This window comes from Rutidosis leptorrhynchoides, chromosome 4, assembly GCF_046630445.1.
Source record: "Rutidosis leptorrhynchoides isolate AG116_Rl617_1_P2 chromosome 4, CSIRO_AGI_Rlap_v1, whole genome shotgun sequence".
Lineage (NCBI taxonomy): Eukaryota > Viridiplantae > Streptophyta > Magnoliopsida > Asterales > Asteraceae > Rutidosis > Rutidosis leptorrhynchoides.
In genome coordinates, this window is record NC_092336.1 from 95,636,189 (window position 1) to 95,708,277 (window position 72,089).

The 72,089-nt window shown below is 34.8% G+C and overlaps 3 protein-coding genes across 4 annotated transcripts in view; all 3 read right to left on the bottom strand.

Moving 5' to 3' along the window:
• The window catches only part of LOC139840833 (methylesterase 17-like), an 8,464-nt gene extending 3,180 nt beyond the window's left edge, over positions 1-5,284 (bottom strand). Inside the window, exons 1-2 of the mRNA XM_071831077.1 lie at positions 5,015-5,284; positions 4,679-4,819 (exon numbers count right to left, since the gene is read on the bottom strand). Of these exons, the coding sequence (XP_071687178.1) occupies positions 4,679-4,819; positions 5,015-5,284 (411 nt within the window). The remainder of the gene's footprint in view (positions 1-4,678; positions 4,820-5,014) is intronic.
• Positions 5,285-21,055: 15,771 nt separating this feature from the next.
• On the bottom strand, positions 21,056-28,475 carry LOC139843312 (uncharacterized). 2 transcript variants are annotated; one of them, XM_071833386.1, is made up of 3 exons: positions 26,125-28,475; positions 25,166-25,242; positions 21,056-21,137 (listed from the first exon to the last, which is right to left on the bottom strand). In XM_071833386.1, the coding sequence occupies exon 1, from the start codon at positions 28,311-28,313 to the stop codon at positions 26,244-26,246; it is 2,070 nt and encodes a 689-aa protein (XP_071689487.1). In that variant the 5' UTR covers positions 28,314-28,475; the 3' UTR covers positions 21,056-21,137; positions 25,166-25,242; positions 26,125-26,243. The 2 variants fall into 2 exon arrangements, with proteins under 2 accessions (XP_071689487.1, XP_071689488.1); XM_071833387.1 differs by having other exon boundaries at positions 25,799-28,475.
• Positions 28,476-29,383: 908 nt separating this feature from the next.
• LOC139840834 (uncharacterized) lies at positions 29,384-29,971 on the bottom strand. Its single transcript, XM_071831078.1, has one exon. The coding sequence runs from the start codon at positions 29,969-29,971 to the stop codon at positions 29,384-29,386; it is 588 nt and encodes a 195-aa protein (XP_071687179.1).
• Between the last annotated feature and the right edge of the window lie 42,118 nt (positions 29,972-72,089).

The window sequence follows — 72,089 nt, forward strand, 5'->3', positions numbered from 1 at the left end:
TGATAGTGAATCCACCAACGCTCGCTATCAAATATGAAGTACATTTCACGGAAGCCAATATGATTTATTGTTTTTTAAACTTGTACATAGAATATATATATATATATATATATATATATATATATATATATATATATATATATATATATATATATATATATATATATATATATATATATATTTAAACTTGTACATAGAATTTAAATATAAGTAAATAAGTTTATTTAATTAATATACCAAGGCAATGTGATGGTGAAAAAAATCAAAAATATGTTATGGATAGTAATAAAATGTGATGAGTGAGTGTTATAAGTGATCTAATAATTTTAAGAAAATATATAATACCATTTCATTCTGTTCTATTATAATAAGTGTTATGTTTAGACTTTTAAACTATTTTTTTTAAAAATAACTTTAAATTTTTAATTATTGTATTTATGTTACGTAGTAATCGTTGAAAGTTATATTAATAAATTCATATAATTTATTATATTTGTAATTAGTTCCTGTTTTGTTTAGTTTCCTGTTATTGGTCTGCTTGTAAGTTCTGTTCTTAGCACGGATCTCACATGCTACCCTTTGTACCCTTTTTTAATTAATAAATTTTTTGGTCTTTCAGAAAAAAGAAAAGAAAAAAAGAATGATGGTATTTATATTTATAATCTTATAACAATGAAGATTTTATTTATATTTATACATATTACTAATTAATTGTTTTCACGCGTTAAAACTTATACGTATTTTGAAGATCTCGTTCCAGTGCAAAGTATTTTGCTGACATATACTCGTATAAAGTTGTTTCATGTGGGTATTTTTAATATAAGTTTTTAATTTTAAATTACGTTAAATATCATAGATTCATATAATAAAATCTTCAAACTTGAATCATCAATTATTTAGCGAATCTCCTGAGTCCCGATAGAAGGTACCAATAATAGCTCCAGAGGACAAAAAATATCGGCAACAAAAATACAATTACTCAAAATGAAAAACTGAGAAGTTTTTTTTTTTTTTTTTTTTTTTTTTTTTTACACAAAAGAAAACGCCTTTTGATATATGGGTAAAGATATTTTACTTTGAAGTAGTTTATCTAGAATATATTACTGTAAAAGGCAAGCATCATGTATTCTTTCTACTCCGTACATAATATATACAGTGCTATATACACTACTACGTAGTATTATACCATACTACGGAGTATTATATTATTATGAAATATGTAAGGAATGAAGCCTTAGAAATCAACGAGTCGTGAGATGGAAACGAGCCGCGAGTGTCATACAAGCTGCGAGATGAAGAACGTATTAATCAATCACCTTCATTGTAGTGTATCCAATGTATATGTTACTTATGTCCTTTAGTTTTCTCATTTATTACTATAGAGAGTTAGTGTCTGTTCATATTATATTGGCTATCTATTTATATGTACTCGGTGAATGTATTGAAACATAGAAAATAGATAATACACTTTTTCAAATAGATAATACACTGTTTCGACCCAAGTTTCATTCTGATGGGTCTATTGAACGTCACAAGGCTCGTCTTGTTGCACAAGGGTATAGGCAAACACCAGGTATTGACTACTCTCATACATTTAGCCAAGTTGTTAAGGCCTCCACTGTTCGGATCATTCTTTCTTTAGCCGTTCTCAATACTTGGAAGTTACATCAACTTCATGTGAACAATGCCTTTCTTCATGGTCATCTCCATGAAACAGTTTATCTTGAACAACCCCCCGGGTTTCACAAATCCTCAATTTCCTAATCACATGTGCAAATTAAACAAAGCATTGTACGGTCTTAAAAAAACACCACGTGCATGGTTTCATCGTTTAAGCACCTTTCTGATTGCCAACGGTTTCTCCTGTAGCAAAGCTGACACGTCCCTATTTATTTTCAAGAAGGATTCTTGCATCATGTATCTTCTTATTTATGTGGATGATTTTATACTTACAGGAAACCAGGATACTGTCGTCAAGTCGTTTATTGCTAAATTACATGATGAATTTTCTATTAAAGATTTGGGCGATCTCAACTATTTTTTAGGGCTTGAGGTCACTTACATAAAAAATGGCTTGTTTTTAAATCAATCTAAATATGCGAGGGACATTTTGATTCGTGAGAAAATGATGGATGCAAAACCGGCTCCTACTCCACTTTCAACGAATGTTTCGTTTACCACCAGTGGGGAGCCCTACTCAAATCCAACTCATTACCGTTCCATTATGGGAGCTCTTCAATATTTGACTATTACAAGACCTGATATTTCGTATGCTGTTAACCAGGTTAGCCAATCCCTTCAGCAACCAACAGTAGATCACTTTCAAGAGGTGAAACGTATTCTTCGATATCTTAAAGGCACTTTATCTTTTGGTCTTACTTATTGTAAACCATCCAAGACAGCCATTGTTGGTTATTCTGATGCAGACTGGGCTCGATGTCTTGAAACACGACGCTCCACTTATGGGTACTCTATATTTTTTTGGAGGTAATCTTGTTTCATGGAGTGCAAAGAAACAACTTACAGTCTCCCGGTCGAGTTGTGAATCCGAATATCGTGCTATGGCAAATACAGCGGCTGAAATCATTTGGATCACTCACCTGCTTCAAGAATTGCATGCTTTGCCTGCAGGTAGACCAACCCTGTTGTGTGATAATCGTAGTGCTTTGTTCCTCACCCAAAACCCAATCTCACACAAAAGGGTTAAGCATATTGAGTTGGATTACCACTTCATACGTGAACTTGTTTCTTCTGGTAAGCTTCACACTAAATTCATTCCTACCAAGCTCCAAGTGGGAGATATCTTCACAAAAAGTCTTCCTAGATCACAGTTTGAGTTCTTTCGTCGCCTGCTTCGTCTAGGTCCGCCACCGTCTCGCTTGCGGGGGGATATTAATATATCACCTTCATTGTAGTGTATCCAATGTATATGTTACTTACGTCCTTTAATTTTCCCATTTATTACTATAGAGAGTTAGTGTCTGTTCATATTATATTGGCTATCTATTTATATGTACTCGGTGAATGTATTGAAACATAGAAAATAGATAATACACTTTTTCAAGTGTTCTCAGAACGAGCCGCGAGATGGAGAACAAGTCGCGAGATAGAGAACGAGCCGCGAGAGTCACACGAGCCGCGAGATGCAGAACGAGCCGCGAGATGGAGAACGAGTAGGGAGATGGAGAACGAGTCGCGAGATTGAGAACGAGCCGCAAGAGTCATACGAGCCGCGAGATGGAGAACGAGCCGCGAAATGGAGAACGAGCCGAGAGATGGAGAACGTGCCACCAGGGTCATACGAGCCGCGAGATGGAGAATGAGCCGCGAGATGGAGAACCAGCCGCGTGATGTAGAACGAGCAGCGAGATGGATAACGAGCAGCGAGATGGAGAACGAGCCGCGAGATGGAGAACGAGCCGCGAGATGGAGAACGAGTTGTGGGAAAGAAACAAGCTGCGAGTGTCATACACGCCGCGAGATGGAGAACGAGCCGCGAGATGGAGAACGAGCCGCGAGTGTCATACACGCCGCGAGATGGAGAACGAGCCGCGAGTTGGAGAACGTGCCGCCAAAGAGAGAACGAGCCGCGAGATGGAGAACGAGCCGCGAGAGTCATACGATCCGCGAGATGGAGAACGAGCCGCGAGATGGAGAACGAGCATCGAGATGGAGAACGAGCCGAGAGATGAAAAACGTGTCGTGAGATGGAGAACAAGCCGCGAGATGGAGAACGAGCCGTGAGATGGAGAATGAGCGGCGAGATGGAGAACGAGTAGGGATGGTAAATGACCCGTACCCGATGGGGAAACCCGAAACCCGTTATAAATGGGCCGGGTCTGACCCGAGTCCGTCGGGTCATGGGCCGGGTATGGGGATGGTTAAAAAAAAAAATTCAGCTTCGGGTTCGGGTATGATTTTGGATACAAACCCGTTTGCCGACCCGTATACTCGACCCGCATACCCGTATACCCGGCCGGAGGAATTTTAATAATAATTTTTATGTAAAATTTTAGTATTAGTATTAGTATTATATTGTTAATGTATGAAATATTTCTCTTATTTGTTTTGAAAACTAGTATAATTATTTTCAATATAATCATATAAATCAAGTATTCGAGATGTGATATTTTATATACTTTGTGTATTTGAGTATTTTAGAAATTTTTAATCAACTTTTTATATGTGATATTTTATAATACTTTAAACATGAAGTAGTCAAGTAATTTTTCGATATTTTGATTTGGAAAATTATTGAAAAATAGATATAGAATGACTAATCGGGTATACCCGTTTACCAGTGAGGACACCCGAAACCCGATAGTATGTAAGTAAATGAGGACCCGACGGGTTTCGGGCCGGGTTTGTGGCGGGTTTTCATAATCGGTTCGGGTCCGGGATTAACTAAACCCGACCCAAACCCGACCTGATACCATCCCTACTTAGAATAGCATAGCATTTCACTGTCGCACATATTGCACGTGACCATGTTTAAACATAGTTGTCCAACCAATCTTAGTCCAGTATGGCACCGATTTTTTGACAATTAAATTTAATAAGTTTACAATAATTGTCTATTAAGTACTTTGTATTGCATGAGTACTTAACATATAATCGTTGCAAATTTATCAAATTGAAAGATAAACATATATGACAGTTAGCGGATAAAATAACTTACATGTTTGATGTCTTCAAGTGTTGTAAGTCCATTTTTTAGCATGGTGGCTGCAACATATACCGCACAACTCACCTTACTTGCATACTTGTGTGTTGCTAGTGTTATGCTTAGTCCTCCGGCACTATGTCCCACCAAAATTACCTACAAATATTTATTAGTTTAAATTTAATTAACATATAGACCAATTAATGATTATTTAAATTTGACTTTTGTAACAAAAGGTCAACTTATGATATGTTCCTTGTAACAAAATGCATCACAGATGACGTGCATTCATAGTTTTTATCATGTATTATTGATTAAAGGGTGTTGTACATGATGTATTAGGAATTGTACCTTTTGATTCGGAGGCAAGGAAGACAAGAAATCGAAGAGAGGTTGATTATAGTCATCAAAAGTGAGAATTGAATTAGGATCAGAAGGATGTATGCCAGATGCTTTGAGGTCTATGCAAGTGACCAAGTAACCAGAGTTGTACATCATGCTTTTGAGCTTGTACCAACACCAGCTTCCTCCACTTATGCCATGAATAAGCACAAAGTGTGGTTTCAATGGACTACTAGTGGTAGTAGAATTCTCATCTTTCAGACTCTCTCTTTCTCCCATTATTTCTCTCTCTTTAATCGTTTGCCAATATTTCTCTAGCTTTCATGCTTGCTGTTTTTATAGGTATTTAACTATTTAAAATTTTTATAATAATAATAATAATAATAATAATAATAATAATAATAATAATAAGGGCAAACTTCACTAAAATGTAATTTTTTTTACCTTAATTTTCTATTTTAGTTAATTTATATTTATTTTGACGCTTAAAGGATTGTCTTATCAAATGTTAATCAAAAAGAGAAATATCGTTACATTTCAGTTAGACATCCGTAAAAAAATTGATGATGCTCAATTTTTTTTAGATAAATCATATGCAAGCCTAATCATTAACACTTACCTAAAGATAACGAACATATGCAAGCATGATAATTGACACATACGTGTGCCGTTAATCTTCTACGATAATATTACGAAAATTAAGTAAATATCCGGTTCGTAAGAATTATCATTCACGAGGTCTTTCATATCAACAAGTAAGTATCAATGATCAGGTTTGCATGTAATTTATTTAAGAAAATGGAGTATCGTTAATTTTTTAACGAAATTTTAACTTAAAAGTAACGATACTTCTCTTTTTAATTAATTTTTGATAAAATAATCGTTTAAACGTCAATATAAATATAGATTACCCCAAATAGGAATTTGAGGTAACAAAGTTACCTTTTAATGAAATTTGCCCTAATAATAATGATAAATAATAGGTATTAGTAACATCACCATCAGCCCGTAGTATGATATTGTCCGCTTTGGACACAAGCCGATCACCGCCGGGCTACCCGCGCACGAGTACAACCCCGGATCGCACTTCTACCTCACTGATTTGCTTCTCGGGTAAACACCCTCCAAACGCGTCATCACAGAGTGCGCAGCACAACTGGTATGATACTGTCCGCTCTGGGCCACAGGCCGATCACCGACAGGCCAACTTGCCCCGGATCGCACCTACCCGCACGGCTTTAAACGCGTCTTCACAGAGTGCGCAGCACAACTGGTATGATACTGTCCGCTCTGGGCCACAGGCCGATCACCGACAGGCCAACTTGCCCCGGATCGCACCTACCCGCACGGCTTTAAATGCGTCATGTCAGAGTGCGCAGCAGCTCGGAAGCATGATACTGTCCGCTTTGGGCCACAGGCCGATCACCGACAGGACACATTCCCCGGATCGCACCTACCCGCACGGTTTTAAACGCGTCATGTCAGAAGAGGTATCCACACCCTTATAAGGAGTGCTTTGTTTTCCTCTCCCACCGATGTGGGACGAGTCTGTTACAACTCTCCCCCCTTCGGGACACTGCGTCCCCGCAGTGCACATCGATGCGGGCCCCAGCTCTGATACCATAAGTAACATCACCATCAGCCCGTAGTATGATATTGTCCGCTTTGGACACAAGCCGATCACCGACGGGCTACCCGCGCACGAGTACAACCCCGGATCGCACTTCTAACTCACGGATTTGCTTCTCGGGTAAACACCCTCCAAACGCGTCATCACAGAGTGCGCAGCACAACTGGTATGATACTGTCCGCTCTGGGCCACAGGCCGATCACCGACAGGCCAACTTGCCCCGGATCGCACCTACCCGCACGGCTTTAAACGCGTCTTCACAGAGTGCGCAACACAACTGGTATGATACTGTCCGCTCAGGGCCACAGGCCGATCACCGACAGGCCAACTTGCCCCGGATCGCACCTACCCGCACGGCTTTAAACGCGTCATGTCAGAGTGCGCAGCAGCTCGGAAGCATGATACTGTCCGCTTTGGGCCACAGGCCGATCACCGACAGGACACATTCCCCGGATCGCACCTACCCGCACGGTTTTAAACGCGTCATGTCAGAAGAGGTATCCACACCCTTATAAGGAGTGCTTTGTTTTCCTCTCCCACCGATGTGGGACGAGTCTGTTACAGTATTAATAATAATAATAATAATAATAATAATAATAATAATAATAATAATAATAATAATAATAATAATAATAATAATAATAATAATAATAATAATAATAACTGTTTTTTATTGGTTTTTGTTTTTGGTGAATTCTATGTGTCTAGTGGTTGGAGTAAACACATCAATGGGACTTGTCACATATCATTCTATTTTTTATTTATAATTAGTATGTTTGATGTTTGATCTGATATAATCCATAAAAACCGTAAAACTTAACCTCAACTAGACACGTATATTTTTCTTTTTTTAACGGCAAAAGGTGATATATAATATAGAACGCTATTTAGTAAGTTGCTAAGAAAGAAAATATCACAAAGACTTTAAATAGAAGTCAAACGTTCTAATTGAAAACAACATTACCTCTATTTATTAGTCAACGAAAAAAAAATAACTTATAGCTTAATTACATCAGAGAGAGACTACATCTACGATAAATAGAATAATTAAAAACAATGTCGTTTCTTAAACGCCATAGAACCCATAACAGGGTGACTATGATCATGGTGATCTGGGACTTTTAAGATGAAGTCATTTGCGTGCCTTCGAGCCAACTATGAACGTCCGACCCAGATAAAAATATTGGCATACCACAATCGGATCAAACCGAGCACTCGAAAAAGAGATGTTGTTGCAGCTCCACACCTTGATTGCAAACCAGGCAAATAATCGACCTTGATTATCGACTAATAAATATGGAGTACTTGAGTAAGTAAATATGCAATTTTGTTCAACAAGTTTTTCACTCGTAAAAAATAAATAAAAATAAAATATCTAAAATTAAACAAGATGAGTTAAATGGGTTAAATTTTTTCCTCGTATATTATTTCAATTAAACAATGCCATAAGCATTTAAACCATAAGTATTTAAAGTTAGACCTTTGTACACTCAAACGTTGCGTGTTAACCAACAACACTCAAACCTAATGTTGTCCTTTTAGATAATCACAACAAATTTGGGCAAGTTAATGATATATTTAGTTTTAGGCTGTTTAACATCCATTTGGGTTATTTTCCTTTTGAATTGATTTTGTTTGTTAAGTTTCGTTTATTTAGGTTCTATAAGTGGATTTTGGATTTTTTTTTTTTTTTTTTTTTTTTTTTTTTTGCTGGTTGGGACGGTTTTGAGTTTCGTCTGTTTCATTTTGTGTTTGTTTGTTATTCAGTATTTATATTGTTATAAGTTACGTTTTTATGTTGTATATGTTAGAGTTTTTTCATCTATTGATAAAATACTCTGGTTTTTATATAATTATTTCTTCTTTCGTAAAAGGAAATGATACTTTTAGAATGGTAAGCCTATTTTGATATTTTATATCACTGGTAACTTGAGAAGAAAAACTCAACCTCTCTGAAATAGAAAGTGATAAATTTAATATAATATTTTTTATAAACTTATGTCCGGCCATGATGTATTTTTTATTTCATTATATGCGAGCTTTATACTCACAATTTAGTGTATAAATTAATTAATTCTTGTATTTATCACGTCTCCTATATAAATGGATGTCTTAAAATTTTTGGTTTATATTATATAAATGTACCGAACTTCACACTTTTTATTTATGTATGATTTTAATCTCATATATTGTATGTTTTCAAGGTATTTAACCGTCTATTATTTGATTTTAGATACATAAAAATTGACTTCGTTTATGTAAGTTTTCTACATACAATATATTACAGTAGTCAGTAGATAACTTCAAAAAAAAAAAAAAAAAAAAAAAAAAAAAAAAAAAAAAAAAACATTGTTTTTGATAACTTGAAATTTTAAAACTTAAGTTACTTAAGGGTATTAATATATTCACTATAAGTTTTAAAAAATCTATCGTATATACAGTGGCGGGATCAGAAAAAAAATTTCACCGGCGGTGAATTTTTTTTAGAAGCGTAGGAATTTTTTCTGGCAAATTATGAAAGCTTTTGGGCAAAATATTGAAGCGTTGGGACAAAATATGGAGGTTTTAATATAAAAAATCAAAAATCTTGAACTAAAAATTTCAAATTCACTAAGATTTTATAATAAAATATGTAAAGTTTGATAATAGTTCTTAAGTATATACTAATAATCGTGAATTTATTTATGTTTCTATAAATAAATCTATTAACATCACATACAAAGGCCGACAAGTAATGTCAACAAATTACATGTATTATCACATTCAAACCATGTTTTTGGGTTTTGTGTCAAATAGTATCGTCTTATACGTTGAAAATGAAATGGTATACGGCGTCTTTCGTTTTCATTGGTTGGTATGACTATCTAATTTATGTTTGTGTTAAACTCTTAATTATCAGGCACTATCTATCTATATTCTTTTAAGCGCTAAAATTTATTAGAAACAAACCTTAGCAACGAGCTTGTTAAAATACTTAAATGTAAGTGTAACGATCTTGTTAGTCGTTACATGTAAGTGTTGTTTTGAAACCTTTAAGTTAACGATCTTGTTAAATGTAATTAATTCATTGTTATTATACTTAAATGAGATGTTAAATTGTTATGTTAACATGATAACATGGTGTATGAATATATCTTAACATCATATATATATATATATATATATATATATATATATATATATATATATATATATATATATATATATATATATATATATATAGGGGCACGATCCATGGATAAGCTTAAAAGGAGTACAAACCGGATAAGCAAAATAAAATTATTTTTTTTTTTTGAATTCTTTTTTTACATTCATAAATCTGCATTAAAATGCACCTCTAATCATTTTTTTTCATAAAAAAAAAAGTTCAAAATCTTTCAAAAATCGATGATGAATGGTAAAATTAACCATTCATCGGGTTAATTTATCATTCATCTTGTTTACGATTAATGATAAAATTAATCAATGCTAAAAAAAACCAGATGAATGGTTAAATTAACCATTCATCTGTTTTTTTATCATTCATCATAAACAGATGAATGGTTAAATTAACCATTCATCTGCTTTTTTTAGCATTGATTAATTTTATCATTAATCGCGAACAAAAATGAATGATAAATTAACCAGATGAATGGTTAATTTTACCATTCATCATCGATGTTTACCATTCATCATCGATTTTCGAACGATTTTGTTCAAAAACTTTTTAAAATTTTTTCGTTTTCTTCTATTTGCATATTAAAGGATCGTTTTTTTTATAAAAAAAAAAATTTGAAATTTTACTTATCCAGTTTGTGCCCCATTTAGTGCTTATCCATGGATTGGTCCACTATATATATATATATATATATATATATATATATATATATGTTAAAATACTATTACAACGATAATCGTTACGTATATATATTGTTTCGAAATTCTTTTGTTAGTAGTCTTGTTTTACATATGTAGTTCATTGTTAATATACTTAATGATATATATAATTATCATTTTATCATGTTAAATATAATGTAACAATATCTTAATATGATACATATGTATTTAGTAAGACGTTGTTATAACGATAATCGTTATATATATCGTTTCGAGTTTCTTAACTTAGTAGTCTCATTTTTATGTATATAACTCATTGTTAATATACCTAGTGATATACTTACTTATCAATGCTAGAGGAATAAAAATTACAATGGTTTAAAAAGTCTTAATAAGTCTCATTTTAAATCGAAATTGCCTCTAAATTTTAAAATAAATAAACGAATAAATTAAACAAAATGCTCTTCTCTATCGAATTGGAGTTGAAAGTAACAGTATTGTGATACTTCCATATACCCAAAACGGGGCCATCATGATAGTATATAACTTGTCCTTCACATGACTAGATCCATTCCAATATTCGTACCATGCGACCCAATCAAACTAAGAAGCAAAATTCAGCATATTGACATCAATTCATAAACGAACACATTGCCAAATCGAGCAAGCAACCTCGTAACTGAAGTGACAATGTTCCATTGATTCTAAAGGGTTTTTTCCTAATTGCTACTTAGTTTTCCCACTTGTATTTTTCAAGCCATTCGTGTTTAATTAATCTCCGTATATTAGCATAAGTGTAGCCTTCGTATACTAGTCAGTTGTGTATTTAGCTGATTAAGTTGTAATCCTCGTTGTAATTATTCTTTATTAATAAAAGTTGATCTTTAAAAAAAAAAAACTAACATGACAATCAATGAAAGGAACATCAACTCCTCAGGAAAATGGGCATGCATAGGCGAGTGGGAAGCCTATCAATATAAATACGCCCAAGTAAAATGTTAACTTTTATCGGAATATATTTCTTCCGAACTGTGTTCAGATGCAACAAAGGAAGGATGGAAGTGTCAATGTGCTTCCTGAGAACTGAAAGCTCCTTGATCTATTGAAATTTCCAAACCCAGACATCTTGTTCCAAATCAAGCTGAATTGTATGAAGTACCAATTACCTGCAACATAGAATTAAGAATAGTTTGTTGACGAGCATTTTAAATCCCAGACCCACTGCCAAGACCACACATTATCACAAAATTTACAGAAATAAGGCAGTTTCCGTTATTATCAACATGGTATTACGGAGTATATGTTAAAACGAATCATAAGAGGCTCCGAACCGCGTCAAGTATCTTTTTAGAATCTAATGTTATTACCATTACCAAACTTACCAGCGCGCTTCAGCGCCAACGGTACCCATCACCTTTGAAGCTGGTGTTAGAATAAAGCACAAAAGTCAACAACGGTCAAATTACCATTTAAGGTAATTTGACTTTAGGATCAGAAGTTGAACACTTCATCATTTCCCGTTAGAGACAAGTCACAAGATCACACTAACAGCCAAGTTAACGGGTCCACTACAGCCTACACTTCCACTTTTGTAAAGGGGGTTCCAAAAGTCTAAATGGAGCCATCCCTAAAGTAGAAAGAGCTGTTGCATATCTTTGTATATATAACATTAGCTGTATAAACTCAAAATCCAATTCAATTGTATAAAATAAATCGATTATTCAATACAAGATCAGTTTTTCAATTATCATTATCAAATTAATCACTGTTAACATGGTATCAGAGCTAACGGTATCGATCCAGTGATCAAGATACTCGTTTTTTATGTCTCAATCATTTACCAGGAAAGAAGATGAAGCTGCCATGTCTAAGATTGACGGTAGCTCAGAATTTGATCAAGCTACCATGTCAACCCTAGACGGTAGCTCAAACCATATGGAAAAAAGTTACCTAGATGCACTTTGTCACCATAAACCACCAACAGCCGCTGGAACAGAAAGCACCACCACAAACCACCATCAACCACTGCAACAATTGAGTTGTGTTTACTGTGGTATGACAAAACACACAATAATCCAATGTTTTAAACTCATTAGTTACCCCAAAAGATGGAACAAGCAGAAACGAAGCAGAGTGGTGATGACGGTAGCAGAGACCACCGGCGGCCACCACAAGGTTACCGGCAACGGCATCTCAGAACCATCTCAAAAACTGAAAAGAGGTACTTCAAACTCCTGCTTACCTCAAAAATTGACCGAATGGGTGAAGGTAAAACCTTCGAACCCTAAGTGCTTCTCACAGCAATCGACCAAAGTGATTAGGATAAACCCTAATCACTATTAGGATAAACCCTAATCACTATAAACTGACCAAAGTACAAGGAACGAATCATAATCGTTTCAATTGTTTGAAAGAAGAAGGGTTAGAACCCTATCCTGAACTGAATCGACCAAAGGATATAAATCCTGATCTTACAAGTTCTGAATCAAGATCAGCTGTAGAATTAAATTGCAACACTGAATCAAAATCCCCTTGCACGAGCAAGAGGGAGAGAACACAATTAAACCCTAATTTAATGACTGCATCGTATGAGAAGAAGATGGGTGTGAGAAAGAAAAAAGGGAATAGGGATATAAAAGGAGACGGGTATATCAACCCTATACCCAAATTTAATCTATCAGAAAATGGGTGGGCTAAGTTGGCCCACGTGACCCATGGACTGAATATAAACAATATGGCCCAAAAGGAAAAAAGAGGCGAACTTGATATTAACATTCAGGTCCAAGAATATGATATGGATAAAAAATCAATCAGAAAGTCTTTTGGAAATAAATATTTAACTAGTAACTCTTTTATCGGAAATGCTAATTTTATTTCAAATAACGAAAAAAATAACGAGTGGATTTTTGACTGTGGTGCTACTCACACCATGACTTTTGAAAAATCAGATTTTTGTTCCAAATCAACACCACGAGTTAATAAAATTCAAACGGCTAATGGAGGCATTGTACAAGTTGAAGGGGGCGGGAGAATTGAAATTACCCCGACTATGAAATTGTCTAATTGTTTATATATTCCAACCCTGTCACATAAACTTTTATCTATTAGTCACGTTACAAAAGAATTAAATTGTTCCGTGCTATTACACCCCACTTTCTGTATTCTTCAAGATATTAGGACTGGGGTAATTATTGGACGGGGTACCGAACGGGGTGGGCTGTACTATGTAGACGAAGTAACCCAACAAGGTACCGTGATTTTTGCTCATGGAACACCTACAAGGGAAGCTTGGTTATGGCATAGGAGGTTGGGTCACCCATCAGCCGGATATTTACATGCCTTATTCCCTAGTCTTTTTCAGTCTAATGTGAATTTAAAATGTGAAACGTGTATTTTAGCTAAAAGCCACCGGAGTACGTTTAAACCTAGTAGTACGAGAAAAGATAAACCTTTTGCTTTAATTCATTCTGATGTATGGGGGCCTGCACCGGTCATTGGGGGGAAAAACCTCCGATATTTTGTCCTATTTATTGATGACCATTCTCGCATGACTTGGATTTATTTTCTAACCCACAAATCAGAAGTTTTTGAGAAATTTTCTCACTTTTATAAAATGGTACAAACCCAATTTAATAAAAACATACAAATGTTAAGGTCCGATAATGGGGGTGAGTTTGTAAACTCATCAATGAAACTTTTCTGCAAAAATAATGGGATTATTCATCAAACCTCGTGCGCTCATACTCCCGAGCAAAATGGCGTAGCCGAACGTAAAAATCGACTACTTTTAGAAATGACAAGAGCTTTACTAATTGAATCCAAGGCTCCGAAAAGTTTTTGGCCCGAAGCCCTTGCTTCCGCTACCTATCTTATCAACCGTTTACCTACTAAGGTTTTGGGCACAAAAACCCCTAAAGATACGCTTTCCCAATTCCATACCCTTCCGACCTCATTTAGCATTGAACCTCGAATATTTGGGTGCTCGGTCTTCGTTCATATTCCGAAACATGAGCGTACCAAACTAGATCCATGTGCGAAAAAATGTGTCATGGTTGGTTATGGAATAAACCAAAAAGGATATCGGTGTTATAGTCCCAAAAGGCGTCATGTTTTTACCACAATGAACTGTGACTTTGTCGAAATCGAATATTATTATGATACCCAACTTACGAGTGAGGGGGAGAAAAAGGATGATGACACTCTAAGTTGGATACAGTGGACACCTAAAACTGATAATATCCAAATTCCAACACCAAATCCAAATCCCGAAAGTCCAAATCCCGATAATATCCAAATAGTTGCACCAAATCTCGAAACACCAAATCCCATTACACCAAATCCCGAAACACCAAATCCTATTACACCAAATCCCGAAACACCAAATCCTGAAACACCAAATCCTGAAACATCAACACAAGATTCCGAACCTCCTGAAACCTCCTCGAACAATGAACATCAAACCCACGAGGAACAAAATGACACCAATTCTGATGAAACCACCCAACGATATGTCCTACCTCAAAGAGTCAATAGAGGTGTCCCACCTAAACGATACTCACCAGAAAAAGAAGCGCAAAGATCCAGATATCCTATGGCTAATATAGCACAGGGAAATCTGTCAAAAGAAGCTCATCAATTTAATTCCGCAATTTACTCTGAAAATATTCCAACTTCCGTTGGACAAGCTCTAAAATCAAAAAACTGGAAAGAAGCAATGGAAGTTGAAATGAAAGCCTTGAATGATAATGACACGTGGGAAAAATGTGTTGTGCCCCAAGGAAAAAAAACCAGTGGGATGTCGATGGGTATTTACTATAAAACATAATCCAGATGGAACTATTGAAAGATACAAAGCTCGACTGGTTGCAAAAGGGTACACTCAAACATACGGGATTGATTACTCCGAAACCTTCTCACCAGTTGCAAAGATTGATACCATTAGAGTTCTCTTCTCTATCGCTGCAAATGAAGATTGGCCATTTCATCAATTTGATGTGAAGAATGCTTTTCTCCATGGCGAATTAAAAGAGGAAGTCTATATGGAAGCACCACCTGAATTCTCCGACAACTTTAAAAACAGGGAAGTTTGTCGACTTAAGAAGGCTTTATATGGGCTAAAACAATCACCACGGGCTTGGTTTGGGAGATTTACACTATTCATGAAAAAATATAATTTTAAACAAAGCAACTCGGATCATACTCTCTTTTTTAAACGAAAAGGAAATTTAATTACATGCTTAATCATTTATGTTGATGATATGATTATAACAGGAAATGATAAAGAGGAAATTTCTAACTTAAAAATGAACTTATTTAAAGAATTTGAAATGAAAGATTTGGGCAGACTTAAGTATTTTTTGGGGATTGAGGTATTACGATCCCAACAGGGAATATTTATCTGTCAAAAGAAGTATGTTCTTGATTTTCTTGCAGAAACAGGTATGATTGATTGCAAACCGGCTGATACTCCAATAATTCCAAACCAGAAGCTATATATGAAAGATGATGCAGACCTTGCTGATAAAGGGCAATATCAAAGGATGGTGGGAAAACTCATCTACCTTGCTTATACCCGATCAGATATAGCACATGCAGTAGGAGTTGTGAGTCAATTCATGCATCAACCACAAGTTCACCATATGGAAGCTGTCATGAGAATCATCAGATACTTGAAGAAGACAGCAGATCATGGAGTTGTTTTTAAAAGACACGGACACCTAAAGACTCAAATATATACAGATACAAGTTGGGCTGGAGAAAAAGGAGATAGAAGATCTACATCCGGATTCTTCACACTTGTTGGAGGTAATCTGGTGGCATGGAAAAGTAAGAAACAAAAAGTTGTATCTCTTTCAAGTGCCGAATCAGAATTTAGGGGAATAGCAAAAGGGGTTGTTGAAGCACTATGGATCAAGAAATTACTGACAGAAATCGGTTTCCCTCCAAATGAGGCAATTCAAATCTTATGCGACAATGAAGCAGCAATTGCCATTTCAGAGAATCCAGTTCAGCACGATCGAACCAAGCATGTGGAAATAGACCGACATTTTATTCGAGAAAAACTAGATGGTGAAATCATCTCTCTCCCATCTATCAGATCAGAAGACCAACTAGCCGACATCCTCACCAAATCAGTCAATGGAAGATTATTCAGTGAAGTGCTTAGCAAGTTGAACATTGGAAACCCCACTATTCAACTTGAGGGGAGTGTTAGAATAAAGCACAAAAGTCAACAACGGTCAAATTACCATTTAAGGTAATTTGACTTTAGGATCAGAAGTTGAACACTTCATCATTTCCCGTTAGAGACAAGTCACAAGATCACACTAACAGCCAAGTTAACGGGTCCACTACAGCCTGCACTTCCACTTTTGTAAAGGGGGTTCCAAAAGTCTAAATGGAGCCATCCCTAAAGTAGAAAGAGCTGTTGCACATCTTTGTATATATAACATTAGCTGTATAAACTCAAAATCCAATTCATTTGTATAAAATAAATCGATTATTCAATACAAGATCAGTTTTTCAATTATCATTATCAAATTAATCACTGTTAACAGCTGGGGCCTCATGTTTGGAAGCCTTGTTAAAAATGGCGTAGGTTCAAATCTTTGGTATGTCGGGAATTTATTCATTTGCTTCTTAGAGCATATAAACCCTTGTATGTCGGGAACATAACTCCCTTGACTTTCGGGTAGAATCTATTTCTTGTGCAATGCCCCTGTACGTCAGGAGCAAAACTCCTTTGACTCTTGGGTCGATTCGTTCCTGTCACTCATGGGGTTTTAAGTGAATGTGTTTTGTAGACATTTGACTCTTACGGGGTGATTTTTAGTGGGTTTTTAAAGGCAACACAAAGTCAGGGTTCCCTTGCCCGTCTACACCTTTTTGCCACCATTACTAAACTTATGTCTCATGGTTAGGGAAATTGGGGTTTGTGACATAACCTTATATATACATGTTTTGCTATCGATTTTATTAAAACTAGTTTCAACGAGGAAAACAAACTTGCACTTCACTGCGGGGTAGTTTCGGCCGGTTACCCGTCGGTGATTTTGGACGGTTAGCGGTCAGTTAACTGGACGTTTAAAGAATAACGGAATTAATAAGGAAGTGAAGAAATGCTGTAAAGAAAAGGTGATTTTTTTCTTTCTAAAAAAGCCGATTTAAAATACTCCGAGGTTTAGGTTATTTACAGGTTTACCATCATGAACAATACAAAGTTCACGCTTTTAGTATTTATAAACTAATAAATAACGAAATAACTTACAATATTGATTTACACACTTTGCCATTATATTATAGGGTGTGTTTGGATGAAACTAGCTGGAGCTGGAGCTTATAGTTGGAGCTGGAGCTTATGGGCTAGAGCTGGAGCTAGAGCTTATGGTAGCTGGAGCTTATTATTTTTTATAAGTGTTTGGTAAACTAGCTGGAGCTTATTTTTCAGTTCATAAGCTCTACTTTTTTTCATAAGCTACTAAAAGTAGCTTCTTTTTCTAGAGCTTATGATTTTCATAAGCTCTACTTTTTATGTCTACCAAACAAAGCTTATTACTTGAAACTTATTAAAATCATAAGCTCTCATAAGCTTCCATAAGCTCTTGCGCCAAACACACCCATACTATATATATATTAATTACGGTTCTATCATGGTGAGTAGTAGATGACTCACCATAAGTAGTATATAGATAATATAATGATATGACAATTATTAATTTAACGACAGAATACTTTGTTACGATTGTATTGAGCATTTTTATTTATAATGATAATCTTTTGGTAGTGTATTACGGTATCTATTTATAGGTATAGGAATGTTTATTATATATAAGTACTCATTTAAAATCTTTCGAACACGGACTTAAAATGACCTAAAATTAATTATGAGAGAGCCATGCTCGTACACTATGGCCTACGACATCTAGAGTATATATTCCATCATTTGTTTTTTAACATCTACATTTTATCAACCATTCGTTACAGTGGTGCTGTACAAAACGAAATCTTATTAGGGCCAAGCATATATATAAAGAAAAGGCGGTATTGTTTGGCTTTGTGGACACATTACATGTTAGCAGCTGATAGATTTCACCTTCCCATTAGTTTTAATAATATACATAATATTCTTGCTCTTTTGATTCTTCAATTCTAAAAGGAGAATGTTAAGCTTAGTATTTGTAAACATTCAAACTCTATTGAATCAGTTATAACGTTAATATTCTAGATTTATAATTACTTACATGACTTTATTCATGAAAACTATGAGTTACATATATGAAATTTTAACATAGCCTTATTCTCTATTCTGACAGCTATTGGGTCGATTATGAACCTAAAGTTGGCCCATACTATAATGAAAATAATTTATTTGGGCTTAGTTAATTTGGTTGTTGATTGCAAATAATAAATTCAGTTTTAATCGGGATTTATTTATTTTAAGTTGGGCTTAAGACGACCATTAATCGTGAATGTAACATGAAGTCAGATGATGCTCTTTTAGTGAAAAAAATGAGTTTTTGATTGTGACGTGCCAATATCGTTGAGTAAGTTAAATAGTGATGAGTGTTAAGTTTAATTGAGTGAAAGAATATTGGGTGATGTGTTAAAATATGAATAGTGAATTTGTGTGTAATATAGATAAATTATTAATTATTAATTATTAATATTAATATTAATATTAATATTAATATAGATATTTACATCAATTTATGTATGGGTATTAAAAAATCTAACGCCTGCTATTTTATTCCATCGGATAGTTGATTGATGCCCCTTTTTCATCACGGGTAACTGATACAATCCTACATTGACTAGAGAACAAACTAGTTTGTGCCTTATAAGGATGGGTGTCTCCTCCTCCTTTACACTGCCTTTTGGGAGTGAGTTCTACACTTTCCCTTGTAAGGTTGATGCATGCCTAGCGTGTGGGATAGGCTTGTATCATTGGTGCTTTCATTGAGAGATCCCATCCTTCGAGATCCCAACACCTCGGATTGGACCGAAAGAAAGGGTGCCAACCGTGACCAACGAGGACGTTGGATCTTTGAAGGGTGGGGTATTGATACAATCCCACTTTGACTAGAGAACAAACTAGTTGATGCCTTCTCCTCCTTCAAGCTGGCTTTTGGGAGTGAGTTCTACACTTCTCCTTGTAAGGTTGATGCATGCCTAGGCTTGTATCAGTAACACGCCTTGTCAGGAGCGTTAGTTTTGGTCCACCTCAACAAATTGGGCAATGATGTTGGGGTCGGTGGTGATGCCTAGTTGATGCCTTATAAGAGTGTCCCCTCCTCCTTCAAGCTGGCTTTTGGGAGTGAGTTCTACACTTCCCCTTGTAAGGTTGATGCATGCCTAGCGTGTGGGATAGGCTTGTATCAGTAACACGCCTTGTCAAGAGCGTTAGTTTTGGTCCACCTCAACAAATTGGGCAATGATGTTGGGGTCGGTGATGCCTAGTTAACATCGGTCTAAAAGTGAGCAAACCCAATAGAAATAATTTATGTGAGTACAAGTGAAGGCACATTAGCACGGTGCTCTATTTACGGATAATAATGAGAATGTTGCGCTAATATAGAACTAAAAACATGCTTCATTCTTTTAAGGCAAAATTAGGCGGATATTATCGGATTCTTCCAAATAGTGGTTCAGTTTCTAAAAAAAATGTTACGGGAGTGTCAAATTTCCGTTGAATCCCCTCACATGCTAGACACACGAAGATAAAATAAATTTTTTTTCTTTTTTCTTTTTGTTACTCGTATTTAACTGAGCTTTTTTCTTAATCATTCAAATAGACGTGCAAATCAAAACTAACTCCAAGTCTCCAAATGAAAAAGTCTAAATATAACCAAATTAAAAACTCTAACATAACCAAATCTAAAAAAAAAAAAAAAAAAAAAAAAAAAAAACTCTAACATCATAATAAGTACATGAACACCTAACAAAACCTGCCTCCGGGTGTATAGCCTGGTTGATTTATGCAATAATTAACATAACCAAACAGATATTTTAGACATAGAATTGTATCGCGTAATAAGTGATTTTTTTTTTGAACAACTTTATTTATTGCATTAATAAAAAACTACCTCTCCTAGCAAGATGCTAGGAGAAGGCGACTAGTTACAATGGCTTTATAAGTCACATGTTCCACGTTACATCACTTTTTCCTAAATTAACCATCGGTACCTAATTAAATATTAAAATTTGCTTACTTCATCCTATTCCTAATCGAAATCGAAAACTACCTCCCTGTAACCATCATTGCTTGTAAGAGAATCATCACCCTCGTAAAGATCTTTGTTAGTTTAATCTTAGCCCTTGAAAAGCCCAATGCATCTCCATCTTCCAGGTGCTGTACACTATTTGGGTATTAGTAGCAGTAAGTTTGTCCACAAAGTGATAACAGACATATAGAAGTTATGAGCCCTTTTATTACTTGATAACTGATCATTTGGATTATGGTTTATCCCTAACAGGTTAGATGGGTCAAATCACTATATTAGATAAAGGGAAAATTAACAGAAATATGTCAAACGGGTTTACTCGTTACCCAACCACCCATTTTGTCATATCTATTAGCTGTCTATGTATGAGAAAGAAATTTACCGCAGCCATGTAACTTTTTAGAATGACTAATTTCTGCATCTCATCAGCAGTGGGTATGCACATCTGCTTCTGCCGTTAATCGAACTATAACAGACACATTTTGAGAGCATTAGTCAATGAACATGTTTCTTTAACGAACTAAAAAAGAGACAAATAATCATGTATCTTAAAATGTGTTGTAGTAGCTTTCAACCATATAATATATTTAGGGAATAAATGCTATTTGTTTGATCCTACCAGTTTTGGCAGGCATTAATAAGTTCACTCAACCCAACTGAAATGTAAATTCAAAAGTATAAAACTTGTAATGGTTCATTCAAGAACTTCAACTCCACCAAAATGACATTTTTTAATTTTTATTTTGTAAAAGGCAAAAAATGACATTTTTCATGCATCCCAGTTTCACTTGGGTTATGGAGAGTTGTGTGCTGCAATAGCATCAACTAGATGCAAACATAACAAATAATGACTCGGTACACGTTATATGAAAGGACATAATCAGCATAACAGAGATACAAGTGTATTTTTCAAGTAATATCATCCGCGATATATCAATGACAGTCCCAAGATTTTAGAGCCATGAACATACATCTTCACTTAACTTTTAAGAACTAAAGAAGATTTAGAAAAGGTAAGACAATTAAGAGAAACACGAATAAAGGTGACCCAATCTTCTTTCGGGTCCTACCAATTTTTTTTATCTGTTTTTCTAAATATTATTAAACTTCACAACCACCAAACATCAAATAAGTAACCCAGCATATCTCAAAATATGAGGTGGCAAAATGGGAAGATCTAGTGGGGTGGATAATGGGTCAAAACGGGTTCAGTTCCAAAAAGAAATTTTTTATGCAAGACAAAACAGGTACTTGAGTTGACCCGTAACACTATCCCAGTTACTTTATAACGTCGATGTTAAACACATTTCACAAAATACTATTGAGACACTTTACGGTTTAATGCTTAAAATGTCACTATGAAGACGTTCAACACGTTTGACTGGTTCTGTTCTTTACCCAACTATAATGATTTGAAATGAAATATATATACAACAAAAAGAACAATACCTAATCAACTAAAAGTGATGTATGGAGAGGTTAGATGTAGACAATTATTCCTCTTACCTTAAGGTAAAGGGGAGTCGTTTCACCACCTACGGATAGACACTGATGACCATGAAAGTCTCCTAAATAATTAACCTAATCGACATAATCATATCGCTACACCTAGCCACGTCGACAACATTATCCTTATACGGTCATCTTATGATGATTCCTACCTCATTTCGAGCACCTAGAACCCGAGTACACAACTTGTGGTCCCTAATCGTAACCGCCCCTGAACCCTTCTCTTGAACAATATGAACACTTTTCGCCTCCCTAATCGTAATCCTATCTGGGGTCGCTAACCTATTACCACCTCTAAACCCTCTAGACCTACCCACCACTACGCTAGAATGACATGGCCTCAAGTAACCATGTCTACGTGTAACGTCTATTTTGACCTATAAACTACCAAAAAGATACAAGTAATAATAAACAATAAACAATTAATAATATAATAAAAGTAGTAATAGTAAATATAATTTATAGCGATAATTTATAAAATTCAAAATATAGTAATTGCTAATATATTGATTTAAGCAAATTACAACAGATAAATTTAATAATTGGGGTTATATTTTATTGTCTTAGTAATTACCTGCCTGAAAATTATAATAATATGCATACATAAATAATTATATGTATACAAATATAGAGTTTAAAAACAAACGAAATCAGGTGGAGAGGAACGAATTCTCAAAGGCAGTAACAATATAGGGAATGTAACAATTTAGGAAAGAGCAAGGGAATTTTGAAAACAAACACAGCTTGAAAAACACGGAAAAATTCCAACGGCCAGCGGCAGCACCTAGCGGTCCACGGCGGTGAACAACGATTTCAGGTGTTTCCGGATTTTTTTTAAAAAAAAAAAACCCTTGCAATTGTGCCTGGTGTCGTGGTGCCGTGATGCGGTCCTCGCAGCTATATAACCGAAAGAAACCAAAAAGTGACATAGAAAAAAAATCCGATGACCTAAGTAAGTGGCGCGTAGCGACGCATTTCGTGACGGTTGCCGGAGAAAATTGTACCGTCTGGTTCGGGAAAATGTTGCGAGTATATTGGTGCATGTGGTGGCTTCTATTTGCTCGTAATAGGAGCAATTTTTGTTCAGAGATTTGGGGTTCTTTCCATTATGGTGAAACAAGAGGCTAGAAAGAGACGTTAAAGAAGAGATTATACCGTCTCTATCTTCTTTATCATCTCTATCTAGCGATAACTTTAGATAATCATTATCTCTCTCTTCTTTATCGACATAATCATATCGCTACACCAAGCCATGTTGATAAAATTATCCTTATACGCCGATCTTATGGTGATTCATACCCCATTTCGAGCACCAAGAACCTAAGTACCACAACTTGTGGTCCCTAATTGTAACCTCCCCTGAAACCTTTCATCCTCGTCTCTTGAACACACACTATGTCCACTTCTCGCCTCCGTAAGGTATCTACAAGCTCATACGACTTGCTTGTCAATGTTCCTACATTGCAACTACCTACTCTAATCTTAACTATGGTCGCTAACCTATTACCACCTCTAAACCCTCTAGACATACCCACTCTACGCTAGGTAGAGATGACCTCAAGTAACCATCTCTACATGTAACGTCTGTATTAACCTAAAACTAACCAAAAAGATACAGGTAAAAATAAATAATTAATATTAATAGATAATATAATAAAAGTAATAATAGTAAATGTAATTTATAGCATGGAATTGATAATATAGTAATTACTAATATATTAATAAAAGCAAATTATAGAAACTGATAAAATTAATAATTACGATTACATTTTATTGTCTTATTAATCATATGTCTGAAAATTAAAATTATATGTATACAAATATAAATTATAATTATTTGTATACAAACATAGAAGATAAAAACAAACGAAATAATTTGAGGAGAGGAACATATTATTAAAGGCAGTAACAGTTTAGGGGATGTAACTAGTAAAGAGTAAGGGAAATTAGAAAACAAACACAGCCTAAAAGGCAACGAAAAATTCCGACGAAAGCATCCAGCGGTCTACGGCGGCAAACGACGATTTGAGGTGTTTCTGGATCTGAAAATAAACCCTTGCAACTGTGCCTGGTGTTGCGATGGAGTCTTCACTGCTATATATCCAAAAAAAACCCAAAAAGGTAACCAGGAAAAAAAACAGCTGACCTAAGTGGGTGGCTCGCAGCGGTACGTTTCGCGACGGTTGCCGGAGAAAATTGTACCGTCTTGTTCGGAAAAATGCTGCAAGTTTATTGGTGTAGGTGGTGAGTGGTGACTTCTAATTCGCTTGCAATTGGAGCAATCTGCATTTGCGTTCAGAGATTTGGGGTATTTTATTTTAATTTATAACAGGAGACCTAAAAGAGAAGTTAGGGAAGAGAGAGATTCTATATATTATAACGATAACTTTAGATATTATCTATCTTCTTTAACGTCTCTAACCTCCACTTTCACTATCATAAATCAAAAAACGATCTCAAATCTTAGGATCGCAAATTTCTCCTAATTCCGAGTGAATTAGATGCTACCACCTACACCAATAAACTCACAACATTTTCCGGAACACGACGGTACAATTTTCCCTAGTAACCGTCGCCACGCGCGACCCACATAGGTCAACGGAATTTTTTCCCGGCAACTTTTTTGCGTTTTCGGTTATATAGAAGCGAAGACTCCACAGCGACACCAGGCACAGTTGCTGCTTTTTATTTCAAAACCATAAACACCTCAAAAAAAGCAAAAAAGGTTGTTGCGCGTTTCGAAAGGGGACACTTTAAGGAGATCAGCACGTGTTTCGGGAGGGGACAATTTCATATAGAACTAGGGCAGAAGAGACATATAAGGAAGACATAAAATACGCAAAGAAGGTTGTTGCGCGTACAAAAGAAAAACTGTATGAAGATTTGTATAGAAAATTAGATTGGGCGCAGATGATATCTATAAGATAGCCAAAGCAAGGGAGCAAAGGTTTGACCTCATAAAATACAAAAGTTAATGAATATCACCTTGGACAGAAAGTCTACTATGAACACATGCCACATAGATCCTGATTTTCTACCATGTTCTGCATCACTTTAACCTCCTACAAAAACAAAGTTCATGATCAGGTACAGACCCTTTGGCACTTAGATAAAGCAATCAAGGCCTGTAATGCAATGAAATGCATCCAACGATCAATAAATTTACCAATCTACCTGGTTGAGATCAATAATTAACGAAGTTTGACAACCAGGATCAAAATAATCAACATTAAATCAGCTGACTGTCCGCCAACAACGTAGAATTATAATCAGAAGATGAACCCTAGAAAATATTAGGGTCTAGATGCTTATGTTTTTCTATGTTTGTACTAATTAGACGATCGACTTTTGACAGGTTTTCATTTTTGTACGATCAACTAATAAATTGACTAAAGCTAACATTCTTGTGAAGAAACTAGTGGAGTTTGGAAAATTCGAGTAGAACTCTCTCAAATTAGTTTAAAAGAAGTGTGAATAGGGTAAATTTGCTTATCTTTTACATAATCAGTTTTGATGCACTCGGTAAACTCACTTTTTGCACTATAAATAATCAAATACTCAGAAGCAGATAACCAATTCCATGAGGTACGACTGGTACACTTCAAGAGATACAACTACCTTAAGAGGTACAACAGGTACACTTTAACAAACTTCAACAGGTACGGTGGCAGGTACACTTTTCCTGACTTTTGACTGGTGTTGACCGACTTTGACCTGACTTTTGACCCTTCTTACAACTTTTCCCGATTTTTGACCGTTAACCGATTATTTTCCAATGTTTCCTCTAAATCGGGTCGGTCTAGTCACCAAGGCTGCGGCCGTCTCAGCTTTTTTTTGCAACAGTGTCCAAAAACACGAATGCAAACATTTTAATATGAATGAAGGATATAATTTGAGTTCATCTTTTAAAAGATATGGCTCGTTTTGAACTACAATCTACATACCTTGATGTACTGTAGAATGAAACAGCCCATGAGGCTGCAAGATAACTCTAGGATGCATAATCTTTAAACCCAAAGGTACAAAGAAAGCGAATAATCTTGAATTTCTATAAAACATATCATCACAAAATTGAGATGGGTGTCAATGAGATTCCTTTATCTTTATATTTGAGAAAGATATCTCGGGCCTCAACAAATCTTGCAGACTTGACTAAAGCATCAATAAACAAATTACACGTGAAAGAATCAGGGTTACATCCGTTAGCCTCCATTGATACAAACAATTCTTTAGCTTCTTTATATCTCCCCAAATCACACAACATCTTAATGAAAGCACTATATGTAAAGTTATCGGGAGTCAACCCTAAAGTCAACAAGGTCTCAAGGACCTTTTGTGCCTTCTCAACCTCCTTTATCCTACAAAAGTTCTGAATTAAAGCATTGAACGAAAAAACGTCCGGCTTTACTCCATTGACTTGCATTGACTTTAACAACGCCTCTGCTTTAGACTTATCACCGATCATACAGAGAGAACGGATTAAGATATTGTAAATTATAGCATTTGGGTGAACACCCCACTTAACCATCTCATTTAAACATTCGAAAGCATCATTAATTTGGCGGGTCCTACAAAGACCTAAAATTAGCGAAGTGAAAGTATAGGTGTCGGGTTTAAAACCGTACTGAAATAGCATAGTAAGAAGCTCACGTGCTTCATGCATATCACCATTCTTGCAATGCCAAGATAATAGAGTGTTGAAAGTAACAAGATTAGGTGAAATACGACATTGAATCATATCAAGAAACGTTCTCATTGCTTTATCAATCATACCCGTCTTGCAAAAACTGTTAATTATCATGTTATATGATATCACATTTGTTAAAAGTCCCTTTTCAATAATCTGATTTAAATACCGATTTCCCTCCACTAATCTTCCATTCTTGTATAACGACTCAACAAGAAGAAGATACGTACCGAATTCACATTTCACACCTCTTCCAATTAGATCGTCAACAATATCACATGTTTCCATGAGATCAAATCCTTTAAGTAAACAAGTTATAATCATATTAAACGTACTAGTATCAGGGATATAACCTCTCATTATGACTTTTTTCAAGAAAAGAGTGGTTTCTTCATATAAAGAATTGCTCGAAAGACTTTGTAAAATAGATTTGATGGCTGTTGCAGGCAAGACTTTGTCATTTTCCACAAAATTCGATAACAAATTAAAAGCCTCGAGTGGATTAGCATTACGAAATACACCGTTAACTAATGATCTAAAGGTAGTATCATTAGGGTTTACATTATTCTCTTTCATCCTCTTCAAAACCTCAAAGGCTTCTTCGATTCTTTTGGCATTACAATACCCATCAATGAGTATTGTATATGTATATACATTCGGAAAAAATCCCATTTCTTGCATTTGTTTCACTAATCGTAACCCTTCATCTACAACTCCAACTTTGCACACTCCATGAATCAAAAAGTTATAAGTAAACCTATCCGGTTTACATCTATCAGCCTTCATTTGTTGAAATTTTAAATATGCTAAATCGAGTGCGTTCGACTTAATTAGCGCATCGATCACCGCATTATACAATCTAGTACTAGGAGTAACCCCTAAAAACGAAATCTGATCGAAAACCTGAACACAGTACTTAGCTAAACCTAATCTCCCCCAACTACTAATCAAAATACAAAGTGAATCCTCTGTAAGACAACACCCAGAACTCCTGACAAGATCAATAACCTCTTTCAATAACAAAACTGGACCTTTTCGATAAAGATTATTAGCTAAAACACTTCGAATTGATAGATCCTTTGCATATAACGGATTAATATTTGAAACCCACAAATAAAAAACTAAACTTTGTAATGGGTTTTCTTGATTTTGCAATACACTTACAATAACCCTAGGGTTTAAGCTAATTTTATTGGTTTTTAAGTCGTGGTTCAACAAAAAGTACCAATCTTTACGTGAAAGAATTTGAGAAATGTAGTGATGGTCAATGGGTTTATGATTGTGGGTAGGTTTGGTTGAAGAAAACTTACCTCTTGCGGTGAAATTAGTGGTTGTGGTTATAGGGTTTTTGTGGTCAATTAAAGAGCTTGACTGATTTTGACTAGTTTTTGAACTTTGATTTGGGGTTTGTTGAATCCCAGAAGCAAGAGCAGAAAGGCGTCTCATGTCTTCGAACAGGAGCTCCAATTGAATATTTGAGATCAAGGAATGAAATTAAGTCTCCATCTAATGCTCTAATTTTGAAACCTGATAAAGGGTGTGTCAGTGGTTTTAGACCTTCAATCTGATGTGGCTTTTAAACGTTAAACCTAGGACGACTGCTGAAAGAACTTTGTAGTATCAGCGTTCATTAAATTAAACGTTCATCAAATGATTTCACTAACGAAATCAACGAGTTTTTTTCAAGGAAGGCCGTAGTTTTAAAAAGTACTCGTATTTAAGAATCTGCTGTATTTATAGATGGAAAGAAGAGGAGATTGATGGATTAAAAAATAACAGTGATTCTCGAGTTTTAAATTTCAGCGTAAATGAGAGGAGATTAGATGATTAAGAAGGACAATACCTTTAGATTTTGTCACCAAAACTCTCCGCCCATATTTGGACGGATTGGGAAGGATAGTAAAACAATCTCATCCCTTTTCTTCTCCACTCTTTTCCGCTAAAAGAAAGACTCGAGAATACAAAAAAGTATTTATCGTATTCGATTCAATTTTGTTTTATTTAGGGGGTGTTTGAATTAGCGATTTGAAAAATAATTATGCGTTTTAAATAATTGGAATCAGATAATCAGCTGTATCAAAACGTAATTTAGATGAACAGTGTTTGAATTAGATTATGTTGTTTGAGAACGTAATAATTTAATAATCAACTTTTTAGTGTTTGAAAAAATGAAATTATTTGATTATTTAACATGTAAAATTACCAAAAGAAACATTCTTTTAAATAAGAAATATGTAAATGTAAATTTAGATACTAAGAGCACTGGGAGTGATGAGTGAGGTCAGTTGGCATGTGACTTGCTGAGTCCGAAAAAGTGGGGAGTGGTGACCTATGTCACTTGGAGTATGTCAGTTTTTATTTTTAACATTATTTTAATGATTTTAAATATAACATAAATTAATATAATTATAAAAATTAATATAAATAGAAATAACTTCATTAAAAAGTAAAAATCACACATTACATTAAATAATTAAAAATTACAATTCGTTAACTATTTCGCTATCGCGATAAAGTCATAGATGCGAAACAAGAGTATGTCGAAGGTACTCATGCTCGTCTTTGTCACGCAACTCTTTTGTCTTCTCAGCATATACATTACACATTTCGTACCAAGTTGATCCTTGTAGGTTGTTGACAGACAAGTAGTAAGATTTATTTTCAGCGATGTTAAAACCGTTGTCTTCAATTATCATGTTGTGCAATATAATGCAACCATACATGATTCTTTTGATTGCGTTTACGGTATATGCCCTATCAGGTTGTCTTAAAATACCCCAACGACCTTGCAAAATTCCAGATGTCCTCTCAACGTCTTTACGAGCTGCAGATTGTTTCTTTGTAAAGTATTTCCTTTTTGCATCAACAACATTTGAGAACCCCTTAACGAAAGAAGCCCACGAAGGGTAAATCCCATCGGCAAGATAGTAGCCTCGATCAAAATCAACGTCCCCAATTTCGTATGGAACTTGAGGAGCCGTGTCAGTTAGTAAACTATCAAACAATGGAGATGCATTAAGGACAATCAAGTCATTGTTCGAACCCGCCATTTCAAAATATGCATGCCAAATCCAATTGTCATACGATGCAACGACTTCCAACATGATTGAGCCTCCGAATTGTGAGGTGATTAAGTCTGTTATGACGCGACGCAAAGTTGGGCTTCTGGTGGAATGGTACCCACCTTTGGCTGGTTTGAACCCGATAGCGCCCCTAGCTGACCAACGCGCTAATGATGTTGTCGAGGGTAAAGTTACTGTGTATAGGCAGGTTATGGTGGACGGGAACGTGCGCTATCCCCCTACTTCTTTCTTCATGGAGGTTCTTAGTCACTTTAATATTGGCATCGGACAGTTGCATCCTTACAGCGCATGTCGCGTTATTTTCTTCGAAATGATTTGCCGTCATTACCAATTTCCTCCCTCGCTAAACTTGTTCAAGAACGTGTTTTCATGTCGTAAGAATCAATAGAGCTGGTATTCTTTCAATGACAGGATTATGTTTGTACGGCGCACGAAAGCTGGGGTGCGCAGGAAGTGGAAGAACTCGTTCTTCTTTATCGACGATTCATTTATCCCGCTTGCATATAGAAATATCTGCGCGTGGCATACCGGTGCTATCAGCGCGGAGTTAAACGTTAGGCCTCCCCTTTCCCCTGATAAGCAGCATAGACTTGTTCATTTTTATAACCGCGAACTCCCTATCCGTCCATATAGCTCCGATATTTTAAGGGTTGCTAATATGTGTCCCTATCCGCCTGCCATGCCAGTTATCTTAGACGCCGATGATAATGGTAGGCGGCAGATGGGCGTTATTTTTGCACTTGTTTTCTCTTTATCACTTGTGTCTAACTTAGCATGTTTTATTTGCAGAGATGCGTCTAGACAGGCTTCTGGCTTTACGCGACATTGAGGGCGTTCATACTGAGACGCCTGATGTGGAGAATCAGGGTGATCAGGACATGGACATCGATGGGCAAGACCAAGATGATGCCGCTATTGGCGCCAGTGGGTCTGGTAGCGCCAATCAGCGCGAGAGTCATGTAGACGAGGACTCTTGTCAGGCGGATATTGAAGGGGGCAAGGCTAGTGAGCCCTCAACTAAGGGTGGGAGTAAGCGCAAGCGAGCTAAAAAGGGAAAAGGTAATAACCAGTTGTTTGCACGTGCCGGGGCATTGCGCTACCTTTTTTGTTACTAACCGGTTGTCTTCTTATTTATAGAAGCTCTCCTGCAGTTCTATGTGTGACGACCCGAAAATTTCCGACCAAATTTAAACTTAATCTTTATATAATTCCGACTTGATAAGCAATGAATTTTAATAAATCTTGAACCTCCGGAAAGAATTTTACACAAGCTTTTGGTCACCCTTTTATTCCGACGATTCACGAACGTTATAACTTGATTTAATTATTTAATTATTTAATTATTTAATTATTGTGTATATATATGGATTTATATATATATATATATATATATATATATATATATATATATATATATATATATAACTTGAAAATATGATAATTAAATATCTCATTAAGTATACTAACAAAGTATTATATATATATTTTCATACTACTAATTTAAAGAATTTCCAAACAATATATATGTTACTATTTAAATGACGTAATTAACTTATGTTAAAGTGTATTTACATACAATGTATTATGAGTATAAATACATCCTTAAAAGTATGGAATACACTTTATAATGTATTAGTGGAGTATTATGTCATGCATGACATCATCAATTTAACTTATACTAGATATTAGTAAAAAAAAAAGATAACATAAAGTATTTACTATTCGTATATACCAATAGTAATTTGCATGATTGATGTATTATGTCATGCATGACATCATCAATCTTATTATGCCATGCATGACATAATGGTTTTTAACTTATACTAGATATTTTTCACAAAATGACAATTTACAACAAGTATATAAAGACACCATATGTGATCAAATATTTACCATTCCATTTTCTAATTTTTACTTCAAGTTTATTTACACACACATACTCTCTCTAGTTCTAGTATCCCTTTCTTTATTCTTCATCTATTTCTAGCAAGTTCAAGCTTCAAAATCAAGGTATTAACATTGCCTAAACTTTTGTTCAATTCATATGTTTATAGCTATCTATATAAGAGTTTATAAACTAGAACATAGTTTAGTTGATTCTAAACTTGTTTGAAAAACTAATCTAATCTTTTTAACTTAACTCTAATAACACTTTATTATATGTATTATGATGTTATATTAAGTTAATATAAGAACTTATAACTTGTACATATGAAGAACACCTTGAAACTTAACATATATCGCTTAATCTCTATTCGGTAAAAAGCGGGCTGTTTTGGATTGGGAATTAAAAACCTATCTTAGACTTTGAGTTCAAGGCTAAGACTTTGGAAATATGTTAATATATGTAAATAGGACTTCCAGTATTTTTTTCATGATTTTAGACAAAGTGGAATTATTTTATCAAAAATCATATATTGGGTGGATGCCGGGATTTTTCCAAATCTGTCCACCGACACAAAAAAGAGGGTAAAGCTTTAAAAATTAATACTTGGGATGAACTTTTCGAATTGGTTTTGTAAAATTTACTTCTTAAGGAATCCATAGCAATTTTATTCACTTTAAACGGAGTTGTAATGAATATTTGGTGAGCAAAATAAAATCTGCTAAAATTAACGTTGTATGGACGAAATTTATATTATAAAAACTATATTAACCATATTCTTGCTAACTTTTCCTATATCCTATATATATTTGGACATGTGATAATGCTAAAAACGAACATATATTTCATAGCATTATTCCTCAAGAAAGACAAGCTTTTAGTTGCAATTGTTCTATTTACAAGTGATATTCGTTTAAATAATAAAAGGTGAAGACAAAAGACAGATTCGACAAATTGAAGACAAAAAGGTCCAAAGAGCTAAAAAGTACAAGATACAATTAAAAAGGTTCAAAATAGTAATGAGGAACGTCTCAAAATGACAAGAGTACAAGTTACAAGACGCAAAGTACGCGATTTAAAATAATACGCGAGGACGTCCGAAAATCCGGAACCGGGACCTGAGCCTAGAAGAAACGCCCGACGCAACGGACCAAAAATATCTAGTCTACTATGCACAAGAATATAATATAATATATATATAATTATATTATATTATATATTATATTATATATTATTATTATATTACGTCGGCAAGAAGAAAACAAACTAATTTGGCTGGATCCAGAGTGGCCATGCGACTCGCATGGCCAGAGGCACAAATCCATGCGAGTCGCATGGAGTGAAAATGTTGGTCAGGTCCTATATAAAGCCAGTTTTCTGCCGAGTTTTACACATAATTTTAATCTCTCTCAATATATACGATATATATATATATAATTTATATTTTAATTTTAATTTTAATCTTAAATCCTAATAATAAGGGTATGTTAGCGAATGTTGTAAGGGTGTAAGTCGAAATTCTGTCCGTGTAAAGCTACGCTATTTTTAATCATTGTAAGTTATGTTCAACCTTTTTACATTAATGTCTCATAGCTAAGTTATTATTATGCTTATTTAAAACGAAGTAATCTTGATGTTGGGCTAATTACTAAAATTGGGTAATTGGGCTTTGTACCATAATTGGGGTTTGGACAAAAGAACGACACTTGTGGAAATTAGACTATGGGCTATTAATGGGCTTTATATTTGTTTAACTAAATGAAAGTTTGTTAATGTTAATATAAAGATTTACAATTGGGCGTCCCTATAAATTACCATATACACTCAATCGGACACGATGGGCGGGGTATTTATATGTACGAATAATCGTTCATTTAACCGGACACGGGAATGGATTAATAGCCACTAGAATAATTAAAACAGGGGTGAAATTACATTCAAGGGTAATTGGTGTAATTGTTAACAAAGTAGTAAAACCTTGGTTTACACGCAGTCGATAACCTGGTGTATTCATTAAACAAAGTATTAAAACCTTGTTACAATTCGAATCCCCAATTAGTTGGAATATTTAACTTCAGGTATAATAATAATTTGACAAGGACACTTGCATTTTATATTTATGACTGATGGACTGTTATGGACAAAAAAACCAGACGGACATATTGAATAATCCAGGACAAAGGACAATTAACCCATGGGCATAAAACTAAAATCAACACGTCAAACATCATGATTACGGAAGTTTAAATAAGCATATTCTTTTATTTCATATTTAATTTCCTTTATTTTATATTTAATTGCACTTCTAATTATCGCACTTTTATTATTTGTTATTTAATCGCACTTTTAATTATCGTACTTTTTAATTATCGCAATTTTATTATTCGCAATTTCATTATCGTTATTTACTTTACGCTTTAATTTAAGTCTTGTATTTATTTTATATTTTACATTAGGTTTTAACTGCGACTAAAATCTTAAAATCGACAAACCGGTCATTAAACGGTAAAAACCCCCCTTTATAATAATAATATTACTTATATATATGTTTGTATTTTTATAAAAGTAAACTAATATAGCGTTGAGCTTTGTTTAAAGATTTCCCTGTGGAACGAACCGGACTTACTAAAAACTACACTACTGTACGATTAGGTACACTGCCTATAAGTGTTGTAGCAAGGTTTAAGTATATCCATTCTATAAATAAATAAATATCTTGTGTAAAATTGTATCGTATTTAATAGTTTTTCCTAGTAAAATATAAACTATTTTATATACACCTCGCTTCACATCAACATGTTATCATTAGTATAACAAAATATTATAATCTTGATTAATTCCGAGATTGTATATATATAATAATCTTGGTACGTTCCATGACAATACGTGCACAATACGTTTTGATAAATCCTAAGACAATACGTACATAATACGTCTTAGTTAATTCTAAGACAATACGTATACAATACGTCTCTGGATTGATGCAAGACAATACGTACACAATACGCCGTGGGGTAATTCTAAGATTATATATATACCGATTAATGGACTGTTGGACTTTTTGAACTATTTTGGACTACTAACATAAAATGTTAAAAATTATTATATAAGTATTATATGAACTTATTTTTTTTCATATGTCGTATTATTATCTGAATCATTATTATTGTTATAGGTTCGTGAATCCAAGGACGACGGTCATATTTTTAATAAGTTAAAAACTTATTATTATTATACTTTTACTACCGTGTGTATATAGTCTCATTTTTAAACTCTACAAATATTTTTGGATGAGAATACATGCATTTTATGTTTTACGCCATGGACACAAGTACTTAAAATATATTATACGTTGAGTTGTACCACTTTGCATATCTTCCCTAATAGCTTGGTAACTAATATTTACATGTTGTAAGAACATGTAAGCGCGAATCCTATTGATAGATCTATCGGGTTTGACAACCCCAACCGGGCTAGTCACTCTAGCATTGTAAACGGTTGCTGATGTCGTAGCTTGGGGGTACGAAATAGTTTATATTTTTACTAGGAAATACTATTAAATATGCTACAATTTTACACAAGTTTTAATTATTTATTTACAAATGGGATATACCTAAACCTTGCTACAACACTATAGGCAGTGTACCTAATCGTAGAGCAGTGTAGTTTTTAGTAAGTCCGGTTTGTTCCACAGGGAGCTGGCTTATTTCACACTATATTTTAAACAATTATATTCGTACAAAATATATTATATTAATAATATATAAAAGGGGGTTTTACCGTTTAATGACCGGTTTGTCGATTTTATATTTTAAGCGAAGCGTAAAGTAAATGACGATATTTAACTAACAATATAAAATAAATAACAATAATTAAAATGACAATAAATAAAAGTACGAGGAAATATGAAATAAAATATATTATGCTTATTTAAACTTCCGTAACCATGATGGTTGACGTGTTGATTTTAGTTTTATGCCCATGGGTTAATTGTCCTTTGTCCTGGATTATTTAATATGTCCGTCTGGTTTTTGTCCATAACAGTCCATCGGTCATAAATTTAAAGTGCGAGTGTCCTCTTCAATTTATTCTTATACCCGAAGTCAAATATTCCAACTAATTGGGGACTTAAACTGTAACAAGGTTTTAATACTTTGTTTAATAATTACACCAGGATATCGACTGCGTGTAACCCAAGGTTTTAATACTTTGTTATCAATTATACCAAGTGTCCTTGTACATGATTTCACCCCTGTTTTAATAATTCCATAGACTATTAATCCATTCCCGTGTCCGGTTAAATGAACGATTATTCGTACATATAAATACCCCGCCCATCGTGTCCGATCGAGTGTATATGGTTATTTATAGGTACATCCAATTGTAAATCTTTATATTAAAATTAACAAACTATCATTTAGTTAAACAAATATAAAGCCCATTAATAGCCCATAGTCTAATTTCCACAAGTGTCGTTCTTTTGTCCAAACCCCAATTATGGTACAAAGCCCAATTACCCAATTTTAATATTTTTAGCCCAACATCATGATTACTTTGGCTCAAATAAGCATAATAATAACTTAAGTACGAGACATTAATTTAAAAAGGAGAACATAACTTACATTGAGTATTTATCGCGTAGTGTTACACGGACAGAATTTCGACTTCAAAAACCCGTAAAATAACCTTTACATAACCCGAACTAATCTAATATAAAACTACCCTATATATATATATATATATATATATATATATATATATATTTATTATTTATTATAGAGTATTATTATTATTATTTATATTTTTTTTACTCGCAGAATTCGTGACCTTTTATAGGCATTTTGGAATTTGGCAGCTCCGCGAGTCGTGGAGTTTTTGGCCTTCAAACTCCGCGAGTCGTGGAGTTTGAAAATCCAGCTCACAAACTTTTGGCTCCTAGCTTGTCGACAGAATAAATATATAAATATAAAATATAAATAATTAATATAATTATTTATATATTATATTATGTTCTTGTGCATAACGGACTTGTAATTTTTGGTCCGTTGCGTCGAGCGTTGATAGTAGACTCATGTCCCGGTTCCGGATTTTTAAACGTCCTTGCGTACAATTTAATATCTTGTACTTTGCGTTTTGTAACTTGTACTCTTGTCATTTTTAGACGTTTTTCATCAATAAATTGAACCTTTTGAATTGTATCTTGTACATTTGAGCTTTTTGGACGTTTGTGTCTTCAAATCTTTGTTTTCGCCTTTTGTCTTCGCACTTATTTATTTAAACAATTACAATGAAAATATAATACAATTACATATGAAAACCTATTATTTAGGAGGGATATTGTTATGAAATATATGTTCCTTTTTAGCCTTATCAAATATCCCCACACTTGAGCGTTGCTTGTCCTCAAGCAATACATAACTTGAAATAAAATCACACTTCACTCGAATCACTTTTTTATTCTCACACTTTATACATCAGTGATTTTGATACGGTGGTATAAACAATAATAGTAACGATAGAACCATGGTTAAAGGTGGGTGTGCCATCCACAGTTGCCTCGGGTTTAGGTCAACGACACTTGCAATCAAATAGCCGATTTACTTTCGGTTTCCAAAGCAAAGTGCACATTTGAAAGGCGGTTTACAGTCCCACATGACTATGAAAAATGTAGATCCTTAAGGAAATTGGATCTTTATGAAAATATTTGATCTTTTGAAAATTCAATCTAGCTTTTACCCTAGATAAGTTTTCCGGAATAACCCTTCACCGGTGTTTGCAAAATATTTTTTTGTGGGTTGTGTGGGTTTCAGATTTGAAAATTTTAGCTCAACACTTGTGGTTTTGTGTTACCCACTTGCTAACCTTGTATTGGGAAAGCAACACGTCCAGTATACTTGCTCCGTATATTACCTTTCGGTAAACTACCATCCGGTTGTAAAGGATAGCGATGAACAAGAAACTGTTAAGGCAATGTCCCGTGACTTGCTTTTGATTATGGTCTATAAACGTGTCGGATGCTATTACTATCCTTTGTAGGAGCAATAGTAAAGATCATCCTATGATTTTTCGGTCTGGCACAAGGTCCTGTCTCCGACCATGCTATGCAACCACCGTTCTTACGGTTGACACCTGATTTGGTTCAGGTGACCTAATGAATTCCAGGTGAATTCCTAGGATTTTACGTTCAATGGTAATGAACGCATTGAAAATGGTTTTTCAGAAAACAAATCGGTTTGTATTTTTGATCAAAATATTTTCTCGTTCAAGCTCGAGTTTAGATATCATTGAATTCCATGAGTTTGTAATTCTCAATCTTTAAGGTCAATCTCAAGGATTGAGTAATATCAGTCTTAAAAGCTGATTTTTGATCTTTAAGGAGATTATCCTTTCTGGGGATCTGATTCATTAGTCTTATCAAGCTAATTTGCACGGTGCCCTCCCCATTTTACAAGACAGATCCTCTCATGGTTAGGATAAGTCTGACCATTTGGCGACCCTGTTTGATGCTGAGGTCCGTGGATTTCCTGCTGATTTTAGTGATGACTTTTCTAGATTTTTCGTCAACCTACAGCTGGTCTGGACGACAACTTCTTGGCCTAAATCAAGAAGCGCGTGTCTTTTTCGGAAGACTTTACTTCCTTTAAATGATGGAATTGATTCATCGTGTAGATCCATCTTTCATTACAGTAAATCGGGTAAAACAGTTAATTTAGTCCAAAACAAAAGCACCTGCAATAAACTTTACAGAAACATGTGATTGATAGTTTTTAATTGAATAACTTGGTACATTCTCCCCACACTTAGTTTCTTTCTTTGCCTTTTTATTCTCCTTTATTCCATTTTAAATGAATTCAAGCGTTTTAGGGTGTTTCTCAATTTATGTCCTTTCCGAGGTAATGATAATTTCGGTATTAACACCTAGTTTTCACCGTTCATAAATATATATAAACATGATTTTAAATTCATTTAGTTGAAATTTTTTCAAATTTTCATAAAATTTGGCAAATAAACCAAGTATAAACCCGAGAGAATTTATAACCCTTCCCCACACTTGAGATCATGCAATGCCCTCATTTGCATGAAATCAGACTATAATTATAAATTCATGAGGGTGATTAGTGTAGAAAAGTAATTAAAAATACCCAGTTTGTAATTACAAAGCTCGTCGAATGATAGATGGCGCGCCTCATCGTTCATTCCTTCTTTTGTTATTTCACACATGTTTTTCTTCAAAAACGGTTGCTTTTCTGAACTGTTTGCTAATATTTGAAAATGCGTCTTTTACCCTAATTGTGCATTTTTATTAACGAGTTATGCACTAACCCGAACCCCTAATTTAACGTTAAGTGGGGTTAGACTTCCCCACACTTAGCTGACGACATGTGAAGTCGGTAGAATAAGTTCCACGAATTAAAATAGTGAGCCAGTTATTTACATCTCGGGTGGTATATATTATATCAATGGGTTTAAAGTTTAGACCCACCCGATCGTCACTACTTAATTCTTTTTTAAGTGTAGCTTTTAGTAAATGGATATGTCTCTTTTCTGGTTCTTGGTCAAATGGATCGATATACACCGACATACATATTTATATAGGGTGGACAATTCCTAACATTTCCTTCCGTTTATTCTCGGGATCAAAGTTTTCACCTCTATTACCCAATTGGGTGAAATTCGAGGTGTCATTATCTATTACAGCTCGTAGTTCATTTTCGGTAGATTACTCGTCTATTGAGAATATTGGGTTGGAAGGTTGTGTAATGGTGAAGTTCGGTTTGGTCTCGGGGGTAAAATTTTCAACGTTATCGTTTTCCCAAGAGTACCAATTTGTCACCCTTACTTCTTCTTCATCATCCATTGATGGATTGATGATTTCGTCGATAGAGGCTAATGTGTCATTATGTTGTGAAATTGGTAAGACTGAATAAAAAGTATCATCGGGATAGTTGGAGATTTCGGAGCTCTCGAATTCATCAAAATTCGATGATATGAGATTTTCTTGCACAATACTCCTCAGATCAACAGGTGTGTAGTCTGATAGAGTTTCAGCTTGCCAGTTTACAAACTCTCTCATTTGTTCATTTTGAGCATTGAGTTCTTCAAGTTTGATTTTCATATTGTCTAATAAATTTTCAGACACGTAATTTTCCTCGTCTACTGGTTGTTGAGTTTGGAAATATTCTTGGGAATAATCCCAATTTGAATTGTATTCTTCATAATCATTCCATTCAGGTTCCGTGGGTGCGTAATTTTCCATAGGAACGTAATAATAACATTCCCATGTTGAGTGATAATCTCCACAGATTTCACAACCAGTTATTGCTTCGTCATTCGTGATCCAAGATTGACCGAACGAATTTTCATCAACACCCGTTTGAGAGTATTGATTTAATTGATTTTGGATATCAAAAAGAGTTTCCATAGCCTTGTTTTCAAAATTTTCCATTTTATTGCGATGGCCAAATTTTAGCTACAATGTGGTGCATTTACTAATTATCCTATTAGTTATAAAAATAGAAAAACTTATATAAGTTGTCCAATTAATAGACTTTATTGCTTTTGCCCACGTTTCGAATAGCCAAAAGATGCAGCAGGGAGCCAGAACCCTTTAAATCGGAAGCTCACAACTCAGCCACTAACAAATCCAACTATTACTACGAAGCAGAAAATTATCAACGTCCATTAATTTAACCACATAAATAATTTTTCTTTCCGTTTGATATAGTAGATAAGAAATAGAGAATATTTCTAAGTCCTAAAAACTAAAGCGTCGAGAAATAAGAAAGAAAAAGAATGCGCGTCGAAAAACGTCGAAAAATAAAAATAAGAAAGTAGCGAGTCGTGACTTAAAAGGCACTAAAATTTTAAAATCGTCGCAAAATTCTAAAGCACCTAAATCTTAGTCTAAAGAAATAGCACTTAAGGGATTTTACGGCAAAGCCTAAAAATCTATACATATAAAATAACTACGGAAAAACTAATTTTAAAACTAATTGCGAACGAAAAATATATAAAATATTACGATTACACTAAATAAAAGGATACAAATTATAAAAAGTGATAAAATTACTTATTTTTATAAAAAATATTATTTTTATATTTTTATGTTTATATTTTATAAAAGTATAAATTTTTTATATATTAAAACTAAATATAATTAATTATAACTAATTAATTTAAAAAACTTAAACTAAATAATAATAATAATAAAGTAATTAGGGTTAAATAATAATAATAATTAATAATACCCCGTAATTAATGCGAAATAGGGTTTCTGGTCAGGCTGGTCAGGGCGGCTCCGCGAGTCGTGGAGTTTTAAGCCTGCAAACTCCGCGAGTCGTGGAGTTTGAAAAAAACGTTTTTTTTTTGTTTTTTTTTAAATTTTATATTGTTTTTCTAAAAATATATAAAAATATATTTATACAAAAATAAATTAAAAATATAGCGTTTCGCCGAGTCCCCGGCAGCGGCGCCAAAAACTTGATGTCGTAGCGTGGGGGTACGAAATAGTTTATATTTTTACTAGGAAATACTATTAAATATGCTACAATTTTACACAAGTTTTAATTATTTATTTACAAATGGGATATACCTAAACCTTGCTACAACACTATAGGCAGTGTACCTAATCGTAGAGTAGTATAGTTTTTAGTAAGTCCGGTTTGTTCCACAGGGAGCTGGCTTATTTCACACTATATTTTAAACAATTATATTCGTACAAAATATATTATATTAATAGTATATAAAAGGGGGTTTTACCGTTTAATGACCGATTTGTCGATTTTATATTTTAAGCGAAGCGTAAAGTAAATGACGATATTTAACTAACAATATAAAATAAATAACAATAATTAAAATGACAATAAATAAAAGTACGAGGAAATATGAAATAAAATATATTATGCTTATTTAAACTTCCGTAACCATGATGGTTGACGTGTTGATTTTAGTTTTATGCCCATGGGTTAATTGTCCTTTGTCCTGGATTATTTAATATGTCCGTCTGGTTTTTGTCCATAACAGTCCATCGGACATAAATTTAAAGTGCGAGTGTCCTCGTCAATTTATTCTTATACCCGAAGTCAAATATTCCAACTAATTGGGGACTTAAACTGTAACAAGGTTTTAATACTTTGTTTAATAATTACACCATGATATCGACTACGTGTAACCCAAGGTTTTAATACTTTGTTATCAATTATACCAAGTGTCCTTGTACATAATTTCACCCCTGTTTTAATAATTCCATAGACTATTAATCCATTCCCGTGTCCGGTTAAATGAACGATTATTCGTACATATAAATACCCCGCCCATCGTGTCCGATCGAGTGTATATGGTTATTTATAGGTACATTCAATTGTAAATCTTTATATTAAAATTAACAAACTATCATTTAGTTAAACAAATATAAAGCCCATTAATAGCCCATAGTCTAATTTCCACAAGTGTCGTTCTTTTGTCCAAATCCCAATTATGGTACAAAGCCCAATTACCCAATTTTAATATTTTTAGCCCAACATCATGATTACTTTGGCTCAAATAAGCATAATAATAACTTAAGTACGAGACATTAATTTAAAAAGGAGAACATAACTTACATTGAGTATTTATCGCGTAGTGTTACACGGACAGAATTTTGACTTCAAAAACCCGTAAAATAACCTTTACATAACCCGAACTAATCTAATATAAAACTACCCTATACTATATATATATGTGTGTGTATATTATATATATATTTATTTATTATTTATTATAGAGTATTATTATTATTATTTATATTTTTTTTACTCGCAGAATTCGTGACCTTTTATAGGCATTTTGGAATTTGGCAGCTCCGCGAGTCGTGGAGTTTTTGGCCTTCAAACTCCGCGAGTCGTGGAGTTTGAAAATCCAGCTCACAAACTTTTGGCTCCTAGCTTGTCGACAGAATAAATATATAAATATAAAATATAAATAATTAATATAATTATTTATATATTATATTATATTCTTGTGCATAACTGACTTGTAATTTTTGGTCCGTTGTGTCGGGCGTTGATAGTTGACTCATGTCCCGGTTCCGGATTTTCGAACGTCCTTGCGTACAATTTAATATCTTGTACTTTGCGTTTTGTAACTTGTACTCTTGTCATTTTTAGACATTTTTCATCAATAAATTGAACCTTTTGAATTGTATCTTGTACATTTGAGCTTTTTGGACGTTTGTGTCTTCAAATCTTTATTTTCGCCTTTTGTCTTCGCACTTATTTATTTAAACAATTACAATGAAAATATAATACAATTACATATGAAAACCTATTATTTAGGAGGGATATTGCTATGAAATATATGTTCCTTTTTAGCCTCATCAGTTGCATAGTACTTCGTTTTTACTACACTTGGTACAGTGTAGGGAGATTTCATAATAAAGGGAATATGCCACATTAATGGTTAAGTATGGTTACCGAAGCGCTCAACAACTTATAGAATACTTTTATATACTTGCGAGTGTACATATATTTATAACTATGAAATCTTGTGGTCTATATTTATATCGATGCTAAACCTATATATCTCACCAACCTTTGTGTTGACTGTTTAAGCATGTTTATTCTTAGGTCCTTAAGAAAGTCTTCCGCTGTTGCATTATCTGAGCAAGCTGTGCGTGGAGTCTCATGTTTTTGTTTAAATGAAGTGTTGCATTCAATAAAACCTTTGTCATGTATTATATTTGACTTTTATGTCACGTGTATAGTATTTGGAAACCGATGTATTATGGGGATTATTTCTTAAATAATCGCCCACTTGTTTAAAACATGCATTATGTATAATAATAGTGTGCTTTTTATGAAACGAATGCAATATTTTCTAAAACGTATCATATAGAGGTCGAATACCTCGCTATGGGACCAATGAATAACGTACTGTGTTTATAGTGATATGAACGGGTCGTTTCACTATGGCATGAACGATCAGTTGTCTATTCTGGAGGCTACGGCGGCCTGTCAGTTCGACTACTTGGAAGACATCAAGCTTCCCAACTACTTTGGGCATCTCTTGCCCGTGGCAGCATGGCGTTTTGACGTTCAGTTGGCCATGCTGAACTTGATGAGTGCTAAAAGCTGTCTTAATGAGGCGAAGGCGAGCCTAGACGGCGCCGACTCTTCCACGCCAGGTGCGCTGACTGCTGAGTAGATTTATGACAGTATCATGCATCTGACTTCTGATCTTGAGCATTCAGAAAAGGCTCGTAACGAGGCAGCCAGCGCCTCATTGGTCCTAGCTGAGGAGAAGGCGTCCTTGGCGTCTAAGGTTGAGGAGATGGCTAAAAAGGTCAAGTCCCTTGAGTCTTAGAAGAGCGCTTGGGAAAAAGAGCGCGAGGACTTGACTGATCGCTTAACTTCTTGTCAGGTCGATCGTGACACGTCCAAGTGTCAATTTGAGATGTTGAAGAGGGGTCTCCTCGAGCTCGTCGGTCATGCCATTGACTCAAAATACGTGAGCGATCTTTTTGTCGACGCTGTTCTGGCTTTCAAGGCGGAGGAGAGACTCGTTTTTTGGAGAAAGATTCAGCCTCTCGTCCAACCCTCTGAGGCCTTGGATGCTCTTATTGCCAAGGATGTGGATCCTCTTGCGGCGCAGAAGAGCAGGGCTATGGAGCCGACGCAGACGAACGTCAGGGTCCCTTCACTGGTGGCCTTATCCGAAGACCCCACTGCTGATGCTGATCGTTTATTAAAAGACCCGTTGTAAATTTGTAATTTTCTTTTAACAATGTAGTTACTCTTTTGATGATAATGAAAGTTTATCTTGTTTACTTGTCTATGTTGCGCGTAATTTCCATGTTGTAACGCATTGATAGTTTACACGTGCGCTAGCAATTTATACTTTAAGCGTACTGTATTGTCAACCATAAGTTGTGTATGCGCGCTAGACTTGAATCTGTCCTTTGCTAGTATTTTTCTAAGTTGAAATTGTTAAATCAATGTGGCCAAGTACATGGGTTATGTTAGCAATTCTTGTATGTTCATGCGCGTTAGATTGTTCGTTAAAATGTTTGGCTAAGTATTTCTCGATTTTTATTGTAATTATACTCGAGGCATGTCAACACTTATCCTATCACATATATTGTTGTGCACACAATATATGCTTAAGTTAAGCATCCGTGTATGCGCATCGGGAGTCTTCTAAGTGCGCCAACACTTAGAATTGTGGTCAGGCGCGACCAACACCGTCGTTTATAGTCATGACTTGCAGATCTCGAGTTCTGCGCGGGTTGGTTAGGTCAATCCAATGACGCTTAACCTTCCGGTTATAATAGACTAGCTTGTCGCCAAACAAGCTTCTGCCGCACGGGTGCCGGAGAAAGCAACCCTTCAAAGGCAGGATTGCGCTGCCTAAGAGATTGTGCGCACCATTTTCAAGTTACAGAGCTACTTTACATAAAATGGTACAAAGATTTTTGCAGACAATAACTTGGAGACAATTAATTAAACATGCATAAATAATGCGCGTAACGCGCTTTAGGATTGTCATTACAAACTTTCAAACATGCGCTTAAAACAAGACGCGCTTTCAAATTTCAAAATTCCTCAAACCAGTAATCATTGTTGAAGCATGCTCTGCCCTCTCTCAACTTCTCATCCTTGTATTCTTCGAACTCGTAGTCCACGCCGGCAATCTCGTCTCCCTCGTCAATTCCAGCTCCAAAAGAGCCGGCCCCATCTTTCTTCGCCTTTGCCTCGGCTTGATAACTTCGGATCTGTGGATACCAGTCAAATAGCATTACAAATCAACAAAAGCGTGAGTATGTGTGCAGGGGCACTCTAATATGCGTCTTATGTTTCGGATTATGTAAGATTGTGCTCATTTTAATGCGGTAAGCACGCAGACTGGTTGCGCGTTTATTGCATTCTATCCAGCGAAGTATACAAGCGCCCACTTTGCTGTAAAGCAGCTACGCGCGACCTGTGACTTTAATTTTCGAAACAGTGTTATTCATGTTAGCGTGTACCTGTCGAAGTCGAAAGTCCTCTGCGGTGATTTTGGACTTAAGCGTGGCTTCTCCTAGCGGGGTAGGTAGCGTTATGATCTCTCGGTAGAGACAGGTGCTGATAGCGAAATGTGATAGTGCCAGTTGCTCGAGGATAGCATCGTACTCCGATTCGGCGCATATCACTCTGAAGTCGACCACCGTCGTGTGCGCCTTGTTCTTGTGCTCATCGTCGCGCAATGTTAACGCTGCCCCCAGTATCCCCTTTGACCATGTAGGGTCCCCACTTATCTCCATGAACTGCTATTTCACCTTCCTCAAGTTGCGCTTCACGGTGTAGTTTAGGTTCTCAAAGCAATGGTAGAATAAAACATTAACACAGCTGCCAGTATCGATAAGAATTTTGTCAATGTGCTGAGTGAATTCAGGCATATAACCTTCGAACACTAGAGGAGCGCGTTCTCTTTCGAAAATGGGCTCGCGTGGGAGATGCGCCTTTAAGTTCTCATACGGCAGCGGTGACTCCTTCTCAACCTCCTTCTTTCCCTACGAGAAGACATAAATGACCTTATCCTTTTACGCTCCTTCGCCCTCCTTCTTGTACCCTCCTACCTCGTCTTTACCCGGCTTCAAATGTTTCAGTTCTCCACGTTTGAGGCAGGCAACTACCTTATCAACCAACGCTTTGCAGCGATTGGGTTCGTGCCCGAAGTCATCATGGAAGTCGCAGAACTTTGACTTATCACGTCGCGCGTACTCGGACATTCGCGCGGGCTTTTCAAACGTCTTGGAGATTGGCTCAGTCACGTAAAATTCTTTCAGACTCTTGGTGAGGCTCCTGATCAAAGCTTGCTTGTTATCCCTGGTGTCACTTTCCCTATTTCGATGACGTTGCTGGTTATTGTTGTTCCCTTGGTGATTTCGTTGGTGCTTCCTATCATTGTAGTGATTGTTGCTGTGGTGGCGGTAGGGGCTAGAGTCGTGATGGCTTCTCTCGAAACCACCTGACTGGCATCCACCCCTGGGCGAATCGTAGCCGTCGCGCCGACCATTACCTGAACTCCTGTAACTCGAGTATCTTGAGGTGTCTTCTTCAGTGCGCATGTGTTCGTGCGCTTCCCTTATCGCTTCCGCCAATGTCTCTGGGGGGTGCTTCCTCAACCTCTGCCACAACGTTAGGTGGCGCTCCCGGCAGATCCCATGTATGAAACCAGATACCTTTAGTGACTCCGCGCAGTTGGGAATTCTAGCTACCTCTTGACAATACCTGTCGATGAACTGTCCCAAGGATTCCCCTCTCTCGTGCTTGACATCATGACACTCAACATGCGTCCTTCGAGTCGCGTGCATGTTATGGAAGTTGAGCAGGAAACGCGTCCGAAGATCATCATAGCAACTTATAACTGGCGCTGGTAGGTTGTTGAACCATTGCCGAGCTACGCCCTCTAAAAGCGGCGGGAACTCCATGTGTAGTGACCCGAACTTTTCCATGTTTATATATATTAATTGAGATTGATATTTACATGATTAAATGTTTCCAACATGTTAAGCAATCAAAATTGTTAAGACTTGATTAATTGAAATATGTTTCATATAGACAATTGACCACCCAAGTTGACTGGCGATTCACGAACGTTAAAACTTGTAAAAACGACATGACAATATATATATGGATATACATATGGTTAACATGAGATTATAATAAGTAAGTATCTCCATAAATATATTAACAATGAGTTATATACATATAAACAAGACTACTAACTTAAGGATTTCGAAACGAGACATATATGTAACGATTATCGTTGTAACGACATTTAAATGTATATATATCATATTAAGATATATTAATATATCATAATATCATGATAATATAATAATTTAACATCTCATTAGATATAATAAACAATGGGTTAACAACATTAATTGAGATCGTTAACTTAAAGGTTTCAAAACAACACTTACATGTAACGACTAACGATGACTTAACGACTCAGTTAAAATGTATATACATGTAGTGTATTTAGATGTATTAAAATACTTTTGGAAGACTTCAAGACATATATCAAAACACTCATACTTAACGAAAATGGTTACCGTTACTTTTTCATTCTTTTCTTTCATCAAGAATTCTAGTCGTATTCTTACCCGTATTATACACAGCTTCAAAACGTACTTACTATGAGTATATACCAATAGGAACTAGCATGGGATTCCACTCTTGATTATGTCATGTATGACTAATCAATTTTAACTTCTACCATGAGCTAGTCAACTAACTAGAACTCCTTTTAACCCCACTCAACACTCACCAATTACCACTCATCATTCACTCCATTTCACTTCCAATTCTCTTTCTAATTCTCTCTCAACACACCCACACTATTATGAACGTATTTTTCCAGTAGTTAATCATCATCTTCATCAAAAATCACTTCAAGAATCAAGCTATAATCATCATAGGAAGAACACTTCAAGAACACTTCAAAAATCCCTTCAAGTTTACTAATTTACTTCCAAGCTTTCTAATCCATTCCAAGTAATCATCTAAGATCAAGAAACCTTTGTTATATACAGTAGGTTATCTTTCTTATTCAAGGTAATATTCATATTCAAACTTTGATTCAATTTCTATAACTATAAACTATCTTAATTCGAGCAAAAATCTTACTTGAACTTGTTTTTGTGTCATGATCCTACTTCAAGAACTTTCAAGCCATCCAAGATCCTTTGAAGCTAGATCATTTCTTGTCACTTCCAGTAGGTTTACCTACTAAACTTGAGGTAGTAATGATGTTCATAACATCATTCGATTCATATATATAAAACTATCTTATTCGAAGGTTTAAACTCGTAATCACTAGAACATAGTTTAGTTAATTCTAAACTTGTTCGCAAACAAAAGTTAATCCTTCTAACTTGACTTTTAAAATTAACTAAACACATGTTCTATATCTATATGATATGCTAACTTAATGATTTAAAACCTGGAAACACGAAAAACACCGTAAAACCGGATTTACGCCGTCGTAGTAACACCGCGGGCTGTTTTGGGTTAGTTAATTAAAAACTATGATAAACTTTGATTTAAAAGTTGTTATTCTGAAAAAATGATTTTTATTATGAACATGAAACTATATCCAAAAATTATGGTTAAACTCAAAGTGGAAGTATGTTTTCTAAAATGGTCATCTAGACGTCGTTCTTTCGACTGAAATGACTACCTTTACAAAAACGACTTGTAACTTATTTTTCCGACTAGAAACCTATACTTTTTTTGTTTAGATTAATAAAATAGAGTTCAATATGAAACCATAGCAATTTGATTCACTCAAAACGGATTTAAAATGAAGAAGTTATGGGTAAAACAAGATTGGATAATTTTTCTCATTTTAGCTACGTGAAAATTGGTAACAAATCTATTCCAACCATAACTTAATCAACTTGTATTATATATTATGTAATCTTGAGATACCATAGACACGTATACAATGTTTCGACCTATCATGTCGACACATCTATATATATTTCGGAACAACCATAGACACTCTATATGTGAATGTTGGAGTTAGCTATACAGGGTTGAGGTTGATTCCAAAATATATATAGTTTGAGTTGTGATCAATACTGAGATACGTATACACTGGGTCGTGGATTGATTCAAGATAATATTTATCGATTTATTTCTGTACATCTAACTGTGGACAACTAGTTGTAGGTTACTAACGAGGACAGCTGACTTAATAAACTTAAAACATCAAAATATATTAAAAGTGTTGTAAATATATTTTAAACATACTTTGATATATATGTATATATTGTTATAGGTTCGTGAATCAACAGTGGCCAAGTCTTACTTCCTGACGAAGTAAATCTGTGAAAGTGAGTTATAGTCCCACTTTTAAAATCTAATATTTTTGGGATGAGAATACATGCAGGTTTTATAAATGATTTACAAAATAGACACAAGTACGTGAAACTACATTCTATGGTTGAATTATCGAAATCGAATATGCCCCTTTTTATTAAGTCTGGTAATCTAAGAATTAGGGAACAGACACCCTAATTGACGCGAATCCTAAAGATAGATCTATTGGGCTTAACAAACCCCATCCAAAGTACCGGATGCTTTAGTACTTCGAAATTTATATCATATCCGAAGGGTGTCCCGGAATGATGGGGATATTCTTATATATGCATCTTGTTAATGTCGGTTACCAGGTGTTCACCATATGAATGATTTTTATCTCTATGTATGGGATATGTATTGAAATATGAAATCTTGTGGTCTATTATTATGATTTGATATATATAGGTTAAACCTATAACTCACCAACATTTTTGTTGACGTTTAAAGCATGTTTATTCTCAGGTGAATATTAAGATCTTCCGCTGTTGCATACTAAAATAAGGACAAGATTTGGAGTCCATGTTTGTATGATATTGTGTAAAAACTGCATTCAAGAAACTGATTTCGATGTAACATATTTGTATTGTAAACCATTATGTAATGGTCGTGTGTAAACAGGATATTTTAGATTATCATTATTTGATAATCTACGTAAAGCTTTTTAAACCTTTATTTATGAAATAAAGGTTATGGTTTGTTTTAAAAATGAATGCAGTCTTTGAAAAATGTCTCATATAGAGGTCAAAACCTCGCAACGAAATCAATTAATATGGAACGTTTTTAATCAATAAGAACGGGACATTTCACCATGCACTTTGTCTCGTCAGCCCAGCGCTGATTGCGTGTTATACCTTCATACTTTTGTAGGAAGTCATATGGGTCTGAGAATCCATCATAGTACCCCAGGGTTAACGGTATTACAGGCAGCGGTGTAGAAACATGGTTCAGTATATGCGCCGAGAACTTTTCTCCAGTAGGCGCTGTTTCAAAAGAGGGTTTAACGGGCACTCCCTTCATCCCTGTGTACAGGTTCTTAATCATGAGCTCGGCATTTCCCGGTTGCTCGAACTCATGCACCATATCATCTGGTGCAGCATACATCAAAGCATGGATCAAATTGGCTTGGTTGTGGGTGCATTGTTCGCATGTAATAGCTGGTGATTCTGTGGATGTCCCCTTTCCTGCAGACGAAGCATCCTGCACGAAAGTCGTGGCGCTAGACCCGGGTGTAGTTGGGGAGGCATCCCTCTGAGGTGACGGTGAAGGTCGCGCGCCCTGTGAGCCAGCGGGGCTGCTAGTATGGCTAGGGCTATTGCGCGCAGATTTAGTAGCTGGATAGATGGGTACAAATCCCGTGCTCGCAGTGTTTAAGGCCCATGGTATCGGCCTAATTGCTTCTGGAGTCTTAAAGGACGACGCGGGTGCACCAGGGGGAGGCATATGTGCGCCCCTTGGTGGCGCGTTATCAGAAGTTCCTACCGACCCCTTGACGGCGTGCTTAGGTCCCGTAGGTGATGTAGCTCGTGCTTGAGCGGGCTTTGGTACTTCCTGCTTGCTAGCCATCTCAATACCTGTCACTGTATATCAAAGGGAAACAAGCGGGTTGTTAGTGGACATACAGAAAAAAGATCAAATCAAAATCTTTTAACTTGAATGTCCCACGGATGGATCAAATGATCAAGCATAGAATAATTGGGTCGGGTTCGGTCCATGCTTGACATCACTAAGGGGGGATTTAAGGGTCAATTGAGTTTAACTCTCCGGTCCGAAGTACCGTGAATAACCCATTGCGAGATGATGATCTCAACAGGGGTGGTTAAACATCAGACCCACCATCAGCGGGTGGTCCGGTCATTGATGGCTCGCGCTATAAGATAGGGTTTCTATTCATAGAACGTTACCTGTATATCAAGAATGTCTAGTGTAATGCTATGAGTCCGGCAGCGCGGGTATATTCGCGCTATGCGCTGTTGTTCTTAGAACGTGTGTGTGTGAAGGTGGAAAGTCCAGATGCCTCGTTTTGTGGATGAAGTCTTGTATTTATAGGATAACCTTTCTTGTCTTCTATTGCCATGTAATGTGACTAAACAGATCGTGGCCTGCAAATAGTACGTCCTCAGGCGAGCTGGTCCGACAAAAGTAAAAAGTGTTCTTGTCTGCTCCGATTCTTGTCTGCCAGGTGTCCTCTGCCAGCTACAGCATCGCCCGTCATGTGGCCACTACCTCTACGCGTTTATAGGACTAGCGCGATGGTAATAAGTATAGCACTTCCGGTTCCTCCTCTTCAGGTTCCTCTTCTTCCGGTTCCTCTTCGGGAATTTGTGAATCTTCCCAAAATATATTCGACTCTTCATTATTATTAGGTGAGTCGATGAGATTTGTACTAGAGGTAGACATCTATCACACAATATCAAACACGTTAAGAGATTAATATATCACATAATATTTACATGTTAATAATATATATTTTCCAACAAAAAGTGTTAAGCAATCGTTCTTAAAGAAAACACGGTCGAAGTCCAGACTCACTAATGCATCCTAACAAACTCGGTTAGACACACACTAATGCAATTTCTGGTTCTCTAAGACCAACGCTCGGATACCAACTGAAATTTCCCATTCATATAGATTATAAACGTTCCATATTAATTGATTTCGTCGCGAGGTTTTGACCTCTATATGAGACGTTTTTCAAAGACTGTATTCATTTTTAAAACAACCATAACTTCTATTTTATCGATAAAGGTTTAAAAAGCATTACATAGATTCTCAAATAATGATAATATAAAATATACCGTTTACACACGACCATTACATAATGGTTTACAATAAAAATATATTACATCGAAATAAGTTTCTTGAATGCAGTTTTTACACAATATCATACAAGCATGGACTCCAAATCCTGTCCTTATTTTAGTATGCAATAGTGGAAGCTCTTAATAATCACCTGAGAATAAACATGCTTAAAACGTCAACAAAAATGTTGGTGAGTTACAGGTTTAACCTATATATTATCAAATCATAATAATAGACCATAAGATTTTATTTTTATAACACGTCTCATATCAGGCATTTCGCAAACTGCATAGAGACAAAAATCATTCATATGGTGAACACCTGGTAACCGACATTAACAAGATGCATATAGAATATCCCCATCATTCCAGGACACTCATCAGACATGATAAACTCGAAGTACTAAAGCATTCCAAATTCCAGAATGGGGGTTGTTAGTTCCCGTAGATCTACCTTTAGGATTTGCGTCAATTAGGGGCCAGTTCCCTAATTCTTAGGCTACCAAGCTAAAAGGGGCATATTCGGTTTAATAATTCAACCATAGAATGTAGTTTCGATTACTTGTGTCTATTTCGTAAAACATTTATAAAACTGTATGTATTCTCATCCCAAAAATATTAGATTTTAAAAATGGGACTATAACTCACTTTCACAGATTTTTACTTCGTCGGGAAGTAAGACTTGGCCACTGGTCGATTCATGAACCTATAACAAATATGTACATATATATCAAAGTATGTTCAAAATATATTTACAACATTTTTATTACGTTTTAATGATTTAAGTTTGTTTAGTCAGCAGTCCTCATTAGTAACCTACAACTAGTTGTCCATAGTTAGATGTATAGAAATAAAGCAATATATATTATCTCGAATCAATCCACGACCCAGTGTCTACAAGTCTCAGACTCGATCATAACTCAAAGTATATATATTATTTTGGAATCAACCTCAACCCTGTATAGCTAACTCAAACATTACTGCATATAGAATGTCTATGGTTGTTCCAAAATATATATAGATGGGTCGATATGATATGTCAAAACATTGTATACGTGTCTATGGTATCCCAAGATGTCATAATATGTATAATACAATATAAATTAATTAGGATATGTTTAGTCTAGGTTTGTTACAAAATTTTCGTAGCTAAAACTAGCAAATTTATCCAATTTTGTTTTACCCGTCATTTCTTCGTTTCAAATACGTTTTGAGTGATTCAAGTTGCTATGGTTTCATATTGAACTTAAGTTTTTGAATCTAAACAGAAAAAGTATAAGTTTATAGTTGGAAATAAGGTTACAAGTCAATATTATAAGAGGTAGTCATTTCAGTCGAAAGAACGACGTCTTGATGACCATTTTGAAAAACATACTTCCACTTTGAGTTTAACCATGATTTTTGGATATAGTTTCATGTTCATAAGAAAAATCATTTTCCCAGAAGAACAACTTTTAAATCAAAGTTTATCATAGTTTTTAATTAACTAACCCAAAACAGCCCGCGGTGTTACTACGACGGCGTATGTCCGGTTTTACGGTGTTCTTCGTGTTTCCAGGTTTTAAATCATTAAGTTAGCATATCATATAGATATAGAACATGTGTTTAGTTGATTTTAAAAGTTAAGTTAGAGGGATTAAATTTATTTGTGAACAAGTTTAGAATTAACTAAACTATATTCTAGTGATTACAAGTTTAAATCTTCGAATAAGATGGTTTTATATGTATGAATCGAATGATGTTATGAACATTATTACTACCTTAATTTTAGTAGGTAAACCTACTGGAAATGAGAAAAATAGTTCTAGCTTTAAAGGATCCTTGGATGGCTTACAAGTTCTTGAAGCAGAATCATGACACGAAAACAAGTTCAAGTAAGATTTCCACTCGAAATAAGATTGTTATAGTTATAGAAATTGAATCAAAGTTTGAATATGAATATTACCTTGAATAAGAAAGATAACCTACTGTAATTAACAAAGGTTTCTTGATCTTGGTTGATTACTTGGAATGGATTTGAAAGCTTGGAAGTAAACTAGTAAACTTAAAAGTGTTATTGAAGTGTTCTTGAGTAGTTGTTTTGTAGGTTGATCAAAGGTTGCATTTATGAGCTAGATTGATGTAGATTTTGATGAATATGCTGAAGAACACTTAGAACATCATCATGAAATAAGAGAGAGATCAAATTGATGAAAGAAAATTGAAAAATGCAAGTGTGTGGGTGAGTGAAATGGGACGTGAACCATGGTGTCCATTTAAGCAAGTTGTAATTTGATTTTTAGTGAATAATTCATGATAGTAGTCAAATGTTTGGTTCCACATGTTTGTTGACTATCTAGGGCTGCTAAGATCTGAATTATTATGTGTATATACCAATAGTATATACGTCTAGGAGGTGGGTATTGTACGAGTACGAATACGAGTGCATACTAGTAGAATTGTTGATGAAAATGAATGAGGATGTAATTGTAAGTATTTTTGTTAAGTAGAAGTACTTTGATATGTGTCTTGAAGTCTTTCAAAAGTGTACTAATACATCTAAATACACTACATGTATATACATTTTAACTGAGTCGTTAAGTCATCGTTAGTCGTTACATGTAAGTGTTGTTTTGAAACCTTTAAGTTAACGATCTTGTTAAATGTAATTAATTCATTGTTATTATACTTAAATGAGACGTTAAATTGTTATGTTAATATGATAACATGGTGTATGAATATATCTTAACATCATATATATATATATATATATATATATATATATATATATATATATATATATATATATATATATATATATATATTAAAATACTATTACAACGATAATCGTTACATATATATATATATATATATATATATATATATATATATATATATTGTTTCGAAATCCTTAAGCTTACTTGTATAGTTCATTGTTAATACACTCAATGATATACTTAATTATAATTTTATCATGTTAAATATAGTATATCAATATCTTATTACAATATATATGTATTTAGTAAGACGTTATTATAACGATAATCGTTATGTATATCATTTCGAGCTTCATAATTCAATATTCTCATTTTTATGTATATCACACATTGTTAATATACTTAGTGAGATTCTTACATATCATAATCTTATGATAACCATATATATGTCCATATATATATCATCATGTCGTTTTACAAGTTTTAACGTTCATGAATCGCCAGTCAACTTGGGTGGTCAATTGTCTACATGAAACCCATAACAAATAATCACGTCTTAACAAGTTTGATTGCGTAACATGTTGGAAACATTTAATCATGTTAATATTAGATATCATTTAATATATATAATTATGGAAAATTTCCGGTCACTACACTTGTCTGCCAGGTGTCCTCTGCCAGCTACAGCATCGCTCGTCATGTGGCCGCTACCCATGCGCGCTTATAGGACTAGCGTGATGGTAATAAGTATAGCACTTCAGGCCTTGGCGTGCTCTAGTAATTCCTAGTGGCGATGCTATTTGATACGCTACACGATCTGATCGGGTATGCGTATCATTAGATACATTTTACAAACATTGCATTCGTTTTTAAAAGACAAACTTTCATATCCTCAAAAGTTGACAGGCATGCATACCATTCCATAATATATCCAAAATATAAATGACTTAATAATAATCTTGTTGAATTCAACGACTCGAATGCAACGCCTTTTGAAATATGCCATGAATGACTCCCAGTAATATCTCTTAAATGAGCAAATGCACAGCGGAAGATTTTTTTCAAACCTGAGAATAAACATGCTTTCAAGTGTCAACCAAAAGGTTGGTGAGTTCATTAGTTATCATAAACATTCATTTCTATCATTTTAATAGACCACAAGATTTCAGATATATAATTGTACACGTAACCCGAGTACAAAATAGTACGCATAACCTGCGAATTAAAAATCATTCATATGGTGAACACCTGGTAACCGACATTAACAAATACATCTAGAATATCCCCAATATACAGGTACACTCATCTGTATATATAATCGAAGTACTAAATTCTGCTAACGGTAGATGTCGATCCCAACTGTTTTCGAAATCGATAACACATGATCGTAGCATGTCTTCAAGGGTTTGTATCGTCCTTTCACTTTACCCATCAGTTTGTGGATGATAAGCAGTACTCATGTCTAGACGAGTCCCCAATGATTGTTGCAGTGTCTGCCAAAACCTTGAAACAAATCTGCCATCCCTATCAGAGATAATAGAGATTGGTATTCCATGTCTGGAGACAACTTCCTTTAAATATAATCGCGCTAACTTTTCCATTTTATCATCTTCTCTCATTGGCAGAAAGTGTGCTGATTTGGTAAGACGATCGACTATTACCCAGATAGTATCATAACCACTTGTAGTCCTTGACAATTTAGTAATGAAATCCATGGTAATGTTTTCCCATTTCCATTCTGGGATTTCAGGTTGTTGAAGTAGACCCGATGGTTTCTGATGTTCAGCTTTGACTTTAGAACACGTCAAACATTCTCCTACGTATTTAGCAATATCGGCTTTCATACCCGGCTACCAAAAGTGTTTCTTGAGATCTTTGTACATCTTCCCCGCTCCGGGATGTATTGAATATCTGGTTTTATGTGCTTCCTTAAGTACCTTTTCTCTCATATATCCAAACTTTGGTACCCAAATTCTTTCAGCCCTATACCAGGTTCTGTCTTCCCGAATATTAAGATGTTTCTCCGATCCTTTAGGTATTTCATTCTTCAACTTTCCTTCTTTTACAACTCCCTACTGCTCCTCCTTTATTTGAGTAGTAAGGTTAGTACGAATAATTATATTCATAGCTTTTACCTGTATAGGTTCTCTGTCCTTTCTACTCAAAGCGTCGGCTACCACATTCGCCTTCCCTGGGTGGTAACGAATCTCAAAATCGTAATCATTTAACAATTCAATCCATCTACGCTGCCCCATGTTCAGTTGTTTCTGATTAAATATATGCTGAAGACTTTTGTGGTCGGTATATTTGATACTTTTGACCCCATATAAGTAGTGTCTCCAAGTCTTTAATGCAAAAACAACCGCGCCTAATTCCAAATCATGTATCGTATAATTCTGCTCGTGAATCTTCAATTGTCTAGACGCATAAGCAATTACCTTCGTTTGTTGCATTAATACACAACTGAGGCCTTGCTTTGAGGCATCAAAATATATCACAAAATCATCATTCCCTTCAGGTAATGATAATATAGGTGCCGTAGTTAACTTTTTCTTCAATAATTGAAACGCTTTCTCCTGCTCATCTTTCCATTCAAATTTCTTCCCTTTATGCATTAATGCAGTCAAGGGTTTTGCTATTTTGGAAAAATCTTGGATGAATCTTCTGTAGTAACCATCTAGTCCTAAAAATTGGCGTATATGCTTCGGAGTTTTCGGGGTTTTCCACTTTTCAATGGTTTCAATCTTTGCCGGATCCACCTAAATACCTTCTTTGTTCACTATGTTGTAGTGACCCGAACTTTTCCATGTTTATATATATTAAATGAAATTATTATTTACATGATTAAGTGTTTCCAACATGTTAAGCAATCAAACTTGTTAAGACTTGATTAATTGAAATAGGTTTCATATAGACAATTGACCACCCAAGTTGACCGGTGATTCACGAACGTTAAAACTTGTAAAAACTATATGATGACATATATATGGATATATATATAGTTAACATGATATTATGATAAGTAAACATATCATTAAGTATATTAACAATGAACTACATATGTAAAAGCAAGACTACTAAGTTAATGATTTTGAAACGAGACATATATGTAACGATTATCGTTGTAACGACATTTAATGTATATATATCATATTAAGAGATATTCATACATAATATTATCATGATAATATAATAATTTAAAATCTCATTTGATATTATAAACATTGGGCTAACAACATTTAACAAGATCGTTAACCTAAAGGTTTCAAAACAACACTTACATGTAACGACTAACGATGACTTAACGACTCAGTTAAAATGTATATACATGTAGTGTTTTAATATGTATTCATACACTTTTGAAAGACTTCAAGACACTTATCAAAATACTTCTACTTAACAAAAATGCTTACAATTACATCCTCGTTCAGTTTCATCAACAATTCTACTCGTATGCAACCGTATTCGTACTCGTACAATACACAGCTTTTAGATGTATGTTGTAGTGACCCGAACTTTTCCATGTTTATATATATTAATTGAGATTGATATTTACATGTTTAAATGTTTCCAACATGTTAAGCAATCAAACTTGTTAAGACTTGATTAATTGAAATATGTTTCATATAGACAATTGACCACCCAAGTTGACCGGTGATTCACGAACGTTAAAACTTGTAAAAACCATATGATGACATATATATGGATATATATACATAGTTAACATGATACTATGATAAGTAAACATATCATTAAGTATATTAACAATGAACTACATATGTAAAAACAAGACTACTAACTTAATGATTTTTTAAAAGAGACATATATGTAACGATTATCGTTGTAAAGACATTTAATGTATATATATCATATTAAGAGATATTCATACATGATAATATCATTATAATATAATAATTTAAAATCTCATTTGATATTATAAACATTGGGTTAATAACATTTAACAAGATCGTTAACCTAAAGGTTTCAAAACAACACTTACATGTAACGACTAACGATGACTTAACGACTCAGTTAAAATGTATATACATGTAGTGTTTTAATATGTATTTATACACTTTTTAAAGACTTCAATACACCTATCAAAATACTTCTACTTAACAAAAATGCTTACAATTACATCCTCGTTCAGTTTCATCAACAATTCTACTCGTATGCACCCGTATTCGTACTCGTACAATACACAGCTTTTAGATGTATGTACTATTGGTATATACACTCCAATGATCAGCTCTTAGCAGCCCATGTGAGTCACCTAACACATGTGGGAACCATCATTTGGCAACTAGCATGAAATATCTCATAAAATTACAAAAATATGAGTAATCATTCATGACTTATTTACATGAAAACAAAATTACATATCCTTTATATCTAATCCATACACCAATGACCAAAAACACCTACAAACACTTTCATTCTTCAATTTTCTTCATCTAATTGATCTCTCTCTAGTTCTATCTTCAAGTTCTAAGTGTTCTTCATATATTCTACAAGTTATAGTTACATAAAATCAAGAATACTTTCAAGTTTGCTAGCTCACTTCCAATCTTGTAAGGTGATCATCCAACCTCAAGAAAACTTTTTTTCTTACAGTAGGTTATCATGCTAATACAAGGTAATAATCATATTCAAACTTTGGTTCAATTTCTATAACTATAACAATCTTATTTCAAGTGATGATCTTACTTGAACTTGTTTTCGTGTCATGATTCTGCTTCAAGAACTTCGAGCCATCCAAGGATCCGTTGAAGCTAGATCCATTTTTCTATTTTCCAGTAGGTTTATCCAAGGAACTTAAGGTAGTAATGATGTTCATAACATCATTCGATTCATACATATAAAGCTATCTTATTCGAAGGTTTAAACTTGTAATCACTAGAACATAGTTTAGTTAATTCTAAACTTGTTCGCAAACAAAAGTTAATCCTTCTAACTTGACTTTTAAAATCAACTAAACACATGTTTTATATCTATATGATATGCTAACTTAATGATTTAAAACCTGGAAACACGAAAAACACCGTAAAACCGGATTTACGCCGTCGTAGTAACACCGCGGGCTGTTTTGGGTTAATTAATTAAAAACTATGATAAACTTTAATTTAGAAGTTGTTATTCTGAGAAAATGATTTTTATTATGAACATGAAACTATATCCAAAAATTATGGTTAAACTCAAAGTGAAAGTATGTTTTCTAAAATGGTCATCTAGACGTCGTTCTTTCGACTGAAATGACTACCTTTACAAAAATGACTTGTAACTTATTTTTCCGACTATAAACCTATACTTTTTCTGTTTAAATTCATAAAATAGAGTTCAATATGAAACCATAGCAATTTTATTCACTCAAAACGGATTTAAAATGAAGAAGTTATGGGTAAAACAAGATTGGATAATTTTTCTCATTTTAGCTACGTGAAAATTGGTAACAAATCTATTCCAACCATAACTTAATCAACTTGTATTGTATATTATGTAATCTTGAGATACCATAGACACGTATACAATGTTTCGACCTATCATGTCGACACATCTATATATATTTTGGAACAACCATAGACACTCTATATGTGAATGTTGGAGTTAGCTATACAGGGTTGAGGTTGATTCCAAAATATATATAGTTTGAGTTGTGATCAATACTGAGATACGTATACACTGGGTCGTGGATTTATTCAAGATAATATTTATCAATTTATTTCTGTACATCTAACTGTGGACAACTAGTTGTAGGTTACTAACGAGGACAGCTGACTTAATAAACTTAAAACATCAAAATATATTAAAAGTGTTGTAAATATATTTTGAACATACTTTGATATATATGTATATATTGTTATAGGTTCGTGAATCAACCAGTGGCCAAGTCTTACTTCCCGACGAAGTAAAAATCTGTGAAAGTGAGTTATAGTCCCACTTTTAAAATCTAATATTTTTGGGATGAGAATACATGCAGGTTTTATAAATGATTTACAAAATATACACAAGTACGTGAAACTACATTCTATGGTTGAATTATCGAAATCGAATATGCCCCTTTTTATTAAGTCTGGTAATCTAAGAATTAGGGAACAGACACCCTAATTGACGCGAATCCTAAAGATAGATCTATTGGGCCTAACAAACCCCATCCAAAGTACCGGATGCTTTAGTACTTCGAAATTTATATCATATCCGAAGGGTGTCCCGGAATGATGGGGATATTCTTATATATGCATCTTGTTAATGTCGGTTACCAGGTGTTCACCATATGAATGATTTTTATCTCTATGTATGGGATGTGTATTGAAATATGAAATCTTGTGGTCTATTATTATGATTTGATATATATAGGTTAAACCTATAACTCACCAACATTTTTGTTGACGTTTTAAGCATGTTTATTCTCAGGTGATTATTAAGAGCTTCCGCTGTCGCATACTTAAATAAGGACAAGATTTGGAGTCCATGCTTGTATGATATTGTGCAAAAACTGCATTCAAGAAACTTATTTCTTTGTAACATATTTGTATTGTAAACCATTATGTAATAGTCGTGTGTAAACAGGATATTTTAGATTATCATTATTTGATAATCTACGTAAAGCTTTTTAAACCTTTATTGATGAAATAAAGGTTATGATTTGTTTTAAAATGAATGCAGTCTTTGAAAAACGTCTCATATAGAGGTCAAAACCTCGCAACGAAATCAATTAATATGGAACGTTTTTAATCAATAAGAACGGGACATTTCAGTTGGTATCCGAGCATTGGTCTTAGAGAACCAGAATTTTGCATTAGTGTGTCTTATCGAGTTTGTTAGGATGCATTAGTGAGTCTGGACTTCGACCGTGTTTACTTGAAAAATGGTTGCTTAACAAATTTTGTTGGAAACTATATATTTTTAACATGTGAATATTATGTGATATATTAATCTCTTAACGCGTTTGATATTATGTGATAGATGTCTACCTCTAGAACAAGTCCCATTGACTCACCTAATAATAATGAAGAGTCAAATGTAAATTGGAATGATTCGTGGACTGATTCACAAGTTCCCGAAGAGGAACCGGAAGAAGAGTCGGAACCGGAAGAAGAATCGGAACCGGATGAAGAAATAGAACCGGTGGGGGAAATAATAAAACGGTTAAGTAAAAGAAAATCCTCAACCAACCGACCAAGGTTAATTATGGTCAATGGTGTTTCCGCCAAGGAAGCAAAATATTGGGAGGATTACCAATTCTCTGATGAATCGGATTCCGACGAGAATTCCGATGATGTTATAGAAATTACCCCAACTGAATTTAAAAAGGCAAAAGAAAATAATAAGGGAAAGGGCATAAAAATAAAGAAATCTAATTCCAACCCCGATGAACTTTATATGTATCGTCAACCCCCGAAGTCCTTAAGTTGTAACAATGACCCGGGAACCTCTAAACCACCAGGTTTTTCTAAACCAATGTGGAAAACAACGGCTTGTATTAGGGGAACATCATATATCCCTAGAAACTTGGCAAAATGAACCAAAACCGAAGAAGAAGAAACAAGCGAGTCGGAATAAGATAGTTGTATTCGTGTGGTGTAATATATGTGATATAGTGTGCTTATGCTTTATGATATATGTAAAAATTGCTTGTATTAATAAGTATTTTTTTTATGAATCTAACTCTTGTCTATTTTACAGTATAAGAAACACAAAATGGATAGACAACCCAATATTTTAAGAGACCTACCCGGAGACATGATTGATGAAATCTTGTCTAGAGTCGGTCAGAATTCTTCGGCACAACTATTTAAGGCGAGATCAGTTTGTAAGACATTCAAAGAACGTTCCAAGAATGCCTTGGTTTATAAAAGGCTTTCATTCGAAAGATGGGGGATATCACATTGGGAAATCCATAAGTTACGATGTGTTTACTTTGATGCATATATTGCGGGGAACCCAAATGCTATTTTACGCAATGGGTTAAGAAATTATTTTGACTCAATATATCCGAATATTGGACTTCGTGATTTAGAAAAAGCGGCTAACATGCAACATAAAGAAGCATGTTATGCTCACGGATTAGTAATGTTCGCTTCTCACCAAAGTGAGAACAAGAACATCGGGCTATAACTATTAAACAAAACGTTCCCACAAGTGACGGAGTCGGTAATTGGGGTAAGAAATGAGGTTTTTAGATTGTTACGGGACTGTTGGACATTACGTAACCCTCGTCCCTTTGACGACGTTACAACACGCTGTCTTATCAACGGCCATAACGGTTATGTTCCACAAGACCAAGGATGGGAAGTAATCCTAGTAAAACCAGAATGCATGACTTGTTTCTGGACGTATGAATTACGTGTCTTTATTGCCTTTGCTGAACGACTTGTGTACTAGCTAGAATTATCTTCACAACCATCTTGTATCAAATTTATTGTGTGCTATATTTCATGCTATATGTAAAATAAGCGGTATTGTAAGTTTGTAAAATATTGTGTAAAAGTTTGAACGCGAAATATTATTATAATCAGTTTTTCATATAGAATTGTAGTAGTTGAATTGTATATTAGCTACTAAGTATGAACTTAACGGGTAGGTACTACCCGAATTTAAACTTATAAAACGCTAATATGAAGAAAAAGCTTTTATAAATGAGTTCATATTATGCTACGAAATACTATTAACTACTCTTAATATTCTGTATGATTAACTTGTTCCATTTGACTATTTTGAAGGAAATGGCACCGACTACTCGACACACCTTGAATATGAATGAAGAGGAATTCCGTACTTTTCTAGCTTCAAACATAGCCGCGGTACAGGCTGCGCTACATACCAACAATAACCTTGGATCTAGCAGTACAGGAAATCGTGTAGGATGCACCTACAAAGAATTCAATGCCTGCAAACCTTTGGAATTTGATGGAACCGAAGGACCGATCGGATTGAAACGGTGGACCGAGAAGGTCGAATCGGTGTTTGCCATAAGTAAGTGTACTGAAGAGGATAAAGTGAAGTACACTACGCATACCTTCACAGGTTCTGCGTTAACAAGGTGGAATACCTATCTAGAGCAAGTGGGACAAGACGATGCGTACGCACTACCGTGGTCAGCATTCAAGCACTTGATGATCGAGAAGTACCGTCCCAGAACCGAGGTCAATAAGCTCAAGACAGAACTTAGAGGGTTGCGAACCCAAGGATTTGATATTACCACGTACGAAAGACGATTCACAGAATTGTGCCTATTGTGTCCGGGAGCATTCGAAGATGAGGAAGAGAAGATCGACGCGTTTGTGAAAGGATTACCGGAAAGAATCCAAGAAGATATAAGTTCACACGAGCCCGCCTCCATACAATAGGCATGTAGAATGGCTCACAAACTAGTGAACCAGATTGAAGAAAGAATTAAAGAACAGACTGCTGAAGAGGCCAATGTGAAGTAAGTCAAAAGAAAGTGGGAGGAAAACGGTGATAAGAATCACCAATACAACAACAACAGCAATTACAACAATAATCGCAACAATTATCCCAACAATCGCAACATCAATCGCAACTACAACAAACGGCCCAACAACAACAACAACAAAAACAACAACAACAGCAACTACAACAACAACATCAACTACAACAATCATCCCAACAAAAATAATAACCGCAACAACAACAACAATCAGAAGCAGCTATGCCAAAGGTGTGAAAAGTATCACTCGGGGTTCTGCACCAAATTTTGCAACAAGTGTAAAAGAAATGGTCATAGCGCGGCAAAGTGTGAGGTCTACGGACCAGGGGTTAATAGAACGAAAGGAACAAATTGTGTCGGAACGAGTAATGGCGGAGCAAGTAGTGTCGGAGCAAGTTATGCCAATGTAGTTTGTTATAAATGTGGAAAACCGGGCCACATTATTAGAAATTGCCCGAACCAGGAGAACACGAATGGACAAGGCCGCGGAAGAGTTTTCAATATTAATGCGGCAGAGGTACAGGAAGACCCGGAACTTGTTACGCGTACGTTTCTTATTGACAATAAACCTGCTTACGTTTTATTTGATTCGGGTGCGGATAGAAGCTATATGAGTAGAGATTTTTGTGCTAAATTAAGTTGTCCATTGATGCCTTTGGATAGTAAATTTTTACTCGAATTAGCAAATGGTAAATTAATTTCAGCAGATAATATATGTCGGAATCGAGAAATTAAACTGGTTAGCGAAACATTTAAGATTGATTTGATACCAGTAGAGTTAGGGAGTTTTGATGTGATAATCGGTATGGACTGGTTGAAAGAAGTGAAAGCAGAGATCGTTTGTTACAAAAATGCAATTCGCATTATACGAGAAAAAGGAAAACCCTTAATGGTGTACGGAGAAAAGGGCAACACGAAGCTACATCTTATTAGTAATTTGAAGGCACAAAAACTAATAAGAAAAGGTTGCTATGATGTTCTAGCACACGTCGAGAAAGTACAAACTAAAGAAAAGAGCATCAATGATGTTCCCATTGCAAAAGAATTTCCCGATGTATTTCTGAAAGAATTACCGGGATTACCCCCACATCGATCCGTTGAATTTCAAATAGATCTTGTACCAGGAGCTGCACCAATAGCTCGTGCTCCTTACAGACTCGTACCCAGCGAGATGAAAGAACTGCAAAGCCAATTACAAGAACTTTTAGAGCGTGGTTTCATTCGACCAAGCACATCACCGTGGGGAGCTCCTGTTTTGTTTGTCAAGAAGAAAGATGGTACATTCAGGTTGTGTATCGACTACCGAGAGTTGAACAAACTTACCATCAAGAACCGCTACCCACTACCGAGAATCGACGACTTATTTGATCAACTACAAGGCTCGTCTGTTTATTCAAAGATTGACTTACGTTCCGGGTATCATCAAATACGGGTGAAAGAAGATGATATTCCAAAGACTGCTTTCAGAACACGTTACGGTCATTACGAGTTTATGGTCATGCCGTTTGGTTTAACTAATGCACCTGCTGTGTTCATGGACCTTATGAACCGAGTGTGTGGAACATACCTTGACAAGTTTGTCATTGTTTTCATTGATGACATACTTATTTACTCAAAGAATGACCAAGAACACGGTGAATATTTGAGAAAGGTATTAGAAGTATTGAGGAAGGAAGAATTGTACGCTAAGTTTTCAAAGTGTGCATTTTGGTTGGAAGAAGTTCAATTCCTCGATCACATAGTGAACAAAGAAGGTATTAAGGTGGATCCGGCAAAGATAGAAACTGTTGAAAGGTGGGAAACCCCGAAAACTCCGAAACACATACGCCAGTTTTTAGGACTAGCTGGTTACTACAGAAGGTTCATCCAAGACTTTTCCAGAATAGCAAAACCCTTGACTGCATTAACGCATAAAGGGAAGAAATTTGAATGGAATGATGAACAAGAGAAAGCATTTCAGTTATTGAAGAAAAAGCTAACTACGGCACCTATATTGTCATTGCCTGAAGGGAATGATGATTTTGTGATTTATTGTGACGCATCAAAGCAAGGTCTCGGTTGTGTATTAATGCAACGAACGAAGGTGATTGCTTATGCGTCTAGACAATTGAAGATTCACGAACAAAATTATACGACGCATGATTTGGAATTAGGCGCGGTTGTTTTTGCATTAAAGACTTGGAGGTACTACTTATATGGGGTCAAAAGTATTATATATACCGACCACAAAAGTCTTCAACACATATTTAATCAGAAACAACTGAATATGAGGCAGCGTAGGTGGATTGAATTATTGAATGATTACGACTTTGAGATTCGTTACCACCCAGGGAAGGCAAATGTGGTAGCCGATGCCTTGAGCAGGAAGGACAGAGAACCCATTCTAGTAAAATCTATGAATATAATGATTCATAATAACCTTACTACTCAAATAAAGGAGGCGCAACAAGGAGTTTTAAAAAAGGGAAATTTAAAGGATGAAATACCCAAAGGATCGGAGAAGCATCTTAATATTCGGGAAGACGGAACCCGGTATAGGGCTGAAAGGATTTGGGTACCAAAATTTGGAGATATGAGAGAAATGGTACTTAGAGAAGCTCATAAAATCAGATACTCAATACATCCTGGAACGGGGAAGATGTACAAGGATCTCAAGAAACATTTTTGGTGGCCAGGTATGAAAGCCGATGTTGCTAAATACGTAGGAGAATGTTCGACGTGTTCTAAGGTCAAAGCTGAGCATCAGAAACCATCAGGTCTACTTCAACAACCCGAAATCCCGGAATGGAAATGGGAAAACATTACCATGGATTTCATCACTAAATTGCCAAGGACTGCAAGTGGTTTTGATACTATTTGAGTAATAGTTGATCGTCTCACCAAATCAGCACACTTCCTGCCAATAAGAGAAGATGACAAGATGGAGAAGTTAGCACGACTGTATTTGAAGGAAGTCGTCTCCAGACATGGAATACCAATCTCTATTATCTCTGATAGGGATGGCAGATTTATTTCAAGATTCTGGCAGACATTACAGCAAGCATTAGGAACTCGTCTAGACATGAGTACTGCCTATCATCCACAAACTGATGGACAGAGCGAAAGGACGATACAAACGCTTGAAGACATGCTACGAGCATGTGTTATTGATTTCGGAAACAGTTGGGATCGACATCTACCGTTCGCAGAATTTTCCTACAACAACAGCTACCATTCAAGCATTGAGATGGCGCCGTTTGAAGCAATTTATGGTAGAAAGTGCAGGTCTCCGATTTGTTGGAGTGAAGTGGGGGATAGACAGATTACGGGTCCGGAGATTATACAAGAAACTACCGAGAAGATCATCCAAATTCAACAACGGTTGAAAACCGCCCAAAGTCGACAAAAGAGCTACGCTGACATTAAAAGAAAAGATATAGAATTTGAAATTGGAGAGATGTTCATGCTTAAAGTTGCACCTTAGAAAGGCGTTGTTCGATTTGGTAAATGAGGGAAATTAAATCCAAGGTATATTGGACCATTCAAGATTATTGATCGTGTCGGACCAGTAGCTTACCAACTTGAGTTACCTCAACAACTCGTGGCTGTACATAACACTTTCCACGTATCGAATTTGAAGAAATGTTTTGCTAAAGAAGATCTCACTATTCCGTTAGATGAAATCCAAATCAACGAAAAACTTCAATTCATCGAAGAACCCGTCGAAATAATGGATCGTGAGGTTAAAAGACTTAAGCAAAACAAGATACCAATTGTTAAGGTTCGATGGAATGCTCGTAGAGGACCCAAGTTCACCTGGGAGCATGAAGATTAGATGAAGAAGAAATACCCGCATCTATTTCCAGAAGATTCGTCAACACCTTCAACAGCTTAAAATTTCGGGACGAAATTTATTTAACGGGTAGGTACTGTAGTGACCCGAACTTTTCCATGTTTATATATATTAATTGAGATTGATATTTACATGATTAAATGTTTCCAACATGTTAAGCAATCAAACTTGTTAAGACTTGATTAATTGAAATATGTTTCATATAGACAATTGACCACCCAAGTTGACCGGTGATTCACGAACGTTAAAACTTGTAAAAACCATATGATGACATATATATGGATATATATATAGTTAACATGATACTATGATAAGTAAACATATCATTAAGTATATTAACAATGAACTACATATGTAAAAACAAGACTACTAACTTAATGATTTTTTAAAAGAGACATATATGTAACGATTATCGTTGTAAAGATATTTAATGTATATATATCATATTAAGAGATATTCATACATGATAATATCATGATAATATAATAATTTAAAATCTCATTTGATATTATAAACATTGGGTTAACAACATTTAACAAGATCGTTAACCTAAAGGTTTCAAAACAACACTTACATGTAACGACTAACGATGACTTAACGACTCAGTTAAAATGTATATACATGTAGTGTTTTAATATGTATTTATACACTTTTGAAAGACTTCAATACACCTATCAAAATACTTCTACTTAACAAAAATGCTTACAATTACATCCTCGTTCAGTTTCATCAACAATTCTACTCGTATGCACCCGTATTCGTACTCGTACAATACACAGATTTTAGATGTATGTACTATTGGTATATACACTCCAATGATCAGCTGTTAGCAGCCCATGTGAGTCACCTAACACATGTGGGAACATCATTTGGCAACTAGCATGAAATATCTCATAAAATTACAAAAATATGAGTAATCATTCATGACTTATTTACATGAAAACAAAATTACATATCCTTTATATCTAATCCATACACCAACGACCAAAAACACCTACAAACACTTTAATTCTTCAATTTTCTTCATCTAGTTGATCTCTCTCAAGTTCTATCTTCAAGTTCTAAGTGTTCTTTATATATTCTACAAGTTATAGTTACATAAAATCAAGAATACTTTCAAGTTTGCTAGCTCACTTCCAATCTTGTAAGGTGATCATCCAACCTCAAGAAAACTTTGTTTCTTACAGTATGTTATCATTCTAATACAAGGTATCAATCATATTCAAACTTTGATTCAATTTCTATAACTATAACAATCTTATTTCAAGTGATGATCTTACTTGAACTTGTTTTCGTGTCATGATTCTGCTTCAAGAACTTCGAGCATCCAAGGATCCGTTGAAGTTAGATCCATTTTTCTCTTTTCCAGTAGGTTTATCCAAGGAACTTAAGGTAGTAATGATGTTCATAACATCATTCGATTTATACATATAAAGCTATCTTATTCGAAGGTTTAAACTTGTAATCACTAGAACATAGTTTAGTTAATTCTAAACTTGTTCGCAAAAAAAGTTAATCCTTCTAACTTGACTTTTAAAATCAACTAAACACATGTTCTATATCTATATGATATGCTAACTTAATTATTTAAAACCTGGAAACACGAAAAACATCGTAAAACCGGATTTACGCCGTCGTAGTAACACCGCGGGCTGTTTTGGGTTAATTAATTAAAAACTATGATAAACTTTGATTTAAAAGTTGTTATTCTGAGAAAATGATTTTTATTATGAACATGAAACTATATCCAAAAATTATGGTTAAACTCAAAGTGGAAGTATGTTTTCTAAAATGGTCATCTAGACGTCGTTCTTTCGACTGAAATGACTACCTTTACAAAAATGACTTGTAACTTATTTTTCCGACTATAAACCTATACTTTTTCTATTTAGATTCATAAAATAGAGTTCAATATGAAACCATAGCAATTTGATTCACTCAAAACGGATTTAAAATAAAGAAGTTATGGGTAAAACAAGATTGGATAATTTTTCTCATTTTAGCTTAATCAACTTGTATTGTATATTATGTAATCTTGAGATACCATAGACACGTATACAATGTTTCGACCTATCATGTCGACACATCTATATATATTTCAGAACAACCATAGACACTCTATATGTGAATGTTGGAGTTAGCTATACAGGGTTGAGGTTGATTCCAAAATATATATAGTTTGAGTTGTGATCAATACTGAGATACGTATACACTGGGTCGTGGATTTATTCAAGATAATATTTATCGATTTATTTCTGTACATCTAACTGTGGACAACTAGTTGTAGGTTACTAACGAGGACAGCTGACTTAATAAACTTAAAACATCAAAATATATTAAAAGTTTTGTAAATATATTTTGAACATACTTTGATATATATGTATATATTGTTATAGGTTCGTGAATCAACCAGTGGCCAAGTCTTACTTCCCGATGAAGTAAAAATCTGTGAAAGTGAGTTATAGTCCCACTTTTAAAATCTAATATTTTTGGGATGAGAATACATGCAGGTTTTATAAATGATTTACAAAATAGACACAAGTACGTGAAACTACATTCTATGGTTGAATTATCGAAATCGAATATGCCCCTTTTTATTAAGTCTGGTAATCTAAGAATTAGGGAACAGACACCCTAATTGACGCGAATCCTAAAGATAGATCTATTGGGCCTAACAAACCCCATCCAAAGTACCGGATACTTTAGTACTTCAAAATTTATATCATATCCGAAGGGTGTCCCGGAATGATGGGGATATTCTTATATATGCATCTTGTTAATGTCGGTTACCAGGTGTTCACCATATGAATGATTTTTATCTCTATGTATGGGATGTGTATTGAAATATGAAATCTTGTGGTCTATTATTATGATTTGATATATATAGGTTAAACCTATAACTCACCAACATTTTTGTTGACGTTTTAAGCATGTTTATTCTCAGGTGATTATTAAGAGCTTCCGCTATCGCATACTTAAATAAGGACGAGATTTGGAGTCCATGCTTGTATGATATTGTGTAAAAACTGCATTCAAGAAACTTATTTTGTTGTAACATATTTGTATTGTAAACCATTATGTAATGGTCGTGTGTAAACAGGATATTTTAGATTATCATTATTTGATAATCTACGTAAAGCTTTTTAAAACCTTTATCTATGAAATAAAGGTTATGGTTTGTTTTAAAAATGAATGCAGTCTTTGAAAAACGTCTCATATAGAGGTCAAAACCTCGCAACGAAATCAATTAATATGGAACGTTTTTAATCAATAAGAACGGGACATTTCATATGTACTATTGGTATATACACTCCAATGATCAGCTCTTAGCAGCCCATGTGAGTCACCTAACACATGTGGGAACCATCATTTGGCAACTAGCATAAAATATCTCATAAAATTACAAAAATATGAGTAATCATTCATGACTTATTTAAATGAAAACAAAAGTACACATCCTTTATATCTAATCGATACACCAACGACCAAAAACACATACAAACACTTTCATTCTTCAATTTTATTCATCTAATTGATCTCTCTCAAGTTCTATCTTCAAGTTCTAAGTGTTCTTCATAAATTCTACAAGTTC

Excerpts from the sequence above, each read along its gene's own strand:
- LOC139843312 (XM_071833386.1), bottom strand. The coding sequence starts at position 28,313 with ATGAGACGCCTTTCTGCTCTTGCTTCTGGGATTCAACAAACCCCAAAT.
- LOC139840834 (XM_071831078.1), bottom strand. The coding sequence starts at position 29,971 with ATGTTGGAAGTCGTTGCATCGTATGACAATTGGATTTGGCATGCATAT.